Below are 72089 nucleotides of genomic sequence, written 5' to 3'. Positions count from 1 at the left end.
TAGGTAAAACAGCACTGATTCTCATTGATTGGAGGAAGGGCAGGAGAGAATAAGAGCAATCAAAGGTTTGGGCCGGGTGCCATCAAATGAGTTGGAGCCGGCTACAAAAAGGCAGCGTTGAGGGAAAATAATGTCCTCAGAACTAGATATGTTGCTTTTGAGGTGCCTTGGACATCCAAGAAATTACTGACAATCTGGAACCAGCAATCCTATATAATAAAAGGCTAATATGCAAATCGACCAAATGACAGACCGACCGGTCACTGTGATGTGCACTGACCACCAGAGGGCAAACGCTCAATGCAGGAGCTGCCCCCTGGTGGTCAGTGCACTTTCACAGGCGGGAACGCCACTCAGCCAGAAGCCAGGCTCACCGCTGGCAAGTACAGCGGCGGTGGCAAGAGCCTCTCCTGCCTCCGTAGCAGCACAAAGGATGTCCGACTGACAACTTAGGCCCGCTCCCCCATCCCCCGGGAGGAGCAGGCCTAAGCTGTCAGTTGGACATCCTCTGAAGGCTCCTGGACTGAGAGAGGGTGCAGGCTTGGCTGAGGGACCCCCCACCCCCGGGGGCACACATTTTGTGTACCAGGCCTCTAGTTCAGATATAAGACTTGATCCATAGTCACCAGCATGGTGTTGGGACTGAAATGTAGAAAGATAGAAGAGTATTTTAATTATCCCTGCTACCAACTCTGCATGAAAACTACATCAACAAAAACAGATCCAGAGACAGAGAAACATTGATCAGACCATCAAACATCAGAGGGAAGGTAGGGGAGGGTGGGGGTAAGGGGGAGAGATCAACCAAAGGACTTCTATGCTGAGATTTGAATCCCAGTTCTTTCATATCCCAGCTGGGTTATCTCCACTCAATTTCTAACCTCTGTGTGATTCCATTAAATTATCCCATCAGTAAAATAAAATGTCTTGAGTCAGGTTCCCAAGAAGCACAGCCTGAGATTGGACGGTTTGTGAAAGGAGAAAGGGAGTAGAGTGGAGAAAGCAGGATAGGGCAAGAGAAGGAACGAAGAAAGGCTATGGTTTAGATAAGTCAAGCTTCACTCAATACTGTGGGCAGTTCTGGTACTGGGATTATAGCACAGTTGGTCCCACCTTTAGGCAAGGGAACCAACAGCATCTCTTACATAGGGGTCAGAATAAATGCTATCCAAGTTCATTGTGGGATTTAGGGGAGTACAGTCACTACCATATACATAGCAGGCCTTCTGTGAAAATTTTTGGTCTTCCCTCGTTATAGCTTTATGTCAATTCTAAAGATTTACTGACAAGTGTATTCCTCTCTCACTTTCCTGTTTTTCTTTCTTTCTTTCTCTGTTTCTTTCTTTCTTTCTCTGTTTCTTTCTTTCTTTCTTTCTCTGTTTCTTTCTTTCTTTCTTTCTCTGTTTCTTTCTTTCTTTCTTTCTCTGTTTCTTTCTTTCTTTCTTTCTTTCTTTCTTTCTTTCTTTCTTTCTTTCTTTCTTCCTTCCTTCCTTCCTTCCTTCCTTCCTTCCTTCCTTCCTTCCTTCCTTCCTTCCTTCCTTTCTTTCTTTCTTTCTTTCTTTCTTTCTTTCTTTCTTTCTCTTCCTTCCTTCCTTCCTTCCTTCCTTCCCTCCTTCCTTCCTTTCTCTCTCTCTCTCTTCTCTCTCTCTCTCTCTCTCTCTCTCTCTCTCTCTCTCTCTCTCATTGTTTTTTAATCCTCACCCAAGGATATTTTTCCATTGATTTTTAGAGAGAGTGAAAGACAGCAAGAAATATTGATCGGTTGCCCACTGCACAAGCCCCAACCAGTGCCTGGCCTGGAAAGAGCCTGCAACCGAAGTACGTGCCCTTGATCAGAATCGAACCCAGGACCCTTCAGTCCACAAGCCGACGCTCTATCCACTGAACCAAACCAGCTAGTGTTTGCCTCACTTTTCAACAGATCTATTGCTGTTCCCTTCCATTAGAATTTTTTAATAAGTTAATTATTCACATTTTTAAAAACACAGCCATTCTCTTCAGTAATGTAGCTTTGGGCATGTTTCTCTTTCCCAGGCACTGCAAAAACAAAGGCTGGCAAAGTGCTCTCCCACCAACGCTGGGCAAAACACTTTAGTTCCAGAATCAAACATCTGCTGCATATCAAAAACATTTTGTTTTCTTAGAGAATTCTGACTCATGGCAAAGAAAAGAAAATGTAGGTAAGGAAATGGGGAGATGGATTCTAAAACAATTTTCTGTTTATTGCTATTCTAGAAACCTAGGAATTTAATCACTACATTAGAAAAGGACACAATGGAACATGTTGACAGCAAAATGCAGCAGCTTAACAAGTAGAATCAGCCCTGATTTATAAAATGTCATAAAGCTAGAGATCAGCTTTGTACTTTGCTTCTGTCCATTTTCCATGGCAACAGCAGAAGGTTTTGTGTTCTGGTTACCCGAGAGAAAGTGTTTACCAGAAAACTATCCCCCCCCCGCCAAATTTTACTGTCAAAAATCATTCTAAAATCACCCCAAACTGTGCACTTTCACACATCTGCAAATGGACAATTGGAACATTTATACTCTAAGCTATAAGGGGGCACTAGATGGGGTGTGAGCCAAGAAGAACAACAAGGTTCAGTCACCTCCAGCAGTGAGCAGCTTCATCCATTTATCCCCATGAGCCATAGAAATATTATTTTTCTTGTGAGCCAAGATGCACAAGATTGAGAATGCACCAGACAAGGACTGTAGCTGAAGGAAATGTAAGAGACTGGATGGAGTGCATCTTGACCTAGAGTCTTAAGTTGGTTTCTTAATTGTAAAATACTAGAAATATCTATCCAGGATATTGCTGTGAGAAATAAATCAGTCAAGCTTTGGCTGGGTGAGTTGCTTAGAGTGCAATCCAGATATGTGGGTTTGATCCCCAGTCAGGGCATATACAAGAATTAACCAAAGAATGTATACATAAGTGGAACAACAAATCACAAATTAGTGTTTTGCTCTCTCTCTCTCTCTCTCTCTCTCTCTCTCTCTCTCTCTCCTGCCTCTCTCTAAAATCAATAAGTAAAGGATTTTTTTAATCACTTAGTATGGTGGTATATGAGAATTCAGATTACTCGTACTGAATAAGATTCTTAACAAAGCACTTGGCACATTATAGGAGTTTTGTATGGTATCTGCTGTAAAGATGATTCAGGAACCCCAAAATCAGATATTTTATAAAAGAAGATCTTCACAGAAGAATAAGAGGAAGCTAAACTATACACTACTAGGAACTGTACAAGGTTCCTCATACTCATTATCACATTTAATATTTTAAACCACTCCAGGAAGTAGATATTGTGGTCTCCATTTTACTAATGTTTTATACTAATGTGAAAATTGAAGCTTAGGAGAGTCAAGTAACTTGCCCAAATTCATACATGCATAGGAAAGACCTTTGTATAGAAATGTGATCCACAGAATGTCAATTGAACATACTGTGTTTTCAGATTGTCCCCCCCATTCAGAATTTTTGGTGACTTACTGGCCACTCTGTTCAGTTCTACTTTGGCCACAAGTTAAGGTTCCCTGGCAGTAACTTGTTGGATCCCCATTAACCATGCAGATGAGGGAAGCCAAGAGAAAGAGCTGTAGGGCAGACCAAACCAAAGGTGTCCATGCCTAAGACAACATATACCAAATACTTTTATATGCTAAAGATAGTCAGTGATTATAAGATCCTTGCCTTCATTCAGTCACTCAACAAATTTTGAGAGTTGGGAGGATATAAGGTCTCCATGACAGACAGTTGTTTTACCTTAAGAAGAAAGATAGAGACTACTTACTGGGAGGCTGCAAAAGCGGAGGGGAGATTTAACAAACCAGGCTTCAAGAGGGCAAGGAACCTGAGCTTCAGTTGCATTCTCCCCTAAAGGTTGTGCCAGAACAAATTTCTTACAGAAAGATTCAGTATCCCAGGCTGTTTTATTCTAATCACTCAACTAGCTGTTTGGGCTAGGGCACCCAATTAAGAATTCCACTTGGATAGGGGTTGGGGAGCATGCCAAAGGATAAGCAAAGAGCTTTTATCAGTTACAAAGGGGGAGAGAGTCTGTAAACTAAAATCCAAAAGATATCCATTCTAAACAAGACCATTAATGCTGCAGTACAGAGGATACAATAATGCCTTATCTTCAAAATTTTAGACTGATAGAAAATATGCATTCAAATATGAAACTTCATTACATTGTTCAAGTGATCCGCAGCAGGTCACCAATGAGAGCTAGTAACCTTTTTCATGATTATCAATTATTAAAGCTCTAGTTCTAATAATATTGTGAAATAATGAACTATAGGATAAGAATTTTTTTTTCAAAGTACACGGAAATGAGAAGTAATTACTGCTATGAGTGTGAGGACAGAAAAAAAAAAGGTCTTTTTCTTTACTGTGGCTTTCCACAACTTTTCAGAAGCACCTGGTAATTAAACCCCAAGTTTGTTAGCTGCTCTGATCCAAACAGCTCCTCTGTTCAACCTGCAAGACAAGATAAGCTACTCTCAAGGCTAAGTTCTTTCATATCCCTCCTCTCTGCTGTTTTTACAACTCAGGGATAATTCACACCAAGGAGTCTCTAGTGGGTAGAAAGTTCCCCTCCCTCCTCCGCTTCTAACAAGCCTCTTTTGAACTCTTCATAACATTTGCTCTGAGCATGTTTTACAGATTGGGGGAAATGCTAATAGAGGTACCTGCTAGGACAGGGGTGGGCAACCCCTGGCACGCGTGCCAAACATGGCACACCAGTAACTTTTGCTGGCACGTGAAACCCTCTCTTATAATCTTCCATTTACAATTTTTTTCTTGATATCGACTTTTTTATTTTTCAGATAAATTCAGTGTAGGTGCATCTTAGATAAATAAATAATTTTACATATGAAGTTATCTTAAAGACCATAGACATGGATTGACGAGAGAGGGGAAGAGCAATTTCTATGCCTCTGCCTTCACTCTCCCTGCCTTCCTAGATCTGACCAGTGTTTTGGTTTCAGCCTCAGATGCAATGGGTTTTTGTTGACAAGACAACTACCTCACCTACTTATTCAAAATTTCACTCTATAAAAATGAAACCTTCTCTCTCGCTTTGCCCGCCAGTACTAACCAAAGGGGAATAAATTTCTATGTTTCTCTTGGCAGCAAAAGTCCCACTGATAATATCAAACGGAATCATAAAGTTTTCTGTCAGACTATCAGTGTACATGTATACATTAAGAAATAAATATATTTTTCATCATCATATACTGTGTTTTTGTCGCTCGAATGAATTTTATTATTTCTTCAAGGTTCTTCACATATGTACACCTTAAGAGATATCAAGTAAGGGTAACATGTCCTCAAAAAATTAGGGTTGGCATGCAGATGAATTTTGAGTCAGAGATTTTGCTGGTTTTGGCACGCACTCACAAAAAGGTTGCCCACCCCTGTGCTAGGACATCTGCAAGGTGATCTGCTGAAAAACAAGCAAACTCAACTTCAACCCCAAATCCTCCCCACTTCCTTGTCACTTAGCAACAGCCAGGGTTAAAAGGGAGCTGCCCTTTGTTTCTGGCTCTGTGTTAATTAGAATGCACTGGCCCTTTCCTCTCTTGAAACTTAAATAAACTTCCTCTGTGCATCTCTTCTTTTAGTTGTGAATTCTTTCACAGCCCTCAGTCACCTGCCAAACCCTAACAATAAGAAACAGGATAAAACCACTATCATCAAAAAATTAAATAAAGGCGGAATTTCTGAAATGCAATGACAATACAATAATAAACACAGGGAAGATAAAATTCTTTCTATTTTTCCCAGATGCAATCAATAATTAGAATTGCACACACACACACACACACACACACACACACACACACACACACCACTCTTCAAATTGTGTATCAAGAAGTTATATCAGCCCCGGCCAGCATGGTCCAGCGGTTAGAGTGTCGCACAGGAGGGTCCTGGGTTGGATTCCCCCTTCAAGGACATGTACCTGGGCTGCAGGTCCAATTCTGCACCCCTGTTGGGGTGCCTATGGGAGGCAACCAATTGATGTGTCTCTCTCACATCAAAGTTTCTCTCTCTCCTCCTCTCTTTCTCTCTCTCTACTCTTTCCTCCTCCTCCTCCATGTCCTCCTTCCTTCCCTTCTCTCTGAAAATCAATGGAAAAAATATCCCACTCCTCCTTGGGTGAAGATAAAAAAAAGAAGTTATTTAAACAGTGTTTAAAATCAATACATTCTTTTTTTATTGATTTTAGAGAGGAAGGGAGAGGAAGAAAGAGATATAAACATAAATGATGAGAGAGAATCATTGATTGGCTGCCTCCTGCACATCCCCTATTGGGGATGGAGCCTGCAACCCAGGCATATGCCCTTGACTGGAATCAAACCCAGGACCCTTCAATCAGCAGGCTGACACTCTATCCACTGAGCCAAATCAGCTAGGGCAATACATTCTTAGATTTAAAATAAACCAGAGGAATTATTCTCAAATTCAGATTCAACTGATGACAGTGTTAAATTTACAAAATGCAATTCTGATTGAGTCATCCCACTGATTTAAGATTTTCAGTGACTCCCAATTATTTATAGACTCAAAATTGAAGTCATAAGTCAGGATCCCTCAAAGCAGAGTCTGAGACTGGACTCTTGTGCCTGGGAGTCAGGGAGGTAGGATAGCACAGGTGCAAGGACCTAAGCAAGGATGTGGTCTCAGCTGGAGTCGAGGCTCAACCCAATCTCATGGGGCTCTGGAGCAAAAACAGCAACTTAGAGTTGCCTGAAAGCAAGGAGAAGGCTCTTATACCCCCAGGGCAGTCAGCTATTGGCTGCAAGGTTCCCCAGGAGGTGAGTTCTATCCCTCTCAGGCATTTCTGGGTGAGGTGGTTCCTTCTGACCCACGGAAATTATCTGGAGAAGGGGGAAGAGATTAGCCAACACTCACAGCAGCTGGAGGAAGAACGCACGGCACTGGCCAGGCAAAGGGGGTCTGAGTAGGTGCCCAACAGCATCCTCTATGCTTTTATAAACCAGCCTCAAACACCCTTGCTGTCCTTAACTCCCACTCCTCCCCTTTAGCACATCACAGAGCAGGCACTTTCACAGTGATGACTTTGCAAAGTCTTTTCCCTCAAGCTGGACTACCCGTTTCTTTTTCCTTTAAGAAAAGCTACACCTTATTCTGTATGACCAAGTGCAAATGTTACCCTCTCCATAAAGTGTTTTTTTTAATCCCTAGAATGAATTACTTACTCATTTTGTCTGTTCAAAGGCCTATGCATAATTCACTCATATGGGATAGCCCATCATTTTAGGTATTTGTTCAATGAGTTAACCCCCAGGCTAGATCACTAATTCCATAAAGACAAGGATTGGATGTTGCTTTTTCCTGTCCCTGCTATTTAAGTACAGGGCCTAGAATACAGTAGATGCTCTCTGATTGATGGATGAATTAATCAACAAAGTCATTCATTTAGATTCTGCTTTCTGTTTAAACTAGACAATCCCCGTGAGCCATGTCACTTGAAATATCCTGTATAACCAACATGTTTACTCATAACTTGGGAGGCTTTTAGCTAAAATGCTGCATTGTCCATTTCTGTGACAGCAAGCATACAAACAATTAAAGGAGGACAATAAAAGGACTTAGTTCAAAAACATGCTGATTCAATTACTGGGGTTCCCTGGCATCAGCCACTGGATTCAATGATCTCCAAAAGAAAAAATTGAAAATCAAGGGATTAAGAAAAGGTGCTAATATTGAAGGATAGAGATCAGACTCATCTTGCCTCTTAGATCTTTTTAGAGATAATGATCATACTGAACTAAATAATCTCAGATTTTTTTAAAAAAAATATTTTTTTATTTATTTCAGACACAGGAAGGTAGAGGGAGAGAGAGGAACAGCACTGATAAGAGATAATTATTGATCTGCTGCCTTTTGCACATGCTCCATTTGGGAATTGAGCCCGCAACCCAGGCATGTGCCCTGACCGGGAATCAAACCATGACTTCCTGGTTCATGAGTCAACCAACACTCAACCACTGAATCACACCAGTCCGGCTCTTCTCATAGATTTTTTTTACCAGTTCTCCCCACTTCCACCTGTTAGGCAGGAGACCTATGTTTTATTTGGAAATTTTTATAGAATTCTGTCATATGTACTGAAACGTGTACCAATAATAATTAGTTAATCTATAAGTAATTAATCATAAATTAAATCTTACAAAATGAGCGCATCTAGAAAACCAGCAACCATATCAAGAAGTAGAGCATCACCAGCAGCCCAGAAACTTTCTTGTGTTCCCATCCAGTCATTACTCTCCCACAGGCTACAAGAATTACCCGTGTCCTGGGTTCTAACACCATATATTAGTCCAGTCTGCTTGGGAGTAAAGAGAATCATACAGGGAACTCTTTTGTATATGGCTTCATTCACTGAACATTATATTTATGAGATTCATTCATGATGTTGTGTAAAATTGTAGATCTTTCATAGTCATCGCTGGGTCATATGCCATTGTATGAATATGCTACAACTGATTTTCCACTCCACTATTTATTGATGAGCAGTTGGTTTGTTTCCAGTTTGCGGCTATTAAAAGAAATGGTGCCATAAAAATTCTTATACACACTATCTAGTAAACATAATATGCAATTCTGTTGGATTCATTAATTTAATGCACGAAGATATATTTGTCTCATAGTCATCGATATTTGTCAAATTACTAGATTGTTAAGTAGAAAATAAAATCATCCACATTAAAATAGATACTATATTATATAAAAAAGAAAAGAAGCCCTGGCTGGGTGGTTCAGTTAGTTTGTCCCAAACACCAAAATGTTGCAGGTTCAATTCCCAGTCAAGGCACATACCTAGGTTGTGGGATCCCATCCCCCATTCAGGTACATGGGGGAGGTAACCCATAGATGTCTCTCTCTCACATTGATGTTTTTCTCTCTTCCTCTCTCCCCTCCCCTTCTCTCTGAAAATCAATAAAAATATATCCTTAGGTAAGGATTAGAAAGAAAAGAAAAGTTAGATACATGAATCAAAGGTAACAAAATTTTGGAAAAAAATTATTCAGATTAAAAAGCATATGGGATTCACTCTAATTTTCTGTATATCTGGTTTATATTTCAAATTACAGTTTAAACCATGTACTTCAATGTGATCATTACAAAACTTCAACAACTATTCCCAAATGGATATAAAATTCATGCACATTTTGGGATAGGGAAAGTAATTTAACTAGGACTAAAGGTGGGAATCTGAATGGATAAGAAAGAAAGATGTATACATTTCTGTTGAGCTCTTATCTAGGATCAAAATTACCAGATTTGAGGGTATGCGAATATTTAGCTTTCGTAGATACTGCCAAAGAGTTTTACCAACTAATAAGACCAATTTAAAACAGAATTCTTCCCAGTTTTGTTGAGAAATAATTGATATACATCACAGTATAAGTTTAAGATGTACAGAGTGATGATTTGATATATACATATTGTGAAATGATTACTACAATATATTTAGTTCATATGCATCACTGCATATAGACACAATAAAAAGAAAAAGAAAAATTCTCCTTTTGATCTCAGGATCTACTCTGTTAACAACTTTCCTATATATCAAACAACAGTGCTACCTATAGTTATCATGTTGTACATTACATCCCTACTACTTATTTATTTTGCTAGAGACCTGCATGGAGTCCCTTAGCCTGGCCTGTGAGCTATCTAACATCCCCTGAGGGGTCCCAGATTGCTAGAGGGCAGTTCTCAAGTGACACACCCCGGAATCAGAACCGGGCTCCCTCCTCTGGTTCCAGGTGCATCACTCAAGTACCACAGCTGCCAAGTCACGGCAGCTCGGCAGCTCCTGCATTGAGCGTCTGCCCCCTGGCAGTCATTGCGCATCATAGCTACCAGTCAGGTGGTCGAACGGTTGGACAGTTGCTTACACTTTTATATATATACAGATAACTGGAAGTTTGTGTCTTTGACCATCTTCCTTCACTCCTCTTCCCCCACCTCTGGTAACCAGAAATCTGATGTTTTCAAACCTGAAATTTTAAAATCCAGAATTTCACTGTGCAGATTGACCAGTGCATTCCTACTGAGAGATCCAGTCTGGATGACCAAGTGTGTAAGACACAGAATGTCTAGGCTCAGGATCTCGATCCCTAAAGGCAAGCTGATTGATATGAAGGCTGAGAAGACATTATTTGGCAGATTATTTACTAAATATATTTACCCTGGATTGACCAGGTGACACCAATTTCTATTCCCCTTCCATTTTTCTCCTTTGCTCAAAAATCTTCACTGCAGTTGTCAAATTACTTTTTGGCAATAGAGCACCACATACTAATACAAGTATGTGATCTTGGAGCTGTATTACATCAGCAGGAAATAGTTAGTGTCCTATAATTGAGAACCAAGATGAGGAAATTGATTGCTAAATTATCCTGGGAAGAAAGAAGAGTAAAAAAAAAAAAAATCTGTGGAAAGGGGCTTGTATCTTTAAATTTCTGTTTCCTCTATGATACCATGAAGTCCAGGAATTTGACTACCTGGTTCACTGCTGCTGCCCAGACATCAGAGAAAGTGCCGGACACAGAGTAGCTTTCAGTAAACATTGTGGACCTAATTGCTCATGATATTCATCAGAGTAAATAAATCCTGTGCATTTAGGGGATAGTTCTCATGGGTAGATGGGTGGATAAGTTGCTTAAAGAAGCAGTGTGTATGTATACCTGTCTAGTGCTGTTTTTCACATGACCTGATAAAAACCAGTTTGGATCTCCTCAGGGCATAAAAAAACAAACAAACAAACAAACAAACAGACCAATGTCACAACTCAATCCAGACAGAAACTGAGAAACTATAGCTTGATGACAAATTGGCCAATTCTATGTACAAAGTGAATAATTACAGATGAGTGTCCACTGTGTACTAGATATGGTATTTAGATTAGGGGCACTGTCTTTAACTCCTGCAACAGTGCCACAAACAGGCATCGTTTTTCTCATCATTCAATGGAACCTGAGAGGGGCAGAGTGGCTGACCAAGACCATCTGTTTAGTAAAATAGCAAAGCTGAATGCAAACATGGTTTGTGTGATTCCAAAACTCTTGCTACTGCTGTTATATTTCTATTCCACAGAATTATTTATTTAGTTTCAGGATAGGGGGCGTGGGGCGGGGAGCATTAACTAAATGTGGAGACTCCAATACTGAGTGGTAAGGAGGATGCAATGCAAGGTTTCTCCAGGGTGGACAAGCCTGCTAGCAACCATGTTGTGGTGCCATGGCAACATGTAGTATCGTTAGCAGAGCCACCTTAGATGATGGATGCCCATTTACTGATTTGTGGAGTTTGTCTTTTTCAAAAAAAAACACCAGATATTAAGAGAACAAAAATTTTTATTATCAGTATCTTTATTTGAAACTCATTCTGTACATAAACCTCCGGGGGAAATGGCTGCTCCATCTTTCAAAGGCAAATCTGCATATTTTAACATAGAAAAGGGTTCTTTCTGTGATTTGCTTTTCAATGGGAGCTCTCCAAAGCCCCTTCCTTATTTTAAATTGTAAAATGCTATGATTCTAAATCTCATCAAATATAATAGAAAAGTTCAAGTTTAATATATCTTATAAAAATTGCCTTCCTGTAGATTATGCCCTCCAGCTATCATTTTAAATTGTAATTTGCAGTTTTGAAACTATCTCTTAAAGAAGATGTTTTCTTTAGTCAAAATAGAAGTAACTTAATTTTTATTGTCTGGTTAAGTGGATCCACTTTTCTATTCTTGTTTTGTTTGAAGGAGCGATCATGAATTTATAGAGTTGCTCCATTTTGCAGGGAAATACATGTCTTCTTTGGGTCTCAGAATAAACGAAATGCGACTTTAAAATGTACTTAGGACAAAATAGCTATAATTCTGTTGTAGTTTTATTACCGAATCTAGTTTTTAAGGGACAAAATATTAATTAATTCAGGTAGTCTTCAATATAATTCAATATGTATTTATGGAGAATGGAATGAATATGAGGCTCTGGAGGGTTTCATATAAAGTTAAAGTGTTTCTTCCTAAAAGGGCTCACAGAGGAACAGGATATTTTTGAAAGCTAGTTAGAGCAGTGGTCCTCAACCTGTGGGTCGCGACCCCTTTGGAGGTCGAACCACCCTTTCACAGGGGTCGCCTAAGACCGTCGGAAAACACATATATAATTACATATTGTTTTTGTGATTAATCACTATGCTTTAATTATGTTCAATTTGTAACAATGAAATTGGGGGTCACCACAACATGAGGGACTGTATTAAAGGGTTGCGGCATTAGGAAGGTTGAGAACCATTGAGTTAGAGAAACTAAAGGGTCATGGAAGGGTTGGCTTAGGACTGATTAAATGAGTACTTTGGAAATTGTATAATTTGCCTACCTTGTTTCTGTTAGTTCAATATCAGTGCTAAGGGCTATGCTGAAAGAATGGATCGCCTTCGTAAAAAAAAAACAAAACCTGGAGACAACTTTATTACATACATGTCTTTAGTGAGCTCTAGAAAACCAAAAAACTATGTACTAGTATGGCTCATCTGCACTTTCTTCAGATCACCTCTTTTTTTTTTTTTGAAGATGCCAAGAATGTAAATTTTTATTTTTAAAAAAATTGTGTTGAAATACACATAACATAAAGTTTACCATATCCAAGAAATCATTGCCATATCCAATATTATGAACCTTTCCCCCTATGTTTATTCTGAGTTTTATAGTTTAGGTTTTTGGCCCATTTTGAGTTAGTTTTTGTATATGTTAGGGTCCTACTTTATTCTTTTGTTTGTAGATAACCTGTTGTCCCAGCACCTATTCCATTTTTTCATCTACCGTTTTGCTAGTGTTACATTGTTTTGATTACTAGAGCTTTGAAGTAAGTTTTGAAATTAGGAAATGCGAGACTGTCAACTTTGTTCTGCTTTTCCAAGACTGTTTTGGCTATTTGGGATTCCTTGACATACCCTATAAATTTTAGGATGGATTTTTCTATTTTTGCAAAGAGCATCATTGGGATTTGACATTGATTGCAATGAATCTGTAAGATATAGTAAATCTGATGTCAAGGCCCTTTTGAGTTAACGTTTATGCCAGTTCAAGATCGTATGCTAGTGACTTGAATAATTTATTCTCTAGAAGTTCCTTTTTGTGATCACCTCTTTTTTTGGCGATGAATGTCAAAAGCATTCTGGAATTAAAAGACCAAAGCTTTTCCTGTGATATCGCAAAGTCTTTGTAAAAAAATATGTTTAAGTGGCAACTCTAAAGGTATCAAACTTATTTACAGTTGAAAGAAAAGTAAGGCAGAGGGAAAATTCATGTAGATCAATGTAACTGATAGGCAATGAAATTAAATTGAGAGAAAGATACTTGTCAGACATAATTCACATCAATCATTTTAAAATTCACCCAAACAAAGTAACAATTGGGAATCTCTGCCATTGTTCACTTATATTTTGAACATGTTTCTACCAATTGAACGGAGAATGCTAAGTGATACTGACTTATGATAAAGTACCTGAACTACCACATTCAAACTTGAGAATTGTTGCGGTGTGGGTGTATTAATCTGCTCAGATCACCATAACAAAATACCACAGACTGGGTGGCTTAAACAGCAGACATTTATTTCCTCACAGTTGTGGAGGCAGGAAGTCCAAGAGGTGCCAGCAGGGTTGGTTTCCTGTGAAGCCTCTCTTCCTGCCTCACAGATGGCTGGCTACCTTCTCACTGTCACGACCTTGCCTTCCCTTTGTGCATATGCATTCCTGGGGTTTCTTCTTCTTCTTATAAAGTCCCCAGATTCATTGGATTAGGGCCCCACTCATGGCTTCATTTAAACATAATTACTTAGAGACCCTATTTCTAATACAGCCACATTGTGGGTGAAGGCTTCAAGGTAAGTATTTCGGGGGCACACAATTCAGCCCATAAAAGTGGGGTTCACCATCAGTCTCAGCACTGAAATCTCTAACATCTTAAAACATCAACTTCAAAAATTAGCCTAAGTACCTGGGCCTAGATCTTTGACAGAGAAAACTTTCAATAAAAATTGTTAATCCTTAAATTAGCCTCTTTCCTGCACCAGCATAATTTCATTAGAAAGGTGCCATCCTGCTGGCTAGTTCTATAAAATTGGTTTAATTTATATTTAGACATAATTGGGTTTCTTCTTCCTCATCAGCCAGTTGGTAAAACTCACCCAAATTGTTCCGATGTTGACTACCCTTTCACTAGAACAATTCCAGCGTCAGCAGATGCTTTTTTTTTTTTTTTTTCCTTTAAAGTGGTAGCTCACCAAGGCAATTATCAGAATATGGGCTTTGGAAGTAACTTTCTGTTCCCAACATAAGTAAATGAATAGGAAGCAATTGTTACTTCGGCTATTGTACACTAAATTGTCACTGTAATAGGCTCGTGAGTCAGGTCCCTTTTGCACTCTTTTGTGCTCTTTTCCTGCAGAGAAATTTCCATCGTCACAGTTCTCATTGTGATGTTGTAGGGCCTGACAACATGCTAACTAAATTTCCTTTTATAATTTTTCCTTTGATTATTGTTGATGATGTTTATGAGTCTTCTTCGCTCACTCTAAATTGGTATCCAGACATTTTGAAGGTGCAAGATAAGAAGTATGCTTTCTGTTTGTGGGAACACAGACTGATGTAGCCACTATGGAAAACAGAATGGAGGTTGCTCAAAAACTTAAAAATGGAACTAAATGCCTTATGACCCAGCGATTTCACTTCTGAGCATATATCCAAAGAAACCTGAAACACTAATTTGAAAGAATATATTCATCCCAAAGTTCATTTCAGCTTATTTAGAATGGCCAATATATGGAAGCATCCCAAATGCCCATCAATAGATGAGTGGATAAAAATGTGGAGGTACATACTAGTATGTACAATGGAATGTTACTTGGCCATTAAAAAAAATGAAATCTTACAATTTGCAACAGTATAGATGGACCTGGAAACTATTATGCTAAGTGAAATACCATATGATGTCACTTATACATGAACTCTTAATGTACAAAGTTGAAACAGGCTCACAGATACAGAAAGCAGATTGATGGCTGACAGAGTAGAGGAGGTTTGAGGGACTGGGTGAAAAAGGTATAGGAATTAAGAAGTACAATTTATCAGTTAATCCTAGGGATATAAAGTATTGTACAGAGAATATAATCTATAATACTATATAATAAAAGCCTAATATGCTAAGTGTCCAGTCATCTGGTCATCCATTCAACCAAATCAAAGCATAATATGCTAATGGTATGCTAAGGCTGCTCAACCACTCGCTATGACGTGCACTGAACACCAGGGGACAGACACTCTGACCGATAGGTTAGCTGGCTGCTAGGGTCTGGCCAATCTGGACTAAGCGAGATGGATCGGGCATGCCCTGGAGCCCTCCCATGGTCCCTCCTCACTGGCCAACTTCCCGTGTCCCTCCTGGGCCATGATCATGCACTGGTGGGGTCCCTCAGCCTAGCCTGTGCCCTCTTGCAATCCAAGACCCCTCGGGGGATGCTGGAGAGCTGATTTCAGCCCAATCCCACTGGCCAGGCCGAAGGACCCCACTGGTGCATGAATTCGTGCACTGGGCCTCTAGTATTGTAATAACTATGTATGGTGCCAGGTGGGTGCTGGCAATATTGGAACATTTTGCAAAGTGCATGATTGCCTAACCACTATGCTGTAGACCTGAAACTAATACAAACTAATATTGAATGTAAACTACAATTGAAAAATAAAGTTTAAATTAACCTTTTAAAAATAAACATATTCACTCCTTTTAAAAAACAAACAAAAGAAAAAAAGAAATGTGCTTCTACAGATGCATGAGAGATGGTGTACTGGAATGATAATAACATTTTGGGTGAAGAATCTGAGAACTGATTCTGGTCCTGTCAAACACTAGGTGGGACCTACTTACCTTTTAGTATCTTACTTTCCTCATCCACTAAAGGTAGAGAATAAAAGCAGCCTTGTAGAATTGCTCTAAACACCATAGGTTAAATAATATTTATTACATTGCTGCATATATAGGAAAGGCTCAGTAAATGGGGATTATCCCCATGCTTTCGATCCTCATCAGTGTCACAGCCATCATAATAATTCGGATTTCCCAGTGTGGAGCATGATGGCATATTGTAGGTCCTCAATTCCTCCCGTGAACCTCAAATAGTTAACTCCAGGATTCCCTACAGGTGGGTCTCACTTGAGTTCACACAGCACGCCTATTACTCTTCCCTGCTAACCCCCCTCCATCTGTCACAATTCTCTGCAGTACAGTGACAAGTGTGCCGACTGAGCGGCCTCCGTGAACTTCCAAAGCTTCAAAGCGAAGAGCCTCAGCATTTTCCAGGAGCCCCCACAACCTGCAGAGGGGAGGGAATGCTCCTATTCCAAACCCTGCCGCGTGGGTACACACGCAGGCCATCTGGGTCAAACGAATACCGAATACTGTGGCCTGTTCCATGTTCTCCAGGCATCCTTGTAAAAAAATCCACCCGTTTTTGCTTCTCTCCAAACAAAAATAAAAGCCATTACAACAATCAGTTCCTGGCAGGATAGCCCAGCTTTCTCAGATTTGTGTCTTCAATCACACAAATGTCTAATTCCCACTGTCAGCCAAGACTGGCACTTCCATTTCACTGATAAATATAGGGACCCAGCCCTGTCCTATTTAATCCTTAAGACTACTAGATCATCACCCAAAGATTTTATGTCAGTAGTACATCATAGATTATTAAGAGCTCTTGTTATTTTAGGTAACTTTCTATTCTTTTAAAAAATAAACATTATTTCTATGTCATCCTCAAAAAAAAAAAAAAAACCACATAAACACACCTCTTCTAGCCATATCTCCACAGGTGTTTCCTTTCACAGAGATCATGCTACACAGTTAGAATGTTTCTATCCTATCCAGAATGAGGGTGGTGGTGTTGTTTTCCATTTATAAGGTGTGGGTAAAATGACGTAATTCAGAAGGCTTCTAACTTCCTCCTATCTTTCTCTCTTCCAACCAAAACAAGCTCCCATTTAGCAACTTGAATATGGACAACCACAATCCCCAGAAATAGGATTTAGAAAGAAAAAGAAAAGTGGTATTCTTCCACTCAATTAGCTCTTTAAAAGTAAAATATGTTTGTTTTTATTTAAAAAGTTTAAGTTGAAGAATGAAGACACCCAGAGACCGATTAAGTACCTTTGCTATCCCACTAAATTTCTTTCCAGCGACTGCTTACTCTAACCCTGGTTCTACTCCCAGGCTTGAGTAGAAGCTGTCTGTGATGTGCTGCTTGAGACTTGAAACTCTCTGCACTGTTTATTAGTTATTGTGTTAAATCTTGGAAAACACATCTTAAATACTTTCCTCAGCTAACAATGGCTTCCTAGAGTTGTAGCATCAAGTAGTCTACTATGCATTATTCTCCAAACACTGAAGTATAATAAAAGCCATCTTGGGGAGGAGAGGAGAATAAAGATAGTAATAGCCAACACTCGTATACTTACATGCTCATAACACTTACAATGTATTCCTGAGACTCTTCTAAACACTTGATATTCATTATATCATTTATTGACTAAGCACAGACATTCACAGCACTCTTTCCTCGGAGACCCCTGAGTTTGATTAAGGCTGTCTGAAGCATGGGCCTCGGCGAACCTGCTCTCCCACAATGACGACACAGGAAAAACAAGCAGATTTCATCAGTTCAGAGCTCTTCAATTTAACCAAAGGCACAGAGCAAAATAAACAAACAAACAAATGAAACATCTAGTCAAGAAAATCTACAGAATCTCATTAAAAAACAGTGGCGTCTGCGTCATTTTCACTTGTGAATATTCCCGTCTTCCTCCCTCCCCGGCTCAGGACTGGGGTGGCCCCCGAAATGCCTCCAGCCTCTCCAGTGACCACTCAGGAGCTCCAGTTAAAGCTTTATCTCCAGCTGCAGTCGATCTGATAAACTGAGCAGCTCCCTGGAAAATCCTCCTGCTCAGGTGATTGTTTCTATTTGATTTGGCTTGAAGCTCAGATCAGGTGAAAAAAAGCCCTACCCCCCTGGGCTTTAGTGACAACAATAGCCATCCACTGGTAACTGCATCTTCAAAGCTGCCTAAGCCTGCAATTGCAGTTGAGGCAAACAAATGCCCAGATAAAAGTTTAAACGGAAGGTTAGGAGAGCTAGTTGACCACAGAAAACTTTGAAAAGCTCTGCCACTTTCCTAAGAATCCAGAAGACTGTGCATATGTGCAGGACTAGGGATGCCCCTGAGCACAGGAAAGACAGGAGGAAGGAGGAAGCCCCGTCATTCACCTCTGGCTGACTTTGAAGACCTAAGCAAGCAGGAAGTGCAAGCTCAGTCAGGCTGACTCCTATGCTCTCTGAGGTTTGAAGCCCTGTTTCAAAACAGAGCCCCTTGGCAAAAGGTGGAAGGAAGGCGTACTAGCTCAAGGCAGTTGAGGAAATCTGATTGGCAGTGATCCATCTGACCGCTAAAATATATTAACTCAGGCGTGACCTGTAGGTCTGAGTCTTAAACATAAAAACAAAAATATAGTTTTAAACCTACCAGTGAACTCAAAGAACACACTGTAGGTAATATAGAATCTACAGATTTGGTCTAGGAAAGTTACTGAATAAATAAGCAGCAATAAGAAAAGCAAAAACAAACAAAAAGACCAGCAACAACAGCAAGCTGGAGTGGAAAGGGAGAGAGGAGGAATGTGATACAGAGTTGTTACAATGTATTATCTACAGTGTCCAGATTTCAACAAGAAATTATGAGTCATGCAAACAAACAGAAGAGTACTGCCTATTCAAAAGAAAGCCAATAGAAAATGCCTCTGAAATGGCCCAAATGTTGGTTTAGCAGATAAGGACTTTGTCAACTATTATAAATATATTCAAAGAACTAAAGGAAATCATGTCTAAAGAATTAAAGAAAAGTGTGACAATGGTCTCTCCAAATAGCGTTATAAATAAAGAGACAGGGTTATAAAAAGAAACCAAATAGAAACTCTGGAGTTGAAAAATTAAGTAACTGAAATAACAAATACACAAGGAGGGTTTAATAGCAGAATTGAGCTCACTTGAGAGTATCCAGGCTGGAAAAACAATCTGGCAATTCCTTAAAAGTAAAACATAAAGTTACAATATGAATTCCACGCCTGGGTATATACCCAAGTGAAATGAGCACATATGTCCACATAAAAATATGTACATGGATGTTCATGGTAGTATTATTCATAATAGTCAAAGTAGAAACATCCCAAATGTCTATCAACTGATGAATGGATAGATAATATGTGGCAACCTATGCAATGAAATATTACTTAATCATAAGGATTAATGAAGTACTCACACATACCACAACATGGGTGGACTTTGAAAACAATGTGCTAAGAAGCCAGTGACAAAAGATCACACATTGTGTGATTCTACTTATATAAAATGAACAAAATAAGCAAATCCACAGAAAGTAGATTGCTTGTTGTGTAGGTGTTCTAAAGTTCAATTCTGGCTATACTTGTGGAGCTCTGTGAATAAATAATATTATGATATGTGAATTATCTTATCTAATAAAAGAGAAACATGCAAATTGACCATACCTCCACTACACTCACAAAACACGCCCACAAGCCACGCCCACAAAGCGAATCAGAGTGACTATATGCAAATTAACCCAATCAAGATGGCGGCCAGCAGCCATGGAGCTGGAGCAAGCAGGAGGCTTGGTTGCCCCGGCGATGGAGGAAGCCAAGCTTCCCGCCTGCCCTGGCCAGCTTTGGGCTCTGCTCAAGGCAACAAAGCTTCAATTATAGAAGATAAATAAATCCCAGATACCTGCTTCCAGCCAGGCTCCACTGGGAGCGTGGGTGGCTGGGGGCTGTGGCCAGCCTTCAAACAGCCATCAGCCCCTCACCCAGGATGGCCACACCATCATGGGATGAGGGTCCCCACTGGGGGGGTTTACCCAGCCTGCAAACAGCCATCAGCCCCTCACCCAGGCTGGCCAGGCATCCCAGTAAGGACCCAACACTGAAGGGGCTGTGGCCAACCTGCAAAAAGCCCTCAGCTCTTCACCCAGGCTGGCCAGGCACCCCAGCGGGACCCCCACCCTGATCCAGGACACCCTTCAGGGCAAACCAGCCGGCCTCCACCCATGCACCAGGCCTCTATCCTATATAATAAAAGGGTAATATGCAAATTGACCCTAACAGCAGAATGATTGGGAATGACTGGTCACTATGACACACACTGACCATCAGGGGGCAGACGCTCAATGCAGGAGCTGCCCCCTGGTGGTCAGTGCACTCTCACAGCGGGGAGATCTGCTCAGCCACAAGCCAGGCTGATGGCTGCCAACACAGCGGTGGTGGTGAGAGCCTCTCCCACCTCCTCAGCAGCGCTAAGGATGTCCGACTGCAGCTCAGGCCTGCTCCCCGCTGGCAAGTGGACATCCCCCAAGGGCTCCCAGGCTGCCAGAGGGATGTCTGACTGCCAGCTTAGGCCCAATCCCCCAGGGTGTTAAGCCAGCAGGTGGACATCCCCCGAGGGGTCCCAGACTGCGAGAGGGCACAGGCCGAGCTGAGAAAACCCCTTGAATGCACAAATTTTTGTGCACTGGGCCTCTAGTATCTCAATAAAGTTGAATAAAAAATTTACTTAACCTCTTGAACCTGGGATCCCACATATGTATAATAATAGTACACTGTGTAGTGAGGATTAAATGAGATTATGGATAAAATGCCTGAAACAGTCCAGGATGTAGAAAGTAATTTAGACCAGCAAGTTTCCTAGGAAATGCAAAAGGAAGAAACAATATAGTGTGTATGTTTTGCATTTTACAATTGGATCCAATTAAAGTCATAGTTCCCTCTTAAATGAGAAAAAATGTCCCTTCAGTATATATTAAAAACTAACATTTAGCCAAAATCATTCACAAGCTAAAATATAACTCTTCATGTATATTAATAAAAGCATATATGCTAATTAGATTGGACAGCCAAATGACCTTCCAGACATCCTTCCAGATAACCTTCAGGATAAAGCTGGGGCTGGGAGGGCCGAGCCCCTTGCACAAATTTTGTGCATCAGGCCTCTAGTTCATATATAAACAGCTTTCTTTATAACAAACAGGTTTCTTTAAGGAATGTCCACTGATGGTCATTGGTACCAATTCAACCCCAATAGGAATCCCCAGTTTGGAGTGCAGTAAAGAAGAAACCTTTATTCAGTGCAAACAGCTCAATTGTGATTGAGAGAACAACCTGTGACAGCTCAAGAGTGTTGAATTCAATTATGAAGTAACATGGCTGTGGGTCAGCACAGCTGTGAGGAGGACCTGGGGCCAGGTAGGTCCCTCTCCAGCTAGACAGTACTGTTCTGGTCTTCTCTGCCTGCTCTGCTTTGCTCTGCTCTGGTCCGGTGAGATGTCTTAGGTATCCCAGCTCAAGCTGGGGAAACACAGCCCTTAATCTTCAGTGGGAAGAAAAGATGTGCTTTCCAAGACAGAGGGGAACTGACTTGTACAAAGACAAGTTCCCACCCCTGGTCCTGTACTGGTCTGTTCTCATGCAAATGAGGACTCCAAATCCTCACAGTTCAATTGGCCCAAGAGGCACTGTCCTGATTGGTCAGAATGGGACCATGCTGATTGGTTGGTGAAGATGCTGATGAGGCTATAGCCTTGCCCAGAAAATGTCAGTCCTATTTGTTAAAATGCAATTCCAGGAACTCCTTGATAGAGGCTGGTTCAGCGTGCAAAAATACAGTGCAGGGAGGCAGTTAGTTCCATGCAGGCAGCTTAGGGCAGGCTTCTTTTCCCTGAACTGCAGTTAGCATGAGACACCGTTGTGTAGAAATGACTGCTAGGCTCTGTTTTTAAATTTGACCTCAGTTAGCCACCAGGAGTCCTTTTTGCAGGTATCTTCTTTCTAGGGCAGGGGTGGGCAAACTTTTTGACTCGAGGGCCACAATGGGTTCTTAAACTGGACGGGAGGGCTGGAACAAAAGCATGGATGGAGTGTTTGTGTGAACTAATATAAATTCAAAGTAAACATCATTACATAAAAGGGTACAGTCTTTTTTTTTTTTTTTTTTTTTTTTTAGTTTTATTCATTTCAAACGGGCTGAATTCGGCCCGCGGGCGGTAGTTTGCCCACCACTGTTCTAGGGGGTCAAAAGAATTAGCAGTTGTAAATTTTTAAACATACAAGGAATATTTAAAACAAAGAAATATCTTGCTTTAGATTTGCTATCTCTACACAATGCACAAACAATGTATCCACAGTGAGAGTTGGAGCCTGGTAAATGTTGTTATCAAGTAAATTTGGTCCAGACCTATAATGTAAAAATCAGAGTAGTGTGTATGAAGAATCTCCCAAAGTACGTCTAGTAGAATATGTTTCTCATGATTTTACCATGGGATCCTTTTCCTCTTGAAGATTATTTTAGGACCACTGTTCCACAAAACACATTTTGGGAAACTGGTGTGAACAATATCTATGAACTAACTCTTCTCCACAAGCATCTGCTAAAACAGTAGCTGTTATATCTTCCTGAGGCTGACCGAAGGTTTGTTCCTTCTCTCCAGAAGAAACACATAAGTTATACCTGCCATTTCAGGATATCTAGAGCCCCTTTCTATGAGACACTAGTTGCTTTCAAATATCCAAAAAAGCAAAGAATTTCCTTGAAACATGTGGGCTAACTTTTGCCATGCAAATTAACAATCTTCATGGTTCCTTCCAATTTTCTGTATTCCAGACAACAAGGATGAAAGTTTTTACACATGATGTTGCTGTCTGAGTGAAAGCAGTCTTTGTCTCCACTTTTGAAAACAGAAAATGAAATTCTTACACATCTAAAGAATATAAAACACTGAAAATTACTTAATGATAAAAAATAACACCCTCAGTAACAATGAAGTGTCTGAGTTCAGAAAACACTGCCAAGTAATTACATTTTGAATCGGTAGCACCTTTCATCCAAGGTGCTCACACACTCCTTGAAGATAAGCAAAGCCTTACATTTTCTGTGACCGTCTTTATTTCAAATATTCTGACCCTCAAGTGCAATGGTATTTGTCCAAATATATGAAACTTTGGTTTGTAAAATGATGTTCCTGTGCTCACATTCATTTTAAGACTATGGATTAATCTACACACATCTTCCTTGGTTTTACAAAAATTAGAAATAAACTAGCAAGAGGAGAATGTGTCAGAGGAAATGTGGGGGTATCCTCATGTTTCTAGGGGGCTAGAGTATAAGCTTAAAAAAGAGAAATAGAGTACCATGCCAACAACCTTTTCTAATTTGCAAATGAGTCTAATATATGTTTGATGGTTTTGATGTCCCATATCTGCCCTGTGCTAGATACTCAGGATAAACAGGTGTTTCTTACTTTTAAATATGGTGGGTTTTTTTTTTATTATTGATTTTCTACAGAGAGGAAGGGAGAGGGATAGAGAGTTAGAAACATCAATGAGAGAGAAACATCGATCAGCCGCCTCCTGCACACCCCCCAACTGGGGATGTGCCCCCAACCAAGGTACATGTCCTTGACCGGAATCAAACCTGGGACCCTTGAGTCCACAGGCCGACTATCCACTGAGCCAAACTGGTTCTGGCAAGTGTTTCTTACTTTTGAGATGGTCCATATCAGTGCTGTCCAATAGAAATACAGGGTGACCACATATGTAACTTTAAATATTTTCAGTTCATTTTTTAATTTACATGAAGTAAAGTTCACTTCTTTCGATAGACAATTCTGTTCTGGCAAATGAATGCTATATTGATTTTTTATTGTTGTCATAATACACAAATTTGATGGTTGAAATACGAATTTTACAGTTTTACAAATTTTATAAACCTTACAGTTCTGTAGTTCAGAAGTCTGACAATTCACACTGGGCTAGAATCCAGGCTGCATTCCTTTCTGGAGGTTCTCGGGGCTGAGGGTGGGGGCTGGGGGATCCCTCTCCTTACACTTTCCAGCTTCTAGAGCTTCCCACATTCCTCAGCATTGACCCCCTTGCTCCATCTACAAAGCTGGAAAGGGAAGCTGAATCCTCAAATCATGTCACTGTTACCTCCTTTCCCACCTCCCTCATCCACTCTTAAGGACACTTGTGAGTATACTTAGCCCTCCTGGATAATCCAGGATAATCTCCCTATTTTAAGGTCAACTAATTAGAGTCTTTAATTATATGCACAATTATATCTCCTTGGCCATGTAACCTAACGTATGTATTGGTTCTGGGGATCCCAAGGTGAATGTCTTTGAGAGCTATTGTTCGATTATAAATGTACTAGAGGCCTGGTGTGCAAAATGCATGCACAGGTAGTGACCCTAGGCCTAGCTGGAGATCTTCCTTCCAGCTGCCAGCCAGGGCCTCCCTTCCCTGGCTGCTGGCCAGGGCCTTCCTTTGTTCCGCTCCCCCCCCTGGTTGTTATTACACATCATAGCAAGCAATAGGACTCCTGGTCTCCGGGTCAAACTCCTTCAGGGACACTTTGCTTATTAGCCTTTTATATATATAGATAGAGTCATGTAACTGCTACCACTGTCAAGACACTAAACAATTCCACCCCCCAAAATCTCTTCTTTCTCCTCCTTTGTACTCATAGAGCTGTACCTCAACTCTAACCTCTGTGTAATGATAATGTGTGAAATCCATCCTTTTTGTTTGTCTTTTCCAGATGTCATGTACATGGAATCATATAGTAGTAGCCCTTTGAGTCTGGCTACTTAAAATTAGCATAATGAAGTATCCATCTGTGGCAAGTAGCAATAGTCTGTTCCCTTTTTATTGCTGTGTCATCTTTCTTTTAGAGGTGTGTCATTTATCCTTTTACCACTTGAAGGATATTTGGTTGCGTCCAATTATGGAAATTATGAATAAATTTTTCTATAAAGATTGGTATACAGATTTATGTGTGAACATAAATTTTCATTTTTCTTCAGTAAACACCAGTTATAAGATGGGGTAGGGGTGTCATAGAATAAATGTATGGTTAGCTTTGTAAGAAACTTCCAGACTGTTTTTCAAAATGGTTGTGCCATTTTACATTTCCACAAGCAATGTATCTTCTCCAGTGGGAAGCATTTTCATCATCACTTAGCATTGTTTTTTTATTTATTGTAGCCATTCTAGGGTATGTAGTAACACCTATTGTGTTTTTAATTTGCATTTCCCTAATGGTTAATGATGTACATATTTTCATGTGCTTATGTGCCATTCAAATATATTCTTTAGTCAAGAGTCTTTTCAAAAATTTTGCAAGTTTCATTTGGTTGCTTGTTTTCTTATTAATTTTAAGTGCTCTCTAGATATTGAGGATATATGTACATTGTGAGATACTCAATTTGCAAATAAATGCTCATTCTCTAACAATGCCTTCCAAAGAGCGAAAATTTTAATTTGGAAAAAGTACCATTTTTTTTCTTATGGATTATGCTTTTTGTTGATGTATTTGAGAATTCTTTGCTCAATCAAAAGTCACAAAGATTTGTGTGTGAGTGTGTGTGTTAATATAGTGAATTAAATTGACTGTCTTTTGAATGTCAAATCACTCTTGTTTCCTGAAATATACTCCACATGGTCATGAAATAGTATCTTTTGCTGTAATATTTACTTTTGAAAATAGATAATAGTTTCAAGTGTACAAACATAATGATTTGGTATTTGTACATATTATAAAGTGATCACCACAGAAGTTTAGTTAACACCAATAACCATACCTAGCTACAGATTATTTTATTGTGATGAAAACTTTTCAGATCTACTCTCCTAGCTACTTATAAATATAAAATACAGTAGGATTAACTATAGTCACCATGTTGTGTATTACATCACCATGTCTTATTTATTCTATAACTGGGAGTTTACTGTTTAACCTCCTTTACTCATTTTATTCACCTTCTACCCCTATTCCTACAGCCCCACCACTGGCAACCACCAATCTGTTCTCTATCTGCATGAGCTCAGTTTTTTTCTGTTTGTTTTGTTTGATTTGGAGGTTAGGGTTTTGGGGGTTTTTTTGTTTTTTAAATTCCACATGTAAGTGAAATCATATGGTATTTGTGTGTCTCTGTCTGACTTATTTCACTTAGCATAATGCCCTCATTTTTTGTCATAGATGGCAAGATTTTCTTCTTTATTATGCCAAATAATATTTATATATATATATATTCTAACATATAAATATAACCACAAAAGATACTATTTCATGACCATGTGGAGTAGATTTCATGACCATGTGGAGTAGATTTCTAATATATATATATTCTAACATATAAATATAACCACAAAAGATACTATTTCATGACCATGTGGAATATATATATATATATATATATATATATATATATATATATATATATATATATATATATATATATATAAACTTCTTTATCCATTCATCCATTGATTAACACATAAGTTACTTTTATATCTTGTAAACAATGCTGCAATGAATATGGGGAATGTGTATATCTTTTTGAGTTAGTGTTTTCAATTTCTCTAGATAAATATACAGAAGTGGATTTGCTGGGTCATATGGTAGTTCTATTTTTAATTTTGTGAGAAACTTCCATACTGTTTTTCATAATGGCTGCACCAATTTAAATTACCCCAACAGTGCATGAGGGTTCCCTTTTCTCTGTACCTTCACCAACACTTGTTATTCCTTGTCCTTTTGATAATAGCCATTCAAACAGGTGTGAGGTGATTATTATTTCCCCCATGATTAGTAATGTTGAGGACATTTTCATGTATCTGTTGGCAATCTGAATGTCTTCTTCATAAGAATATCTGTTCAGATTTTAATCAGACTTCTTTTTCAATTGAGTTGTGTAAGTTCTTTTACATATAGGATATTAAGCCTTCATCACATATATGATTTGTAAATATTTTCTCCCTTTTGGCTGGTAACCTTTTCATTTTCTTGGTTGTTTCCTTTGCTGTGCAGAAGCTTTTTAGGTTGATATAGTACACTTATTTATTTTTGCTTTTATTACCTTTGCTTTTTGTGTCAAATAAAAAAAACTCATTGCCAAGACCAATGTCAAAAAACTTACCAGTATGTGTTTCTTTTCTCTAGGTGCTATCAAGTTTTTTCTTACTTTGGTTTTCAATACTTTAATTATTATGCATTTGAGAACTGCTTTTTTTAGTTTGCCTGTTGTTTTTATTCACCAAGCTTTTAAATTTATACATTTCTGACTTTTGACAAATTTGGGAAGTTTTCATTCATTATTTCTCCAGAGATTTTTTGTGTGTGTGCATCAAACTCTTTCTGTCACTTCTGGGACTCTAATGACATGAATGCTAGACATAATGACATTGTCTCATAAGACTCGGAGGCTCTGTTCATTTTTTAAAATCTCTGTGAGTGTGTGTGTATGTGTGTGTGTGTGTGTGTGTGTGTGTGTGTGTGTGTTCTTCAGATTGTTTAATTTCTACTGGACTCTTTCTCTTTGCTTTCTCTCTTCCATTCTATTATTGAACCTGTCCAGTGTATTTTTCTATTTCAGATATTGTATTTTTCAGTTTCCAAACTTCCATTTGAAACTTTTTTATTATTTCTATTTCTCTCCTGTGAACTTTCATCTTAAAGAATGTTAACTTTATCTCATGAGGATGGCTACTTTTAAATCTTTGACCATCAATTCTGAGACTTAGGTCATCTTGTGTTTGGCATCTATTTTTGAACTTTTCCTTTGAGTATTTGTCAGATTTTTGTGATTTTTTAGTCTGTCACAGAATTTTGGATTGTATCCAGGACATTTTTTTTTTTTTAATCTTGCAAGTTTCTAGGTCCTCTTAAAATCCTCTGGAGAATGTTGATTTTTTTTTTAATCAACATGATTATGATTAGCTTCACAATACCAACACGTTTCACCTTCAGTGGTGATGATCCCAATGTCAAATCTTTTTTCAAATTCTCTGCTGTGTTATTTGCATCTGCCCGGCACATGCTCTGCTCAGAGAATAGAGTGAGATTTGGATTATGGTTTATATTATAGTTCAGTCCTAAAAAGTCTTTGCTGTGCTTTGGTGAAGATATTCCACATACAATCAGCTCAGGATCGATTCCAAGACTTGTATCATTACATACTCAGTATTTGGAGACCCATTTCTGTAGCCCTGTCCTCCTGGGACTTCTCCTATACTCTCAAATTCCCAGAGGCTCCTCTTGACAGCACACTAGCGAGGAAGGTAGAGCCTTTTCAGATATTTAGCTCCCCACCTCATAATGTTTAGTAGTTCTGTGTAGGTGGGGCTAATGTAAGGTTAAGTTATAAAAGAAATGTGAAAAATAACATGTATTGTGAATACTCTTTGGACAACAGGGATATCCTTTTCTGGTTCTTCTGGCTAGAGAGACAATGTGACCCTCAAAGTTTTAGGTCCCTCCATCACCACCACATATTTACAGCTGAGTCACCAGGCTCTGGGTAGAAGTGGGAGAGGAGAGAAAAAGGAAGATAGGGTTCCCTGGCATGAAGAGGTCCCTATTTCTAGTCCTTTAGTCAAAAAAGGGGAAATTACTTCTGAAGTTTTCTTTCAGTATTTGCCATGCAATTGTGAGATTTGGCCCTCCTTCAGGTCCAGTAGAACAAAGCAAACATGAAACTCAAGTCCCACATCCCATCCCTAAGTACAACCCCCATATTACTCATTTTTTTACTTCAACCACCAATCTATCTGTTATTCTACTTTTCTTCTTTCAAAATTCTTTTTTCTTTATTCTTGAAGGTATAGGTGTCCCTTTGTTTGTTTATTTCCCATTGACCCCCTCCACCCTGCACCCACCCTTCCCAGGCCTTCACCAGTCTATTGTCTGTGCCCATATATGCATGTAAGTTCCCCAGTTAATCACTCCCCACCCACCCACTATTGTTACTTTTCTGAGATCTCAAGTAGTTGTTTCTCATATTCTGCTCAGAGTTTTTAGTTGTAGTTAGTAGGAGAGACAGGTTCTACTGTAATCTTATTCTTGGCCACCCAAGTTCTGTAATTTACAACTTTTCTAGTAACCACACTAAAAAAGCAACAATGAACAGGTAAAATTATGTGTACAAAATATATTGCAATTGACCCAATATATTCAGAATACTATCATTTTAATATGTAATCAATGTAAACATTATTCAGATATTTTACTTGTACTAAGTCTTTGAAATTCAGTGTGTATTTTCACTTAGAGCTTATTTTTATTTAGACTAGACACATTTCCCAGTGCTGATAGCCACAGGTGACTACTGGTTACTGTGTTGGACAGCACATGTCTAGACTCCAGGGCAATGCTTCTCCAACTTCAGGTACCTAGGGTATCTTGTTAAAATTCAGATTAAGATTCAGTAGATCTGGGGAGAGAGCCAGGTGATTCTAATACAGTTGATTGTACACTTTGAGCCACAAGGCTCAAGAGCCAAATCTGTTACTTCTCAAACTAATATTGTATTCCAGATACCTATAGATATATATAGGATATATCCTATAATAGGGTTCTGTTTCTATGTTATTTCTTCCTTAATAATATCACACTTCTACCCACGATAAGGCCTTAACTATCAAAGGGAACATGCTACTCTGGTACTGGCCACAAGTATTTATACTTTTTTATCCCATATAAACCATTCCTGGTGGACAAATTAGAGAAATAGTTTCTGTGGATGCCTATCTTTAATCCTTGACAATTTCATCTCCATGGCCCTGGTGGCCACTGACAACTTGGTAGAAGGAAGAAACAGCCTGAATTTGTGTTTTGTAGAACCTATAAGTCATACTTCTACTGTTGAAGCATTTCTATAAAGAGTAGATTATGTTACTTTTTCTTCTATGTGATAGCTAATAATCAAGAATTATTTTGAGATGTTTCTTGGGCAAACATGTTCAGGACAGTGGATATAAAAGAACTAAAAGTGAGCTGCATTTGGATAAAAACTTAGCCTCTCTATTAATCTGAGCTTTCATCCTGTAAGCTTCTCTTACTTGAGTATGAAATCACTTCTGCAAATTTTATAATACAAGGAAACTTCGAGCCGAAGGAAACAAACCCTTCTCCAGGATGCAGTAATTATCCTAAATCTTGAGCTTTGTTGGGGTCCCATCATGCATGGGGGGCCAGTTGTATAGTAGGATCTCAATAATTATGTCTGTGAAGGAAAAAAAAACCATTATGCTATTACTGTTCATAGATCATCTGGTTTAAGAATTATTCATTTATTCTCTTAACCAGAGTATGTGTGCCAATACCTTGAATATTTTTGATCACAGATAGCTTAGCTTACTGAATTTCTGGAATATGTGATACCTCCACCTCTAAGATTTAGAAAACAATATGGAGACTCCTTCCTTAAATTACCAAGGTATAACTTTAAATAATAATGCCTTCTTTTGAGTAAGCACTGCTGAAAGATTGTTAACTATACAAAGTAATGTATCAAGCCATTTTGCCCATAGGAAATTCATACACGATGGTCTTAGGCAACATCCTGAACCCTGGCACTGATTTCCCTTTCCCCTGTGCTGTTTTTTTTAAAAAATATATTTTTATTGATTTCAGAGAGGAAAGACAAGGGAGAGAGAGACAGTTACATCAATGATGGGAGAGAATCACTGACTGTCTGCCTCTTACATGCCCTACACTAGGGATGGAGCCCACACAAAGGCATGTGCCCTGACCAGGAATTGAACTGTGATCTCCTGGTTCATAGGTCAATGCTCAACCACTGGACCATGCTGGCTGGGTTGTCCTGTGCTATTTAAGAGAAAAGAAGAACCTAACCTTCAACCAAACCAGTTGCTGTTGTTCTACCTAAAACCCTAAAGTGTTGGGAGACTATATATATTAGGAGCTGGGAAAGAAATTTCGTGCAGGACCTTAACTTGAATGCTTTATGACTTTGTCTATTTAACCTCTGGACTGTGAAGCAAGTGGTTTAGTTAATCTTATAGAAGGGAAAGCTTAGAAGACCATATGGGATTAGAGGATAGAACAATGCTTGAATAACCAATCTGATCTGGGTGTGTGTGTTTTTTTAAGCAATATTAGAATGCTTCCAGAAAAAATCTAGACTGGCTGTGAATATTGCTTTGACTAGCGACAACAAGTTCAATTATAAAATCCATAGAGGTCCTTTATATCTAAAACACCAAGATCTTCATAGTAACACTAGTATGTGAGCACCAATAGTTTACTTGCATGCGGGGTACAAGGGGAGAGTCCAGGAAAAATCACTAAGAGAGTGGATAGGGAGACAAAGCAAGGACAGAAGCCAACACTGGGTGCATTATAGACATCAATACTTGGTGCATCATTGTGAACAACTGGAGCTCAATCCCACTGAGGACATCAGGGGAAGCGTGCAGGACATACCTTCCTGAGCGTTGTCTCATCTGAAGCAGTGGTTCTCAACCTTCCTAACGCCGCGACCCTTTAATACAGTTCCTCATGTTGTGGTGACCCCCAACCATAAAATTATTTTCGTTGCTACTTCATAACTGCAATTTTGCTACTGTTATGGATCATAATGTAAATATCTGATATGCAGGATGTATTTTCATTGTTGGCGACCCGCAGGTTGAGAACCGCTGAAGGGAGAAGATTGAGGACTACACCCACAGGCAGTGACTTCCCAGTACCCTCCCCTGCTTTTGATGGGCTGAGCCTGGTTTCCATTGCCAGAAAAGGCACTCAGGAAGAATGTCAGGGGTACCTACAGTCAGAAGCAGTCAGCATGCAGAGGATGATGAGGGCCAGGGGAAAAGGGCAGGCAGGCCCCAGGAGCTTTGCTACTGTCTTTTTGGCCTTTCAGTATGCATGACAATTACAGGAAGCTGGCCTGGCCCTCCACACTGTCCTAGAAGGAAAGGGGAGGAAAGACAACCATTTAAATGACTTCACTCTGTAACCTGGTTAAGTATGAAATCAAATCTGAAGATTGCTTGTCTTTTTGGTTTTAACAAATGCATTGACAATAATTAACACAGTTAACTAAAGGTCCTTTTTCTTTCTCTTTCCTTTGTCAGTGGATGTTTTTACTGTGGTGCAGTTGTTTAAGAGTATCATTTACAGCGTTTCTATTCGACCTCAAGCTAGAAAAAGAGCAGTTTGCTCAATCTTTTACCTCCATTATATTGGTTCAAAAGATCATTTTTCTCTACACCCTACAGTTTCCCTTAGTTCTACATTTATTGGAAGCAAGCAACCCCAGAGGTGGCCTATTTAACACCAGTACAAAACCTAAAGGTTTAATTGAAAGCCCTGGCATTCAATCTGTGCTTAGTAGCTTCCAGGAAACACACACATGCACACACACACACACACACACAAAATACAGTGTAAATTTAAGACCGGTATTGAGTGAAACCCCATGGGTCTCAGGTCACAGAGCCCAGGGAGGGAGATTTGAAAGAGTTGAGAGAGGATGCTCGGTCATCAATAACTATAATTGGTGACTTAAGTTAATAATGTAGAGTAAAGAAATTGTTAACAATTTAGGTAAGGGACTGTCACATCCAATTAAAACAGCCTTTCTTCCAATGAATAATAGAAAGAGATTATAGTGTCGACCTGTTCCTTTTTTTAATAACTGGTAATTATTCAAAGAAACAATGAAGATCAGCAAGGTGATTTTTCTGTCACTGCACTGCTTGCCAACACCTCTCAATTATTACTCATTGTTTAGAATTAATGTCATTTTTGTCCCCATAATACACAGAGTTAGAAGGGTTTTATTGCTATAATTTCTAACACTGAAACTGAAACAAAGCCAGTGCATTTTATATGATTATACTATTAATGCTTAGAATGTCCATTTCTGAGTTGCCAAAGAGATATGCATTAAAAAAAATCTGCATGCACCGAGATCCTCATGCGATGGAGAGAAAGAGGTATCACTGTGTCTGTCTTAAGTAAACTAGGAGACTGTTTCTGTGTTGACATTCCACTTTGTTTTGGAGGCACCTCATATATACATACATACATACATACATATCAAAATGTTAACCCTTCTCCCTCAAAATCATTCTTCAGAGGAATTACAATTTACTTCTAACTGATCATTTCACTGACCTCAACTGTCAACATATGGAGCTGCTAAAAGTCCTCAATCAGTAATAAACCTGCAAAAATAACAAGAGCCACAGATGCTTCACAGAGACCCAGTTCACTAACTGGATGGTCATTGATGGATACGAAATAACCAGTGAAAAATAATGCAGAGCGATGCTCTCTATATTTATACATTTAGATATTATGTCGAAAAACATTTACTGATCCCCAACTTTGTGTATACAACTACTTTTGGGGACTACAAAGAAATATCCTACTTTCCTTTTTTATTTTCCCCATTGCTTTATATATGATATAGGATCACTTTATATACCCTCTATTGTATTTATTTTCTTTACTATTAGTTTTTACCCCACTAGAGTACAGGCTCTTAATGAAAGATTATATCACGTGCTGCCAGCATTCTGTCCTTGGGTTGAATTGTGTTATGGGTTCAATTGTGTCTGTCCTCCTCCCCCGCCAAACCACCCTCTTTCCCCCTCTCCCCTCCTTCCTTCCCCCTCCAAAGAAAAATCCTAATCCCTAGTACTTCAGAAAGTATCTTTCTTTATCAAGATGATCAAGTTAAAAAAAAATGAGCCCTAACTGGTTTGGCTCAGTGGATAGAGCATCAGCCTGCGGACAGAAAGGTCCCAGGTTCGATTCCGGTCAAGGGCATGCACCTTGGTTTCGGGCACATCCCCAGTAGGAGGTGTGCAGGAGGCAGCTGATCGATGTTTCTCTCTCATCGATGTTTCTAACTCTCTATCCCTCTCCCTTCCTCTCTGTAAAAATCAATAAAATATATTTTTTAAAAAATGAGGTCATTGGGGTGGGCCTTAATCCAATTGACTAGAGTTCTTCTAAAAATGGAAAATTTAGACATGGAGATAGACATGCACAAAGGAAAGATGAAGTGAGGATATGCGGACAAAGCCATACATTGCCAGAGGATTGGAGTGAGGTATCTACAAGCCAAGGAATGCCAATGATTGCCAGCAAACCACCAGAAGCCAGAGTGAGGCAAAGGAAGATTCCCCCTACAGGTTTCAAACAGAGCATGAATTTACCGATACCTTGATTTCAGACTTCAACCTTTCAGAACTTTGAGACAAAAACATTTCTGTTGTTCTAAGCCATCCACTTTGTGGTACTTTATTACAGTAACCCCAGGAAAATAATATGCCCCTTAACTCATCATTTCCATCCACTCTGGCCCACCTTTTACCACACACGATAATTTTCCTGAGAGCTTTCTCCAGCAGCTGGATCCCACTTTTGCGAGTAGCCCTGATGGGAGTTGATGACAGTATAAACACCCAAGCTCCTTCACCCCTTGAGTGGGATAGCTCTGCAGTGTTTTCTGCACTGCTTCCCAGGTCCCCCTGCAGGATCAAGCTCCAACTGTCCACAGCATTTAACTTGCTAGAAATCGCAGCCCTTATTGACTCCACACTTTGTTTTCCTACTTCCTCACCCCCCTACTCTCATTACTGATACCACCTCCCTAAGATATACTTGCATAAGAGTCCATGTCTCCAAGTTTGCTTCCGGGACAGCCCAAGCTAAGACAGGACATTTGTGCGGCTCACTGTGACTTTTCAGGGCTGAGAATAGTGCCTGGCCAGGGGTGGTGTTAAATATATACATATTTGTAGGTGAAAGAATGAGTGAAATAGAACACATATCACTTGCCTTCAAAAATTCTATAAACTTTCAATGAAATGCAGAGCTTGAGAGTAAGAGCAGGAGAACAGTTTAAGACAACAGTGCAAGAGAGGCCGCAGGAGAGTTTGGGGTCCTGTGCAAAAAGAGGAGCACACACAGAAAGCACTATGGGGATGATGAATGGAAGGAGAAAGTACAGGCGCCAGCAAAGGGCTTTCAGGCTTTGCTAAAGACAGAGGTCTCCCTTTAGAGGACATCTCTCTCTCTCTCTCTCTCTCTCTCTCTCTCTCTCTCTCTCTCTCTCTCTCTCACACACACACACACACACACACACACACCCCTAGTGAAACAGACTTTAACTGACAATCCCAACCAATAGGCCTTCTGCAGTGGCAGAGGCCAACCTTAAAGCAACATCATAGTTGTGCAAAACACACAAACCTGCCAGTGTCTAGTTCCACAATGATTCACTGATTGAACCAAGAACAGAACTGAGGTATTATTTTTAGAGAGAAGTTTATTTAATTCTGTTTAATTCGAGCCAATGAACATTTATCAGATATGTATGAGTTTCTAAGCACTAATGTTTATGAACTTGGCTGGTATAAAACTAAAAGAAGCCTACTGACTATAGAATTTAGAGGAGTAGCAGGGAGAATATCTATGATTCAAAATAGATATTTTTAAAGTATTTCACAGATAATACCACTATTAATTTCTATCTCCATGACTACCCTCCCTTTCAAACTCAGCAGCCATATGGCAGGTATTCTGCACAGGATTTACATGAGCTATCTCATTTAATCACCACAACTACCCTGAGATAGGGATTCATGCAATTTTACAGATGACACCTGAGTGGGAAATGACAGAGCTGAGATTCAGACTCAGTTCTGTCAGATTCCAATGCAATTCCTACGTGCAAAAATGTTGGGTATGGTATGTATGTGGGTGTTTTCTTAATCTTTTTTTTCTTATTTCTACTTGTCTGTTCAAGGCCTTGAGCAGTGCGATTCAGGCCTTGAACACTGTGAGTTGTTTTACCTATTAGACAGTGAGAGAGAATTCACAGGTTTGCAGTTCAGCACATATTAGAGAAAGCAAAATAAATAAGGTGATATTTGTTAAAGATGGCCAAACCAACGTATATCATATCCCACATGCTCTTCCTACAATGAGACATTGGCACACCTCCACTGAGAGTTGAGATCTGTCTCCTCCCCTTGAACCTGGGTGAACATATGTAACTGTCTCAATCTATAAACTTTGTCAGACTTTCTCTGTGATTTCTGAGGCCAGGTAATGGTAATAAAAGATAATATGGCTTTGCCTGACACAATCCTTTGGGGTATGCACTTTGAGAATCCTGAGCCAATAAGTAAGAAGTTCAGCTACACTGAAGCTGCAGTGCAGGGGAGACCACATAGAGACTTCCCAAAGAGATAGACAGCAATGCCCAGGGCCCTTGCCTTGCCAGCCCCAGCTATCTGCACCTTCCCAGCATCAACGACTACATGTGTGAGGAAATAGACCTTTAGATGACTCCAGCATCCAGCCCACTTTCCAGCAAAAACCAAGCAAAGCAGAACTAGCCATTCTCCCATGAACTCTGTCCAATTTGGTGATTTGTGAGCAAAATAAATTCTTCCACTGTTTTAAGCCACTAGCTTTTAAGAGTAATTTGTTCTGCAGACATGATAACAGGAACACAAAGCAAAGATACATAACTAAGAGAAAGCTAGTCTAATGCAAACTACTGATCCCTTCTTAAATATTTATTCCTGAAAATGACTATAAGAAAGATGCCAAGACAAGTGTTCTATATTTATTGTTATTTATTCTGTTTATGGCATAATATTTTTCCAGCTTTATTGAGATATAAATGACATATAACACAGTGCAAGTTTAAGGTGTACAATGTGATGATTTGATGCATGTATGTAACCCTACCACAATAAGGTTGGTTAACTACACATAATTCCCTTTACTACACATAATTCCCATGTTGTTGTTATGGTGAGAACATTAAAGCTCAACTCCCATAGCAACTTTTAAGCACACAATACAATATTGTTAATGAGAATTACCATGCTGTCCTCAGAACCTACTCGTGTTATAACTGAAAGTTTATATCCTTTGATTAACATCTCCCCATTTTCCCCACCCTCCTTTTCCCTGCTCTGGCAACCATCATTCTACTCTGTTTCTATGAATTCAATGTTTTTAGATTCCACACATAGTGATATTGTATACTATCTGTCTTTCCCTACCTGGTTGATTTTACTTAACATAATGCCCACAAGGGTCCATCCATATCATTGTTGCAAATGGCAGGCTTTTTAAAAATCATTTAATCATATTCCATTGTGTGTAGCTGGATAAATAAATATACACATAGACATAGACATAGACATAGAGATGTCACATCTTTATCCATTTACTTCTGACAGACACTTAGGTTGTTTCTATATCTTGACTATTGTGCAAAAATATTAGAGTGTATCTATCTCTTCAAACTCCTATTTTCATTTCCTTTGGATATATACCTAGAAGTAGAATTTCTGATCATATATTAGTTCTACTTTTAATTTTATGAGGACCTTCCATACTGTTTTCCATAGGTGTACCGATTTGTAGTGTCACCAATAGTACATAAGGGTTCCCTTTTCTCCACATCAACAGTATGTATCTCTTGTCTTTTTTATGACAGCCATTCTAACAGGTATGAGGTGCTATCTCATTGTGTTTTGATTTTCATTTCCCAGAGGATTACTGATGTTAAGCACATTTTCACATTCCTGGTGTAACTCACATCCTGAAAGTCTTCCTTCAATCAGAAGTGGAGGTGATTTGGAGAACCCTCTACTTGGTCTGCAGGGGACATTCTTCTCAAAGTCACAAAGTCTTCCAGACATTGATCCATTCCAAAATAAATGTCCATGCCTCATGTCAATAATGAAATCTATTTCTTTAATTTTTCAGAAAAGGCCATGGTCTCTGGTCACAGATACATCTGGTTGAAGTTAATGCTCTTATCTCCTGGTTTCGGAAGGGTTTATATCAAGATTTGGGTTGTTTCATCTTTGAGATTAGTTACACGAGAATGCAGCAAAAGCAAGGCTAATCAAAACTCAGTGGCTAGTACATCCCAGTTTGAAAATAGCTAGTACCTCTGCCTGATTCACAGACTGTCATTTTGACCCCTCCACAATACCCAACCCAACAATATGTGTTTAATGAATACATATATAACCCGAAACCTTGTTCACATATCCAATTTCCTATTTAACAAGAAGGTCTTAAGGGTGCTAAGTAGTTTTGCTATGTGTGTTAATAATAATAAAATACAGGGAGGAATGTGTGTGTTAATAATATATTTAAGATCTATTAGACATCCATGACATTAATGAGAAATATTACATTTCCAAAGCCAGTGGGCTATACATTTCTTCAGCCATCTATTCTCATCTTCACCCTCATTCCCTATTCAAAGAAGGGGAAAGCTGGCACTTTGCTACATGAACTCATCTCCAACTCCAGTCATTTTCACCCTTGCTAACTTTACATCAGCCCTGCTGATATATCACTACTTTTTAAATACACCAAGAACATGTTGTCTTCATGGCCTTTGCACTTGCTGTCCTCTCAGCAAAATATCCTCTTCATAGTTTCCTGTTTGCAAAGTTTTCAGTTTAGTAGGAATGACCACATGTGCATGGTAGAAGGTAATACTTGTTGCCTATTTTGGGATTCTCCCAAAGCAGAATCTGAGCTAGTTATCTGAGTTTATTCAGGAGGGGACCTCAGGAATATCAGTCAGAAAGTGGGAAAGTAAGACAGGGAAAGCAGCCAATAAAAGATGTGTTATCAAGCCAGTTAGCGCTGTGGGCTTAATCCCACTTTGGAATTCTGGGCAATCAACAATCTCAAGGGGAGAAGGAGGCTGGGGTATTCATTAACCGCTGATTGACAGCTATTCCCAGCACTTCTGCCCAGACGGAGCAGCCCCTGGAATCCAGGAAGCCTGGGACAGGGAGGAGTGGCTGTTGGCAAAGGAGTCGGTGTGTAAGGAAATGCCAAGTGCCATATGGACAGGGCACTGACAGCATCTGCCAGAGTGCCACTGGGAACTGCTTTTGAAAGTATTGTGTCAGTTTAAAGGACTAGTAATTATGTCTATTTGGTAGGAAAAGTCAAGGCTTCCTGGAAGAGCTGTCTTTTGATCTGAGTTCATTAGGACTTAGAAGTCCCATCAGTGACCAGGGTAGGCAATGGGTCTAGAAAGTGGCTTCCCAGCAGAATGAAGAGGATGACAATGGAGAGCAGGGGAAGAACCAGAGGCACTCCGCAAACAAGTGAGAAGAATCACTCAGCAGCCGCAGAAATCACCACCTGCACATACTGAGATCGGGGGAAATATTTTAGTTATTTCAAAAAGAAGCTAAAAATATTGAGGGAATTAATTAAGCAGAATCTCAAAATAAAGGAAACACGATGAAAATACGAAAAGACATTTCATTGAAGAGGATATAGAAATGGCAAGCAAGCACATGAAAGGTATTCAACATGATTAGCCATTAGGGAAATTAAAATTAAGACCACAATGAGATATCACTACACACCTAGCAGAAGAGTTAAAATTTAAAAATAATGGTAATATAAATGCTGGCAAGGAATCCGATAAACTGTATCTCTCATACAATGCTATTGGGAATATAAATGCTACTGCCACTCTGGAAAATTGGCAATTTCTTTTTTTTAAAATGAAAACTATATTTACCATATAATCCAGCAATTGCAATGCTGGGCACTTCTCCCAGAGAAATGAAGACTTATGTCTGCACAAAAACCTACACATGATTGAGCATAGAAGCTTTATTTTAATATTCCCAAACCAGAAACAACCAAAATCTCCCTCAAAAAGTAAATGGTTAAACAAGCTGAGGTACATCATACTGTTGAATACTTCACAGCAACAAAAAGGAATGAACAATTGATACACGCAACAACTTTAATGGATCTCTCAGGGGCATTATGCTAAGTTTAAAAAGCCAATCTGAAAAGGTCACATACTGTATGATTACCTTTACAACTTTCTCAGAAAGACAAGTTTATAGAAATGGAGAGTAGATTAGTGGCTTCTAAGGGTTAGGAATGGTGAGGAGGAAGGGGTTCAATTTGACTGGGTAGCAGGAGAGAGCTTTGTCACAGTAAAATAGTTTTGTGTGTGTGTGTGTAATGGTGGTTACAAACATCTACACATGAGATTAAATGACATGCAGCTATACACACACATTGCACCCATGTGTGTCTCCTAGTTGTGATACTGTAACACAATTATATAAAGTGTAACCACCCAGGGAAACTGGATGTTTCTCTTGCATGGATGTTTCGCTCTATCCTTCTCCCTTTCTCTCTCTCTAAAATCAATAAAAACATATTTAAAAAATAAAAGTGAGCAGCATTGTTCTAACATGCCTGTAAATTTTCTACTCTCATTACTGAATACAAAGAAAGATTCTAAATGTGCACCTGAGAAGTGTTGGGCTTTCTGAATCTTCGCAAAGCACACTCCTATAAGCAGCACCCAGATCAAAAACAGAACATTATCTCTTCCCTTCCTGTCACTATCCCCCATTCCCACAAGGCATACCACTGTCCTTACTTCTAATAGCAGGGATAAGCTTTGACTATTTTTTAAGTCTTGTATAATGAACAAATTTATTTTTAATGAGGATTCCAATTTTTACCTATCATATCCTATATAATAAAGAACTCATATGCTAATTAGATGGGAAAGCGGACTGACCTTCCAGAAAGACCTTCCAGAACAACCTTCTGGAAGGACCAGTGGGTGGGGGGTGGGGCCTTGGGGCCACGAGGCAGCTGGGGCCAGGAGGCAGCCGGGGCTGTGAGGGCTGAGCCTCTTGCATGAATTTCGTGCAAAGGGCCTCTAGTTTTGCATAACACTGTTAATATTCCACCCATCCTACGCCCATATCTTAAAAAGAGAAAAGATGCCTATGCTAGGATTCAATATTAAATGATTTGATTACACTTAAAGATGTAAAATTTACTTGTACTCACAAATGCATTATGTGTACTCCCTATCGTGGTAGTGTGGGGGAAGGTGGATGTGGGATCAAAGCATTGTGGGTGGAGGAACGGGGAATTCCATGAAGCTGGGTTCTGGAAATGACTTTCAAGTCAGCGAAATGCTGTTTTTCTAAATAATTATGTGTGAAATGCGGTTCTTCGTGCCTTCACTTTTTTCAGTCCAGTGACAGAAAGTCAATTTCCAAAGCTGTTTTGATTGCTGAAACAAGATCCAATTTCAAGCTCATCTTGGTAATGTGTATGGTTTAGATGCAGACATAATTCCTTTCTGAGGAGTGACTACTAATGGAAGTTCTCCAACTTGACAGGAGGGAATGTTCAGTGTATGTGTCAGTGGTGGGGGTCCCTGTCTGACCCAGCAACTCCACCGGTAAACAACCTTGGTTAGATGTCTCCTGTCAGCCTTCACTGGGTCCAGGTGTAACTCATTTTGAGATGAAAGAGCCTCCAAGGATCCGGAAGGCTTCTTGCTGCCATTCAGCAGAAAAGATCCTCTCCCATGGAGCTAATATTAAATAAGGTGGGACTTTATGACCATAAAACATTTCGGAGCACATTAAAGGATTGTACAAAGAATAATGTGTTTCATTGATGTATGCAAACAGATACTACTGAAACACAATGGAGGTTTTGATGGCTTTTTCTGTGATAGCCTGTAATAAGAGCACATTTTATACTCACCATAACTCTCTTCCACATTTGAGGGGCATTTTTTTACAGGAATAAAGAATAACAGGAAACTGTAACCAGAGGTGTGCATCCAAATGGTATAGTACGTGCATCAGGGAGATAAGCTTCCACATGAAGCTTAGTCATGAAATCAAAACATCTTTGATGGTTCACTTCCTCTCCCTGCCCCCACAGCGCTCACATTATAAATAGACATATTTGTATATAACAGTGTTGAGGAGTACTCCAGTACCAAATAAAATCTCGATTTTAATTTTAGGTTATCACTTTGGTGTGATATACTCATGAGAAATAATTAGTACTTCCCCTTTGTAACTTACAGTCTCTTTTAAATTCTTTAACAGCATATTATATTTCATTAATTGTTCTCAGTGTAATTTTGCGCACCCTCTCCTGCCACCATGTGAAAAGTCGCTGTGGTTCATCTGTCTTTGAGTGACATATTCTATGCAGTTGACAAGCTTAGATTGCTGTCTTTGCTTTTTTCTGATTTTTCCTCCTTGACATTTTGAAATAAATTGAATGGAAACAAGCAAAAAGAAACACCATAGCAATGGATTAATTGGCAGAAAACTTTTCTCATTATCAAGTTTAACCAAGAGTACATTAGGAGCAGCCTTACATAGCACAAAGAAAAATGGTCCTGTAGAATACATTTTTTTCATGGCTTAGCAAAATCTATTTTCAAAAAAAGAGAAAGAGAAATCAATGTCAGTTCTGCTTTCTATTGCCGCACTTTAATTGGAACAGTGGCAAAGACAAGTTGTCCTCTGAGGGCCACTGACTTCATTTGGATCTATGATTGTGCACAATATTAGCCATCTCCAAAACTCCAAAGAAATGATGGTGAATGGGATGGATATTTGTGACTCAAAAGATTTCCCAATTGAGAAAACATAGTAATAATGTAGAAAACAGTAATAGTTATTATGACTACTGTTATTTATGACTATTATATGTTTACTCATTACTTTGTGACAAAAAAATCCCACACCTTCTACACGTTCCTCGTAGGGGCTTCCCTCTAATGAGCTATAAGGAAGATTGAGGCGCCCCATAAGGAGTAGCACCCTGACCCACACGACACAGAAAATCCAAGACACCTTCAGGATACGTTTTCAATTAAGTGCAAGAAGAGGAATTCCATATGAATTATGGCTTTGAATCAAAGAAGCTGTTGTAGTTCAGTTTTGTTTCTGTTCGATAGATTTGGAGAGTATATACTTGGTTCCAATATTTTCAGTCCAGTTAAATATATTTGGCTTCAATTCAGATTTAATTAGTGTGTTTTACAACATGTTTGGCTGAAGTTTCTTTTTCATTAAGTGTCTGTTTAAAATATAGGGTCAACCCAGACAGTATGGCACAGTGATTGAGCATTGATCTATGAACTATGAGGTCATGGTTTGATTCCTGGTCAGGTCACATGCTTGGGTTTAGAGCTCCAACCCCAGTAGGGGGCATGCAGGAGGCCACCTATCAATGATTCTCATCATTTATCTTCTCCCTCTCCCTCTCCCTTTCTCTCTCTGAAGTCAATTAACAAAACAAACAAACAAACAAAAAGGTTCAAATGACCTTTCCAAAGGTTTGCATTTTTGTAAGGACCTGAAGGAGACATTTTATGTTAACCTAGTCATCACTGAAGTGTGTGTGTGTCTATGTGTGTGTGTGTGTGTGTATGGAAGAGAGAGAGAGAGAGAGAGAGAGAGAGAGAGAGAGAGAGAGAGAGAGAGAGAGAGAATGAACGTGTATAAAAATTTTTATCAGAGAAAACCAGTATATTTTTAGATAACATCATATTTTGGATTCAAGGTTTCATCTCAGAGTACCATGGTTACAAAAGCTTTAGATCTTATAGCTTATTTACAATTCTTAAAACAATTTCTCTTCCTAATGCAGAGCTGTGAGAACAAACCCACAATAAAAAATAGCTAGATCCAATGGTGGTTCTTCCTGCAGAGAAATAAGAGCGCCTTGAAAGTCCTGAAAGTCTATTGGGCTGTATACAAACGACCGCATTTTGAGTTTTCTTGGATGCATTATTGTTTTGGTAACTTTTCAACTTTCCTTTCCTCTTTTCCTGCATTTCACTCTTCATTATTGGATTGTTCCATTTAGTGACATGAAAGGAAATCGAAATATTGAGCTTTGTGAAACACAGCTTAGCTTAAAGTAGCTCTTCTACTTTTATTATTTTTGTTTTTTACTTAAATGATTTTTTTTTAATTTTTAAGACATTTGCAACTTCACACAACTGGTATGCAGGCAGCTCAGAGCACCAGATTCTTGGGGCTCCTGCTGCCACCTTCACTGCTCATCACAATGCTCAGTGGGCTGCCTGCTCCTGTGACCCAGGTCTGCAGTCCCTGGCAGAGCCCTCAGGGAAAGCCTGGTCCTGCAGAAAATTCAGCACCTGCTTCTCTCCCAAATCCGTCAAGAGGCAGCCGAGTGGTCTGACCCTTCTGATGGGGCCTCACATACCTGAGTCAAATTAAAGGAAATTTGGCTAAATTAAAGGAAAAGGTCAGGTTCTGCATTCAGGGGGGGCCCGCCCTATGGACATTTCACCTCTGAAGGACAGCATTCACAGCCATCCAGTCTTTAGTATCTCCTGCTCTGAGCTTGAAGAGTTGAGACTACTCAGATGTTGGGGAGCACAAAAGACTTGGTTGGAAAGTTGTAAGGAGGATATTCCGAGAAAAGGGAAGTGTGTGGAAGGCCACCTGAGTCTGTCCATCAGAATTCCGATTTCGGGGAGACTTAGGGGAGTGTCAAAGGCGGTGCCCCTAATTATTCCTTGACCTTTCCAAACAGTCTGTGTATGTGCAGACCCCCGGGTATTTACTGGAATCCTTATGCTTAATCCCTGGGTGCTCTTGCCTAGAGGACAATGGAAACACATGTATCCTCCCAAGATTACTCACCTACTGATTGTATCTAAAGATAAAATTCCAATAAAAGCCTAAGAAGGGAGGCAATCGAGGCTGCCTGGATCCTTCAGCAGGGCCATCCCTTAGCCCTCTCCCCCACAGTGAAACTGTGTCAGAGTAATCTGGTCATCCATTGTTCAGGGGCTGCTAATCAGCCCTGCACTCAGGAGGTGTCTCCCTCTGTGGGGAGGAGGAGGGAGTGGCCCACAATGTGGGGACTGTAGAGCAAGAGCATTGACAAGAATTCAGGCCTAGCAGCCCTTGGGGTGTCTCACCGTGTCCCTGAGCAAGTGTGGTTTGAAGGAAAAGGGCTTTGTGAGGAAGCCCATATCATGACACATGTCCCAAGGGCCAGCAGACCCTTTCCCTAAGATTCTTTCAGGAACTGGTCTGATTCAAGTCCCTAAACAATGACTCTGGGAATGACTCCAAGAAATCAGAGACCCCAAATTTTCGTTCAGATGCTTCCGCCAGCCACTTCTTCCTCTAAGATACTAGTGGAGGGAATGAGCAGCCTGACATGTTAAGTGGGGGAATTTGGACATATGTCATAAACATCAGGAGCTATATAAATGTAGAAGGACATGTGCTTGACCCTCGCACAGCCAACTCCCAATCCCTCCTCTTCCAGAAGACAAAGGAGGAAACAGTAGGTGAGTCCCTTGGAAGTAAAGTATTGAGAACCACACTGTCAACTTCAGCAGTTCATCTTAGTCCCACCTGCAGGGAGCCACATGCTGCAGGGACCTGCTGATACTTGCTCTCATTGCCCTTGTGAGGAAAGCAGGTGAGGACAGCTTTTACAGGAAGGAAGTCTGAGAGGGGGAAGAGGCAAGCTCGAGATCAGGCAGCAAAAGCAGAATGGGGAACAGAGCCAACTTGTGCAGGTCTCAGCCTGGTGCCAGACTCAGCAATCAATCCAAGCAGCTTCTTAATGTCTCTTCACTTGAATCTTTGTCTTTAAGCATTTTCCATTCTCTATGTAATTATGTAATTTTTTAAAGTTCAGGAGGAAAGGTTAGTATTATTCTAAGTCATGTGAATGTAAAATATCACCACCACCTTATCATCATCATTACCGTCATTGTCATCGTCATTGTCATCATCATCATCACCATCAGATCCTTGAGATACTAAAGGATGAAAAGTTAAGAGCATCCACCAAAGCCTTTTAGAAATAACATATGAGGATATCTGGGACATCTACTCAGCCCCAGCAGTGGCCTGGATGCCCGAGGGGGTAAACAAAGGATAATCCTGTTTAGCACCAGTGGAAGGAGCCGACAGATCCAAGGAGAAGGGGCAGAGAGCAGCATCTGTTTCCTATCACCATCTCCCATGTAGTGAGCACCTGCCAAGAGCAAGGGAAGTCTCTGAGGAAAGAGAAGAAAAGGAAAAAGGGAGGTCACTCCTATGGTCCCTCTCCCCACCAAGACTGAAGAGGACTCACTAGGTTGGCTGGAACTGCTGACAGGATTCACATTTTATCCCTCCTACTGAGGAGTGGGGGAATGGGACAAAAAAAATCTCTTACATATTGGCTTTTCTGGACAAAGAGACGTAGAGAGATGAGATGCGATAACAAACCCTGGGCTACAAAACCAATACTGCCTCTCCACCCCAGACAAGGTGGGGCCCTTGAACCAAAGTGCCAGTTGGTTCATAAAACAGGAATAGTTTGAAAACCAAGGTCACTCCTTTTGCTATCCCCAAGGCTGAACACCTATCACAGTTGCAGAGAGAGAGAGCAGTGACCATACTTTCTACTTAGATCTGCTTTAGGCAGCAAGAGCAAGGAACCTGCAGAGTGGCCTCCACCTTTCAGAGGAACATTCCATGATAAAAGATGTGGAGCAACATTTAGAGCCTTAAAGGGAGAGGAGCAGGGCCTAAGGATTTTACTCCCAACCAAGTTGTTATTCCCACACAAAGACAACAGCTCACACTGACACAGGGGGCCTCAGAGTAAGTGGAATAGTGAAGATGCACATGATTAAGCTCCAGAAGAAGTTCAAGATTCAAGTTAAGGAAACAAATGCCAGAAAAGTCAGGGTTGGCTACTGTTGTCCTTCCTACCAAGCTCATGGTCCAGCAGCCAGCATTAGGGACTATCTGTGCACAGAAACAAGAGGCCCTGGTCAGTCTCCAGCGGTTGGGACTTGAAGGTTACTGTACATTGGTGGCTCACTAAGCACCTTATACACATCATCGCCTCACTATATCCATTTATGTAAGTACTACTGATGGCTCTGTTTTACTCCAAGGGTATTACAGAATTACAGGATGGCCTGCCTGAAAAGGAACACCCACTCCCTAACTCCCCACCCTGATCCCATTGCTCTTCTGGTATAATGCAGAGATATCTGCCAACCAAATACAAAACCCAAAGTCCACTAGTTCCAGGGACTGGAGGAAAGATCCAGGGAAGGGAATGACACATAAAAATCAGACAACAAAAGGAGCAAACAGGGGAACTTTGTCTCTGGCGTCCCAAAAACCTTAATCATGGAATGAGCACATGTTTATATTACAACCTGGTGTGACCATTTTGGGACCCCTGGTAGGAGGTGAGTATCCTCAACAGATGCTGGTTTCTTCCCTTCTTTGAATTTTTCCAAAGGGAACAAGGATAGATAGACTCTGTAACCCTCCTTACTGCAACTGGGCTGCATTTTTCCTAACTCCCTCACCTCCCTCCAGTTCTCACTGAGGCAGCTCCCCCTACCACTGGTAGGTTCAAATAAATTAATAGAAGTGCAGATATGGAGTGCTAGGTCTATCAACTCCCACGCCCCACACTAGGGCACAGGGATTTTGCTTCTGAGAACGGGAGAAGCATCCCTGGGTGGGCATGAACTGCCAGTCTTCCGGTTAACCGCTGAACACTAACTGATGGCACTACAAAGACCGCAGGCCTTTTACTTTTAAGCTGTATATACACATTTATCTTCTTTTTCTTTTCCTTTTATACAAGATTTTGTAAACATTCTTGCTCCTATTTGACTGTGTGACATTGTATTTGAGGTATTTTTCTGGAGTTTATGCTACAACAGTAAAGATATGTGAAAATGAACTGAAGTCAAGATTTCGTGCCTCAGCATTTTATTATACTATACCAGTTTTCTTAATATTTAAAGGTATTTCATAATCTAAACTTATTTTTCAAGCATGCATTTTTCTTTTTTTTTCTTTTCTTTTATTTTTTTATTGCTTAAAGTATTACAAAGGGTATTACATATGTGTCCATTTTTTCCCCCCGCCCTAGACAGTCCCCTAGCCTCCCCTATCCCCCGGTGTCTTATGTCCATTGGTTATGCTTATATGCAAAGCATGCATTTTTCTTTACTAAGTGTATCACCAAACTACATGTCAAAAATCATTTTTATTATATTTTTCTATAGGACAAAAATGTTCAACCTCGAGGTATATGCTGCTTTTAGATGAAGCAGTTGGGAAATGGAATATTGAATGTGACTCATTTAATAGAGATAGTTCATTAACTCCTTAATAATGCCAATAATTATTTGAGCATAAGGATCTCCTTTTGAAGAAAAATTTATTGAGTGTTTTGTACATTATAGTCTTATACTTTAACGTTTATTGATTTGTAAAATTGAGAATGAAAAAAGATATTCAACTCATTCAACAAGATAATGTGTATTTATTGATCATAAAAGCATAATTTTGCAACTCGTCAAGCCAGTAGTATATTCACTCATTTCACATGTAATGTTTGGTAAGTACTCAACTTCTTCAAACATGCTCAAAATTTCCTTTCCCCATTCTGAAGAGAATCCATCCCAGTGTATGACTCAGATCTATTACTATAGCCATAGACACAATAAAAATGTGGTGAGCTACTAAGTTAAAAAGAAGCAACTAAAATTGGGACTACCATATAATCAAGCAATCCCACTGTTGGGTATATATTTGAAGGGATTTAAATCAGTATCTTGAAGACATACCTGCACTCCCGTGTTCATTGCAGTGTTATTCATAGTAGCCAAGTTATAGAAGCAACCAAAATGTCTTTCGATAGGTGAATGGATAATGAAAATGTGGTATATGAATAGATACAAAATGGAATGTTGTTTAGTCTTAAAAAAGAAGAAAATCCTGCCATTTGTGACAAGACAGATAAACCTGGAGGACAATATGTTAAGTGAAATAAGCCAGACAGAGAAAGACAAATACTATATAGTGTCACTTACATGTGAAATCTTTTTTTATTTTTAAAGCTAATTTCACAGAAACATAGAATAGTGGTTGCCAGGGACAGGGGCAGAGACAAAATGAGGTTACATAGGTCAAATGGTACAAACTTTCAGTTATAAGAAGACAAGTTCTCAGGATCTAATGCAGCGGTTCTCAGCCTGTGGGTCGAAACCCCTTTGGGGGTCAAACGACCCTTTCACAGGGGTCACCTAAGACCATCGGAAAACACATGTATAATTACATATTGTTTTTGTTATTAATCACTATACTTTAATTATGTTCAATTTGTAACAATGAAATTGGAGGTCACCACAACACGAGGAACTGTATTAAAGGGTCGCGGCATTAGGAAGGTTGAGAACCACTGATCTAATGTGTAATATAACATGGTGACTATAGTTGATATTACAGTGTTGTATGTTTGAAAGTTGGTGACAGTAGATCTTAAGCATTCTCACCACACACACACACACACTACACACACTCATAGCAGAGTTAACTGTATGAAGTAATGGATGAGTTAAATATCTCAATCTTGGCAATCATTCCACAATATATATGTATATCACATCATCAAGTTGTATATTTTACATACATACATAATCTTTGTCAGTTCTTCCTCAATACCTTTTTTTAAAAGGGGGGGAAAACAAATGACCTTGACACCACTCTTAATTCAGAAGTCAGAAAGAAAACAGATTGGAGCCACAAGAGTCAGGTAGATGGAGAAAGAGTAGGGACCCTTTATATCTTTGTTTATAACCCAAACAAGTTACACAATTCTCCTAATAGCCTCATAGCACAAATATTTCCAATTTCTAGGACCAGGGGTAAAACTAATTACTTAGTCAAAAGAAATGCAAGTCCTTAATTTCTGACTCATTCTTTGGATTCTTAAATGTCAAGTTGCAGGTGAGTTTCAACTCCAGACAACCTGTATCTACTTGGATAGATGTCAACAGTTCAGCAGCTAGATCTAGACCTTTCCTGGCTGAGCAAAGGATTTTTGTTTGTTTGTTTGTTTTTTGTTTTTTATCTCTCCTAAGTCAGAGATATCAAGAGCTTTGGGAAACAGTCTCTAAAACAGCCTTTCAAACACATAAGAAGGCCAGAGTCACTTTTATATCTCTTTAACAGTAAAGACGAAGGGACAGATTTTTCTAGAAAGCTGAAAAAAGAGTAATTTCCTTTGTGAGAATGAAGAAATACAAAAACTGAACATAATGTGTGAATCAGGATTGAATCCTGGAATAGGCTAAATAATAGTATACGGACATTATTGATGTGATGTGATTATAAATTTTGATAAACCCTGCTGATTGGATAGCTATTAGTATTCTATCAACATTAAGTTCCCTGAATTTGATAATGTACTATTGATATTGAAGTGAATGACCTTGTTCTTAGGAAATAGACACTGAAGATTTAGAGGCAAATGGGTGTAGCTCTAGGAACTTGTTTTCAGTAGTGCAGGAAAAAAGCATGTGTGTGCATGTGTGCACATGTGAGGGAGTCAGGGAGGGAGGGCGAAAAGGAGAGAGGGAAAGAGGGAGAATGGTAAAGCAAATGTGGTAAAATATTGATTAGTAAATCTGGACAAAAGGTATGTGTACTATTCTTTCTGTAAGTTTGTAATTATATAAAAATTACAAAGTAAAAATATGAACACCTCTATAAAAGTATAACTCAAATGCATCCAGCATTATACACTCATCTACTACTTATTTGTTCCAGTTGTCAGAGCGGCAATTATTATCTCCAAAGTTCAAAATATATATATTTATAGTAATTACCTTCTCCCAGCTGAGCTGCCAGCCTTCCTCACATTCTTACAATAGCAGGTAAGACTGGCTATCCACCAAAGTAAAGAGAGGTGCATGACCTGAACAACTCTTATGTTCATTCATTGTTCATAATAAATGTCCTTAAAAAATTTAGTGTTTTAAAATAACAACCATTAATGTATTACCCCTCATGCTTTCTGTAGGTAGGAATTCATGAAGGGCTTACCTGGGTATTTCTGGAGTAGGGTCCCTGGAACAGCAATAGCCTGGAGTAGCAGGGGGCTAGATGGAGCTCTCTCTCACAAAGTAGTTTCAGGACTTTCCATGTGATCTCTCCACCTGGGCTAGATTGGGCTTCTACACAACATGTGGCCTCATAGTAGTTGGACTGCTTATATGGTGGCTTGGGATTCTAAGAAACTGTTCTGAGAGAACCAAGTGGAAGCTACATCACCTTTCTAAAAACCTCAGAAATCCATAGCATTCATTCCTTCTGACAGAGTCACAAGATTAAAGGAAGGACACATAGACCCCACTTTTTTTAAAATATATTTTATTGATTTTTTTTTACAGACAGGAAGGGAGAGGGATAGAGAGTTAGAAACTTTAATGAGAGAGAAACATCAACCAGCTGCATCCTGCACACCCCCTACTGGGGATGTGCCCACAACCAAGGTACATGCCCTTGACCGGAATCGAACCTGGGACCTTTCAGTCTGCAGGCTGACGCTCTATCCACTAAGCCAAACAGGTTAGGGATAGACCCCACTTTTTGATGACAGGAGTGTCAAACTCACATTGCAAGAAAAGCATGTGGGATGAGAGATCTTAGGGCCATCTTGAAAACTGCTATCTGTCACATCTTTCTAATATACATTTGTAAAAGCAGATAAGTACAGTTGAGCTCATAAGGCTGTGTCTCATAGAAGCTGCCCAAGAAATCTAAGACCTATTCCTAGGTCACTGAAGTCCTAAGGTTTACAGAAAAGCAAACTTATTGGTCTCAATGACATAGAACACCTAAACCACTGCTTTTTCATCCGTTTTGTTTCTACATTTCTAAATTTCTAGACTAAATATAAGAATCATTCTATTTTAAAAAGTACATGAGCATGATCCAAATTGCTACAGATACCCTTGAAACATATAAACTTTTCTAGCATAGTCGTGCAAGAACACATGGATGGTCAGTGACTTCGCTGGAGCCTGGGACAGGGGAGAGGGTATAGGTACTTTATTGGGAGGTTCTCTCAGAGATCACAAGTGAGAGGAACCGAGACTATAACAGGGATAGAGGGGTATTCAATCCAACTGTCCACTATGGAATTGCTACAGCTGTGGTAAACTGAGGCGTATTGTCAATGAGGACTAACTGAGAGAAGTAATGCTCCATCACATTCTCTCCCCATGGTTAAGGGTTTATTCCCACCCCAAACGTCTACAGTAGCCCAAAAATTTCTGAGCATAAATCAAGACAAAATTAGTATCATGATCTTGAAGACAGCAGCTGCATCACAAGTGTGTCAGAAAGGGTGTGAGGTAGGGCTCAGAGGCATCCAAAACACTTAAAAATGCTAAACAACCCATTCCATACCCTAAGCAATAAAAGGCTGTGTTCCTCTGTGTCAGGAAATAGTTATAAAACATTAACAGTTGTAGTCCAAATATTAACAACTGTGTTGTGCTGAGAGCCTATTGCTAAACGTTCAAGAATTTTGTGAGCTGGGTAAACAAAACCATTAGTAAAAATTAAATGACGTAAATTTACAATTACGTAAATTACATTTACAAACAAAGTTAATAAGCTCTCATAATTCATGACTCTCTTAGTAGTTTGCTACATTCACTCTTACATATGCTCTTCAGATTATTTATGTCATTTATATCTATTTGGCAAAAATACTATGTAGTGGTGCCTATCTCCTCCCAACTCTCAGTTTAGTGATCACATTGGAAACTTGAAGTCAGCCATGACAGGAGTACTTACACCATTTCATTCCTGCCACTTCCTGTTAACTTCTATCTCTTTCCCCACCCTCATTCCAGCAGCAGCATGTTTATGTTCATTGCCTTGAGGAATGCAAGATATGATAAAAGGAGAGAAATAACAACTGTTTCCAGGCTTTTGCATTTTAAAAGTTGGGCCCTCTGGAGGAAAAACCAAGAGTTCATGTTCACAGAAACTTTGGGAGAAGGTAAGATGTGCAAAAGCAAAGTTTACCAGCTTACTTGCCTCTCCAAGAAAATAAGGGATTTGATCTGAAAAAGGAGCATGAGTGTGGCCATGTAAAGAGAGGGAAACCATGAGATTCTAGGCTTAACTCGTTGGGGCAAGATTGATTAAAAGGATAGGTTTGGAGGAGTGAAGTAAGGGAGAGATTAGACCTCATTTGATGAAATCCCAGGTGATCAGCAAGACCCCAGGATGGAAATGGAAGCCAATTGTGTCTATGTGTCCAGCATGTCAGAGGTGGGAGACAGAGAGCCCCATCCTGGACCTTGCAGACAGAACCTAGGACTAGGCAACTTCCTGAAGAACCGAAGACTGAGAACTTTGACATATCCCTGATCTCACAACACTAAAGCCACGACACAATGAAACCCCCAGAGCTGGCATCCCTGGCAAAAGATGTGGAAACCCGAATTAACGAAAATCAAATGTATGCTTTATTGTTGCATAGGATCTCATTATAGAAACAATTAGAATCCCAGAAAATAAAAACAGCTGAATTTCTTGCACACTTGAATTTATGAACCTGGATTGGTACCCACTACACCTTGACTGGTGGGAAACAAAGTTTTAAAAATGTAACCATTTTTAGGCATTTGTTGTACTATTTGCCGCATCTACCACATCGGACTGCTACTTCCAAAGATCAGATTTATAATAGGCAGTATTGATCGAATTATAGATTATTACAGCAAGGGTTCCGAAGTGCTCCAGGGACTTTTGGGGGACAACCCTTTGAAACATAAATGGGTATTATTTACCTAATCACGTCTTATCTAACATCCAGGAAATAGCCCCACGCCAGGACAATGTCTATCCCAGAAACTAACACACTTGAAGAAACCTGTATTTCCCCCTCTTTTTAACTATTTGCAGACTATTGTTTTCATAAATATTCATTACCCTTCTGTGATAGAGGGCTTTATTTCCCTACTCCTATTGTCTTGGCCATATTATTTGCACTGATGTGTGTCACGTAGAAGAGAATATTTCCTGTGTTCACTTTTCCTTTTTTCACCAGCAATATTCTTGATTTTAGGAAACCGATTGCAAAAATGACTTTAAATGTTCACCCTTCCCTTCATAATATGATTCTGTAACAACTCGCATCAAAGGTGGTGTTCCTCATCCCTAGAACTTGGGGGTGGCCTGTGATATAATTTGACCAGTACAATGTAGCAGCAATGATGTGCTATTTCAAAATCTAATTTGTAGCTATGGCTGGTGTGCTCAGTGGTTAGAGGCATTGGCCCAGGCACTAAAAAGTTTCCAGTGCAATTCCCTATCAAGGGCACATTCCTGGGTTGTAGGTTTGATCCCCCACACCTGTCTGGATGTGTGCAGGAGACAACCAATCCATGTGTCTCTCTCACATTGATGTTTCTCTCTCTCTCCCTCTTCCTCCCTCCCTCCCTTTCTCCTTCCTTCCCTTCAACTCTCTCTCTCTGAAAATCAATGGGAAAAAATATCCTCAGATGAGGATTAACAACAACAAAAATCTAATTTGTAGAAGAGCTTCCATTCCTCAACTCACTATTTGGAAACCCTGATACTGTCATGTGAACAAGCTTGGGTTAGCCTGTTGAAGAATGAGGACGAAGAATGAATGGACCATGAATGAGTTCTCCCAACTGAAATCATTCTAGACTAGCCTACTGCAAGTCAACTACAAAATATATCAGTGAGTCAAGCTTAGATCAACTGATTCTAACCCAGATCAGCAGAACTGTCTGGTGGGTATGTAGACTCCGGAGAAAAAGTAAATGTTTATTCCTGAATGCTGCTGAAGTTTTGAAGTGATTTGAAATTGCAGATAGCCAGTGCCCAGATTGAAGCTTCTCAGTCATTTCAGGATGCAGAAGATGTGGAACAGAGCTCCAACCAGCATACAAAGGATGTGTAGTACCCACAAGAAAGAAATCTAGGTTCTCCAAATTAAGAACTTTAATGATGTCAGGCAATAATTTTTCTTGAGCATGTACAAGATGCCCGGCGCTGTTCTACATGCTTACATACCTCCTACATCACGGTTCGCCATTGATCAGACCAGGAAACAGAGACACTGAGGTTCGGGGAATGTCCCAAGGTTGTCCAACTTGCAGATGAGGAGGCAGCCTGGCTCCAGCTCCTGAAGTCTAATCACCACAATACGCCAGCATCATTTAATCTAGTGCTTCTCAAACACCTGCATGGGAGTCACATGGAAGGCCCGTTAAGCAGATTAGAGCAGCTGTTCTCAACCTGTGGGTCGAGACCCCTTTGGGGGTCGAACGACCCTTTCACAGGGGTCGCCTAAGACCATCGGAAAATACATATATAATTATATATTGCTTTTGTGATTAATTACTATGTTTTAATTATGTTCAATTTGTAACAATGAAAATATATACTGCATATCAGATATTTACATTACAATTCATAACAGTAGCAAAATTACAGTTAAGAAGTAGCCACGAAAATAATTTTATGGTTGGGAGTCACTACAACATGAGGAACTATATTAAAGGGTGGCAGCATTAGGAAGGTTGAGAACCACTGGATTAGAGCATCGCATCCCTAGAACTTTGGGATGTGTGGATGGAATCAGGAATATGCATTTCTAGCATGCATCTAGGGTTTGCAGATATTGCTAGTCCAAGTGCCACACTCTAGGAGCAGTCATTTTATCCTCAAAGCATCCCCCTGCGGAAGATGCTATCAACCTCCCTATTTTCAATGGAGGCCAAGAGGTTACATTATCTGGTAGGTGTTAATCCATGGATTTCAAGAAAAACCATGAAATGACTTGCTCAAGATCACATTAGTTAATGGCACTGCAAGGATTTACATTTACACTGTCTTGTTTTAGAGACAAGGCTTGTAAGGACTTACAGTTTGCTTTTTAAGAATATACCTCTCGGCCTACAAGCAGCTTCGAAAAGGAGCCAATGAGGCCACCAAAACCCTTAACAGAGGCATCTCTGAGTTCATCGTGATGGCTGCAGACGCAGAGCCCCTGGAGATCATCCTGAACCTCCCGCTGCTGTGTGAAGGCAAGAATGTGCCCTACGTGTTTGTGCGCTCCAAGCAGGCGCTGGGGCGGGCCTGCGGGTCTCCAGGCCTGTCATCGACTGTTCTGTCACCATCAAAGAAGGCTCCCAGCTGAAGCAGCAGATCCAGTCCATTCAGCAGTCCATTGAAAGGCTCTTAGTCTAAACCGGTGGCCTCTGCCACGCTCTCTCTTGCCTCCTCCCCCTCGGTTGTGTATCATATTGTCTGTGTTACCATGTAGGATTTCCAGCTACCTTCTATTGTTATAAAATATTGTAGTAGTAAATCTTTTTATATTTTTGAATTATTGTTTTGTCTTATAGATTATCATCCCCACACCCACCCCACTCCACCCCGAAACCTCCTCTTCCACTTTTTCTCCCTTTTGAAAGATGAACTAAGCCCAGAACAGGTAGAAGCAGAGTAGTGACACCATTCAAAAGCAGGAAAGAGCCAGGGTAGAGAGATCCAATTCCAGCTTTGAGGCATTAACTGCCTTTTGTGTACAGGGTATGGTGAAATAGATACCACCCACTTGATCTCCCTTGTGCCTGGCATACAGAATCATTCCATACATGATCCAGGGCTCTCTAGGGTATTATGCATCATTTGAGGAAGAAGTATATATCCTGTGAGGTTGTTAGTTGTATGCCCAAGTGTCATTTATTAATGTACCCCTACCGTTTGGTTTTGGTAATATATGTCCTTCCCAGCCCCGCCCCCCCCAAAACAAAATAAAACAAAAACTCCCAATTGTGCCCCTGAGGGTGGAGGACAGCAGCATACGAAAGAGATGTGCGCTGCAGTATTCCAAAAGTGGCCTGGGCTAGTGAGACATGGAGCAGTTGACCTAGGTCTTAAAGGAGTCTGGAGTGGCAAGAGAAAGTAGAGTCAACTGGTGCTGGACTGAAGGATTCTGGGCAAGTCTTGGAGACGTGGAAGCTACAACAGAGATGATGGAGTCCAAGGAAACATCCTTTCTGGTGAATAGATTTCTTCAGTGGACACTTGGTATCAGCTCTGAGAGCTTTTACCCATTTCCTGTCCTGCCACGATGTGGGTCAGATGTATGTGTTCTTGGTCATGTCAGAAGGACAGTGCTAATGTGTCATTGTTGTGAGAGTCCTAGTAAATGAATATATTCATTCTACAAAAAAAAAAAAAAAAAAAAGAATATACCTCTCATATACTAGACCAGCAGGCCAACCAGGGAGCCAAAGCTCATGCATTCTCCAGGTCCCACACGCTCCTGCATATAAAGAACACCTAAGAATCGCCCTGACTGGTTTGGCTCAGTGGATGGAGCATCGGCCTGTGGACTGAAGAGTCCCAGGTTCAATTCCGGTCAAGGGCATGTACCTTGATTGCGGGCGCATCCCCAGTAGGGGGTGTGCAGGAGGCAGTTGATCAATGTTTCTCTCTCATCGATGTTTCTAATTCTCTATCCCTTTCCCTTCCTCGCTGTAAAAAAAAAATCATATATATATGTGTGTATATATGGAACACCTAGGAATCATTTGCTACATTGAACTGAAGTTAGAACACAGTGCCCTCCCTCACCACTTTCCCTGGAGTTACGACTCAAGTAATTATGTTAGATTAGGAAATACGTGTTTGTTTTCTTCAAGTTCCTGGTCCTTTCTCTCATCTATCACAATTTAGTTTGTTTGCTATAGTTTGCTCTTGTGTATATTTTAACTGACAGCGGTTATTGTTCTCATTTAGGCTAACCCTGGAGGCCAGAAAAAATGTATAGTGGTCTCTTGTTCATTCCTGTTTAACTTGAACAATATACTAATGTGATCAATATCTAGTTCAATTTCCATTGTTAGTAGCAATAAAACATTGCTGTCCAATTATATGTTTCCTCAGAGTAAGTGAAAGCGTTTAATAATGCTTTGTTTCGATCACCTTCATGAGTGAAACTGAGGTAGACATTTGGGGAAAATAAAAATCAATGAATTGAGGTAGTAAAATAGAGCTCCACCATTTCAGTTGCTTTTACTTCACACAAAGTTAGGGCTTTTGCATCACTTGGAAACTGTTCTAAATAATGAGTTTTTGGAAAATATATCTGAGTACCTTCTATATCCAAAACTGATGCCAACATCTTCCCTGATTTTCATCAACTGGCCTAACTTCCCTTCTGGATATCCCTATTTCTATTCATGGTAGCATCATTCTCCTGAGGAAAAGGGCTCAGCAATTGGTGCCACCCTCACTTCACTTCCATCTCCTTCACCTTCACATCCCATCAACTTCCCTGTGGGTAGGTTGTACCATCTCCATATTGACACTGCTGCTGAGCTCCCAGATCTGCTGTGTCCCTCTTACCAGTTCCCCAAGTCCATCTCCCAGCTAGTGCCCACTTGGTTTCCAATGGTTTGCACCTGAGGCCTCTTCAGAGAGCTGCCCTGACACTATTGGAACTCTTACCTCCAATGCCTAGGAGTTTTTAGCATCCTGGAGTGGCCTAAACCAAATGAGTGATTGTGTAGAAGAATGAAAGCCCAGTTCCCTGGCCTTCAAACAAAACAAACTCCGAGATGATGTTTATGATTCAGCTCTTTGTGGGATCAGGCTGAGGCTGGGACTGGCCCTGAAAGTTCACTCTTGCTTTGTATCTTCTCCTTCCCTGTCCTGCTTCCTCCTACACCCTTACTGGTTTTTCCTAGGAGCAATGCCTCTGTAAATTATTTGCCTGTGGACCCTCGCCTCAGGCTGTTTCTGGAGAACCCAATCTAAGACAGTCTCACTTGAGCATCCACCTTTCTATTCACAAAGCTACCACCTTAGTTCACTACCTATTGTGCAAGCACTTCCTCTTGCCATCTGGGCTTGGATTCTTCCCATTTAGCTCCCTGATCACATCATTTGTCTGATCAAAATCTAGCCCGTGTTCCTCATTTGCTTTGGACTTAAGCACAAACTCTTGGCCTGAAATTTAAGGCCTTTCACACCATGACTCCAATCTACCAATCATTAAACCTTGCAAATAAATTCCTAATGTTGTACAGAACTTGACTCCGACAATCCCCTTCCCTACATTCCCAGCTCCCTCCTTGACACAAAGCTGTTCCTTCATCTGAAATGTCCTCCCATTTTATCCAAGAATAAAATTCTGCCTCTCAATCAAGTGCATCTCAAATGCCTATTCTATTACGAAGATTTTATTGATTCTTCTTTGTAGTAGTTTCCTACTGTTGCTACAATAAATTACCACAAACTTAATGGCTTAAAACACCACATATTTATTACCTCACAGTTCTGTAGGTTAGAAATCCAGGCAGGCCACCTCTAGTGCCAAAGCCAGTCCTTCTGGACCAGGGGTGGGGAACCTTTTTTCTATCAAAGGCCATTGGAATGTTTATAACATCATTCAAAGGCCATACAAAATTATCAACTTAAAACTTACCCTGTGGCCCTAACCGGTTTGGCTCAGTGGTTAGAGCGTCAGCCTGCGGACTCAAGGGTCCCAGGTTCGATTCCGGTCAAGGGCATGTACCTTGGTTGTGGGCACATCCCCAGTGGGGAGTGTGCAGGAGGCAGCTGATCGATGTTTCTCTCTCATCGATGTTTCTAGCTCTCTATCCCTCTCCCTTCCTCTCTGTAAAAAATCAATAAAATATATTTAAAAAAAAACTTACCCTGTTACATTTGGTCAAATATTTAATTAACTCACCCCTAATGCCTTGGCAGGGCCAGACGTTCCCCACCCCTGGTCTAGAGCTTTGATTCTCTCTGACTTCCCTTTCTGTGGCATCTCCTCTGCCTCCAGCTTCGAAAGTTCTCCATTCTTAAGGGATCATGTAATTAGGCTGAGCCCACCTAGATAATCCAGGATATTCTCCCCATCTCAAAGTCCATAATCTTAACCACATCTACGAAATCCTTTTGCCATGTAACATAACATAGTCATAGGTTTCATGGTTTAGAACGTGGAACTCTTTGGGGGCAATTCTGTCTACCCGACCTCCCCAAATAAAAATGGTCTCTTCCTACTCTGAAATCTGATAGCTCTTCATATCTCCATTATAGTTTTCCTCATATACAAATTAGTAAGAGTTAACTTACTTTAATATGTTCCAGGCACTGTTCTAAGCATTTTCATATATTGACTCAATCTTCATTACAACCCTCTGAGGTCAGTACTATTACTATTTCCATTTTACAGACAAGGATAGTGTGACATAAGAAAGATTTATAATGTTTAAGCTAATAAATGGGAGAGCCAGGTATGGCAAAAATGATGCTGTGTTTGCTAAACTGTTTAATTTTTCCTCCACTGCCACAGGAAGAATTCACTTCCAACTGCCCCAAGGTAGGACCACGTGACTGATTCTGGATAACAGAGGGTGGGCAAAAGTGATGACGGTTATTTTTCTCAACCTGGTAGCTCCAATACGCAGCATGGTTTTCTCTCTCTCTCTCTCTCTCTCTCTCTCTCTCTCTCTCAGTGGGAGCAAATGACCTCAAATGAAAGAGCCACACCATGAAAGAGCCCAGATCTCTGAATCACCTTCTGCAAGAAAGTGAGCCTGGAGGTTCTCCCAACTCCTACTGGGCAGTGGCATGTGGCTTATGTCACAGTGTCTTAAGTCGCTGGGATTTGAAGGATCTGTGACAGTAGCTCCTATCACTTACTTTGATGAATACACCAAATGCCAAGCCTAGGAAATTGGGCTCTACATTCTGTGTCCTTAACTGCAATGTTATTCCTTTCCCCTTCCCTTTCTGACAATGCTACTTCTAGAGTTAATATCTCCAACATTCATGGAGGTGTTATAAGTGTGATATAATGTGTTCATGGCATATTTTATATTGTGGTGACTCAGACACTTCCAATTATAGCAGGCTGGGGTCTGGTGCCACTGCCCTCTACCCCCTGCTGGATTCACTCACTGTTTAACATACAGGCAGTAAACACTTAATTAATTCAATGTAGAAAGTGGGATTTTTTAAAAACAAATTAGTTATATAAAATATACCACAAAGAAAATATTCAGTGTACTTAAAAAATTAATCGCTGTCGAACATTAAGAAAGCATCCTATTGACACGGAATGTGCACAAGCTAAAAGGCCCTTCCATGTTTTTTAACACTGGCTGTGGTACCTCCTCATGACAAGTTTATCAGGAAGAAACATAGGTTAATTGTAAATATCAAAATACAGTAAAAACATAAGTAACAATAGATGTGGTTATTTTACAAATTCAGTGTCCTTTCTGGGTAATGAAATGAGGAAGGTCTTCCTTTCTAACAATCAAGGTCATTACATAGAGTGAACCCTTTTTTCTCGACCAGGAGAGCATTCAAATAGAACATTTGCACATATTTCACTGTGGGCTTTTCAACAATTTGCATGTAATATGCTGAGATTTATTTTCCAGGACAACCAGCGGAGAAGAGTGGGATAACTGAACTAATCCTATTCTAATTTCCCTGACATAATCCTACAGATTCTCAGAAGGACCAAAACATAGACATAAAACCAAAGGAACAGAATACAAACTGTTTGCTTATAGTAGTTCCTTCTAAGCAGAGGGAACAGCCAGTACTAAACTCAGAAGGGGATGTTCCTCGATGAGTTCTGGGAACAGGACAACCAGTGTGGGTGGCAAACAGTGACTAAGGGAGGGAGAGTTTAGGATAACAGCAGAGAGGGAGGGGAGTCAGATCACCGAGAGCCTCAATTCAATCTTGATGACCAAGGGGACCTATTGGAGAGTTTGAAGCAGGGAGAAATCTAGTCTGTATTATATTTTTTCAAGAATGACTCTGGCTGTTCTCTGGATAATGCAACCATAAATATATATTCTATTTCTCTTGGTTTGCCTTCTCTGGGAAATAAGAATGGGAGAAAGTTGGAGGTTATTATCATCATCATTGTAAGGAATGGTATGGAGTTAGACTAGAATACCTGCAGCAGATGTGGGGAACCATTGCCAGATCTGGAATATTCTGCCTGGAGAACTGAGAGTACTTGTGAATGCAATTGCTATGTGTGGTGATATTGGAAGTGGGGTGGGGGGATGGAGTGACTCTGTGTTTGGGCTCCCAGTTCATTGTTTCAGTTAAGTTTCTCGATAACTCTAGCCTGGGCAAAACTGCAGCAATGTCCTCATCTCCACTTTTTTTGGTCTCCCATTCTCCCCATTACAATCATCTTCAAAATTATCCTCTATGTGATCCCATAAATCTCAGAATAATTTCCTTTAAAACTGGATTAGTCAACATCTGGTTAGGAAAAAAGAACCCACATTAAATGTTGTCAGAGAGGACTTTGTAGTCAGGGCATAAAGGGGACATGGAGGTAAAACCAGATATTAGCAATTTCAAAGACATTGCCACTTCTAGACTAGATCACTGAGACCTGAAAGATGCAGTTACTACCCCAAAGGCTGGGATAAATAGAGAAGAGTGAGGATCCCAGACAGAATCCAAAGCTCCTATATTCCAGCCGCATTATCCCCTGAACCCATCAGGTTTTTAAGAAACCTTTGCACATGTCATTTACTCCAACTGGAATGACATTCTAGCTGCATAGGAAACAGATCTAGAAAGCCACCTCAGTTTCCCCAAGCAGAGTAAATCACACCCTCTTCTTTGACAGCCCTGTGCTTCCGTAGCTCTATCTCAACAATGAATCATATTGCAATGTCATGTATCTGTTTACAGGGTGGTCTCACTCCCAGGACTGTGAATTCCTTGCAGATAAGATTATGTCTTGAAGACTTCTCATCATTCTTCCGAAGATGTTTATTGAATTGATAGTAGCCACAGATAAGCTAGAGGATCCATGCTGACATTGGACAACTTTTTGAAGTTCAAATTGGAGTGAAAGATTAAATACTGCTCACCTCATAGTCCATAAAATAAAGCAGAATAGATGGTGGTCATTTTGCACCTATGACATATATATCAGTTCATGTCTGTGCCATAATAAAACCACTACTGACCTTCATGGGGAGCTCAGATTCTTGGGTCCCGCCTGTCAGAGATTTTGAAGTAACAGATCTGGGTGAGGCCCGAGAAGCTGCCTTATAGCAAGAACCCAAGTGATGCCGATGATGCAGTTTAAGGACCATACTTTAGTACCACTCCAACTACCTGAGGTAACTTAATTGTATTGGATCCTTATTTTTAAAACAGCAAGGTGTTAATAAATTAAAAACCCATGCAAACTAAAGCCACTTTGTGAAAGAGTTCAAAGTTGTGCCTTAGGAATTGACCAATTAACAACTGCAAGCAATTTTAGGTTCTACAAAGTTCCTTATAGATAATTCATGTTTATATACAGGAGGGAAAAGTTAATCCAGGCCAAAGACAGTAACCAACCGCCAGCCAAAGTCTAAAATCAAGACATAAAAACAAAATAAAAAAAATATACATTAGGCCTTATTAGCCTGTATCCAAAATAAGAAAAAAATCCATCTCTAGCTTTCTTAAATTAAAAGGTTTTGCTCCTCCTAACTGTGCCATTTTTCCAATTCTCTCTAAAATATCTAATAATGGTACACTCAGTGACAGCCACATACTCCATGGCTCAAAGTAATTAATATTTTCCCACTAATAACAGATTGCAGATGCTCTCCTGCCAGTCCTCAAGATTTCAGACTGATCACTAGTGAAGCAGCTTACTACTTAGCATGTACCCGGTCAGATCTGTTGTGATCCAATGAATGATATTTGAAAATCATCCTATAATGAGCCCTTATAAATTACTATAATTAAGCTGATTATTAGCCTGCCCTTCCTTGATCCTAATTTAATTTCCTTCCATGATTTCTTTCTTCCACCCATCTTTCTACTTCATTGCTTAAAATAAAAAGAGCAAAGCACTTCCTTTTAAAAGTGCATAATGTACCTCCATTTTATCTCGATCATTTAGATCATACTCCTGTTATTAGCAGAAAGCTGATCTGAATAATATATTGAGTCTACTTTAAATGTGGAATAAGCCTCAAAGAGCAGGAGACTCTTAAGTGACTGTGAGAGAGTGTACATTCACCTCAGTGTCCAGTCCAAAGGCATGAGGTTAAAAGTAAATGCTAGCTTCTGTCATGTGGGACCATAGAGGAGAGGCCTGGAACAAAATCCCACACACTCCATGTGTGGATTCAAAGATTTATGAGCTCTTACAACTAAACACAAAACACACCCACAAGCTCTAACGGAATTGTCCTTACATCTCATAGAGTGTTCCTAAAATAAGTCTTCTCTGCAAACTGGGGTATCCTATATAATAAAAGGGTAATATGCAAATTGACCCTAACAGTGGAATGACCAGAATGACCGCTTGACCAGTCACTATGAGGTGCACTGATCACCTCTTGGTCCCTCTACCTGGCTGGCAGGCTCAGATTGCCAGATGGCAAACAGGGAACCAGGGGTGGGTGGTGGTGGGAGGCAGGGCCATCTGTGGGGGGCAGGGCCACTGCAGGCAGCTGGGGAAGATGGCCCTGATCGCAGGCCAAGCCTAGGGACTATACCCACACATAATTTTCATGTGCCAGGCCTCTAGTTAGAATAATGAAGTGCTTTGGATGTACAAAAATCTGGTTTACATCCTGATTCTGCCTCATTCTTTCTTTCTTCCTTCCCTCTCTTCCTTTCTCCTTCTGTCCTTTCCTTCTTTCTTTTATTTGTCTTTGGTGCAATTCCATGAGTAGCTTTCCCAATTTATTAGAGTCATAGCTCTTTCTTTTCTTTCTTTCTTTTTTAAAATCCTCACCTGAGGATATTTTTTCATTGATTTTTTTTTTATTTTTTATTTTAGAGAATGTGAAGGAACGGGGGAGAAGGAGGGAGAAAGAGAGAGAGAGAGAGAGAACATTGAAGTGAGACAGACACATGGATTGGTTGCCTCCAGCATGTGCCTTCACTGGGGCTGGATTGAGCCTGCAAATGACTTACATGCCCTTGACCTGGAATTGAACCTGTGACCTTAGGGCCCTTGGGCCAATGCTCTAACCAATGAGCCAAACCAGTCAGGGCAGTTCTTTCAATTTTAAAACAGAGATTGAAAATTCCTACCAGACAGCCCTAGCTGGTTTGGCTCAGTGGATAGAGTGTTGGCCTGTGGACCAAAGGGTCCCAGGTTCAATTCCAATCAAGGGCACGTATCTTGGTTGCAGGCTCCTCCCCGGCCTTGGCCCTGGTCAGGGCTCATGCAGGAGGCAACCAATTGATGTGTTTCTCTCACATTGATGTTTCTCTCTGTCTTTCTCTCTTCTAATTTCTCTAAAAATCAATGGAAAAATATCCTTGGGTGAGGATTAACAAAAAAAAAAAAAAAAAAAGACAGTTCCTACCAGAAAAATTTTGAAAGTTTCATTGGGACCACAGTTTGACCTAAACAATTTTTTTCTACTTTTCTACATTTTTCAAATTTTCTACAATGGACATGCATTTCTAGAATAAACTTGAGAAGCAATATCTAGTATAGCATTTAGGAGTATGGTCTGCTTCAGAGCACCTGAGATCAGTTTTGCTCCACTGCTTACTAGTTGTGCCACACTAGGTAGCTATGTAATCTATCCAGGCCTTGATTTGTCACTCTGTAAAGTAGGAATAAAAGAAGTATTAAAAGGATTAAATTAAATGAAAACTCACGGAAAATGCTTGAACAGTATTAATTATCATCATCACCATTTTTGTTACTTTGCTGATTACAAATCAGGATGCTATACATTTAATCCTCTTTGTCCTTGGCATATATCTTATTATAATGTAGAACCCAAATCTTATTTACTACGTTGTCTGCCTCCTGGACATTCACATTAATATTCTTTTCACAGTACAGCATTTGGTTTGATGAATGACCCAGCTTTCTGGAATCACCTCCTAAATAAATACATACCTTTGAATCCTTGTCTCAGGGTCTGCTTCTGGGAGATCGCGGATTGAGTCATATATTTAAACCTGAGAATGCTAAATTGAAGGAAACACAGAAAAACCTAAAATTCATAGTTGAGAAAATAGAAGAGAGTTCACTGGAATGAAACAGATCTTACTTAATTTGAAAAACAGAACTTGAAGGCAAGAATGGGCCTGTTCAGTAAGTTCCTGTGTGCAGGGAAGGGTGGGGGTGGTGTCAATTTTGATCTTACAAGTAGTTCAGAGATGTAAACTATCCACCAGAGATCAGAGTGAGTGGAAATATCATCAGGATTTTTCTCAGAGTACACTTGGTACTGTTGTCCAGTTACAAAAAAAAAAAAGACCAGGGAATGTGAATAGGAAATAGGAAATTCATAAAAGCAGAATGAGATAAGTTTGTCTATTGAAGTCATGAGATAATATACATTTATCATAAATTTAAATGCCTTTTAAAAACAAATGCCTAATTCTTTTTCTGGCAGTATTGAAATTTATAAAACCAGACTGACCTTAACAAAAAACAATTTAAAATGCTAGCTAAAATATAAATAACGTATTTGTATGTGTAAGAATGAGTGGGTGAGAAAGCGGCATTCTCAGAGGCTAAACACTAATTGAGAGCAGGAATCTAGACAAGCTCAGGTTAAGCGTGTTTGCAAGTCCACGGGAACTTGAGAGTTGGGGGTGACTTTCACCGCTCACTTTAGGGATAGGGTTACCTGGCATTAGGAGACAATGCCAGAGCTCACCCATATAAAGGAGAGTCTGCAAAGGACCACATTCAAGGTAAAGATACATTTTTAAAAAGTCCTTACTGTCTAACATTTCTAAACCCTCCCATGCTTCACATGACATGAATCAGCAAGGAAAGTGATCATCTCAGACCTTGGTATTGGGTGAAAAAGAAAAAAAAAATCCCCTGAGAGGCGATAGTCACAAGATGTTCCTGTCACAGTTTTACAATCCAATTAATATTGAATAGCCTCAAGCTAAGAATTTAGCTTAAAGTTGTATTTTTAGGGTAAGATTAGCTGCTTTAATAAATAAACCTTGAAATATCGGTGGCTTAACACAACCACATTTATTTCTTGCTTACACTTCATCCACTTGCCAGAGGGCAGAACCTGGAGGTAAGGAGCTCTCTACACGGCTCAGAAGGCCTCCTGGAGCATCTGAATCTACCTATCAGTGGAATAGAAAGAGGATTCTGTGTGAGTACATTCAGAGCTGATGTGGTAGAATATTAAAAATGGCCCCCAATGAATTATGTCTCTCTGTGCTCATGCCCCTTTGCACTGTGACTTGGAAGTTCCTTCTATGAAAAGGTGGAATCTACTTCCAGACTCCTTGTGTAACCAAATCAAGGTTTGACTGCCTGCCATAAAGAAAGCCAAACTCGTGAGACAGGTGCCAGTAAAAAAGGAAAGAGATTTGTTCAAGTGCCAGTCACCTGGAAAGATGGGGGACTCTTGTCCTCCCATCATTTTTTCATCTCAGTGCAGGCAGAGATTTTTATAAGAAGGGAGATGGAAGTCAGAACAAATAAATCAAGGGGAGAGGGTTGAAAAGCTCTCTACGTGCAGGCCAGTGCAAGCCATTCTGATAAAAATCTTAAAACTGGTCAAGTAATGGTATGGTGTGAGTCATCCTGGTTCTATGGTTGAAGGTCAGCATTGTGGCCACATTGGGGAGAATAATGGCATTCCATCTCACAGTGAGTAACAAGGCCCCTGATACGTGAGAGAGACCATCTTGGGCTCTCCAGTTTACAAGCTAAATGCAGTCAGGCACGTAACTGAGCACAGGCAAGACTGGCAAAATACTGCCCAGTCAACTGACAGTTTCATGAAGAACTGGTTAATGTTTTAAGGCTCTACATATCAGTGGTTGTTTATAACACAGCAATTGAGTGTTCATTCAGTGGCAAGGTTTTTATGGGCCAGGGTACCTGATTCTACTCATATTCCATGGGCAAGAACTGAGGCTCAAGGCCACACACAACTCTAAGGACAGCTGGGCAATAGAATCTACCTAAGTACCCAGGATGACAAATAATATGCTTTGGTGAACAATTAGCCAGTTCCTACCACAAAACTGGTCCTTATTTCATAGTTTCCAAGCACTTAGAATAGGCAGAAAGAGATAGTGTCTGAAGAAATTTACCTTTACTCCAGGCTTCAAATAACTAGGGGGAAAAAAGTTTTAAATAAGCCTAAAGAAAGAGAATAACTCTAGCTATTACAGTTATTTAAAAAGAATGTAAGAGGATTTTTCTGCAAAACAAGGGAAAATAAACCAATAAATTCCTCAAAATATGACGCATCAACACTGACCCTGCAATCATAAAGATAAGGAATCTGCACTTAAAAGCTTCTCCAAAAAAGAAAATTCCAGATCCTGACAGGTATGTGGGCAAGTTCTAACAAACATTTGAAAAAATGATAATTTAAACATTGCTCATACTCTTCTAAAAAAAAAACAGCAAAAGAAAGAATATTTTTAACAGTTTATGAGGTGAGCATAAATCACGTCACAAAATCAAACAAGATGCTCAGGGAATGAAAATTGATAGGATATTCTCACTCGTGAACATATGTATAAAAATCTGAAAGAAAACTTTAGCAAACTGAATTGAGCAGAGTGTAGAAAAGATAACACATCATGACCAAGTTGGATTCTTCTAGGAATGTGAGGTTAGTATATACATATATATATAATTTTATATATATTATATAATTTAACTACATTGAATTATATTCATACTATTCATTATATTGACAGATTAAAAGAATCTGGTTTCTGGTCTAGCATGTAAGGAGCTTGAAAACATTACTCTGTTCTACCAATAAGTAAAAATTGAATAAACTAAAAATCAATAATTGTTTATCATTCATCAGAGAATTGAGGTCATAGGACAAACTGCTGCCCTAACTATTGGAGAGACGGGTAGGTAGAGAGAGTCACAACTTACAGGAGCAGAAACTTTCACGGGAACCAGTTCAATGGTAGGAAAACTCAACTGAAATTGATGAATTGTAGGAGGCTAAGTGTAGAGAAAACTAAGAATTAAAACCTCCAGAGACACGCAGTCTTGGCGGGGGTGAGGGTGAGAGGGACGCCACACTTCTGTGAGTTTCACCTCCTGGAACTCTACTCATTCTTACAGTGAAGATGGGAGAAAAAATTTCCTTTTACTTGCAGCAGAGGGAGAGAAGAAGTAGCCAGTTTGAAATACACCAGAGCAGTCTGTGCTTAATAAGCCTACCCTAAGGAGAAGTTATCTAACCCATTAGGGTTTCGTCTGCACCTAACTGAACTGGAGGAAAGAAATACCCATCTCCCGGCCCCTCTAGTCATCCTGTCCCATCTACATGAGGGAACAAGTAAGAAGCACTTGGGAAGATCACAGTCCAGGGGCACAGACTCACTGAAAGACTGAGACCTATCATAGGTCCACAGGACATTTTCCCTCCTCATCGCCACATTACAAAGGTCTATTTCCTGCTGTTCCTTTTACCCAGTGCATTATGTCCAGCTTTGAACAAAAATGACAAGGCATTGTAAAGGACAAAAAAACAACAATACAAAAATCCCCCTCAAGTTTGAAGAGACAGAACAAGCATCAGAACCAGAGTCAGATATGCCAGGAGTATTGGAATTACCAGAATAGCAATTTAAAATAACTCTGATTAATATGCTAAGGCCTCTCATGGAAAAAAAGTGGACAGTATGCGAAGAAAGATGGTTAATACTGTAGAGAAATGAAAATTATAAGAAAGAATAAGAAAGCAATGGTATAAATCAAAATACTCTAACAGAAATGAAGAATGAATGCCTTTGATGTGCTCATGACTGAACATGGCTGAGGAAAGACTCTCTGATCAAAACCATTGCTCGAAATACATTTGAGGAGCAAATGTGTGAAGATATACAGTAGTCTCCCTTTATCCCCGTCTTCCAAGTTTCTTTTACCAGCAGTCAACCACAGTCTGAAAATATTACATAGGAAATCCCAGAAATAAACAATTCATAAGTTTTGAATTGTCTCCCATTCTGAGTTCTGTGATGAAATCTCATGCCTTCTCACTTTAAAATTGTGCATGAGCCCTAACTGGTTTGGCTCAGTGGATAGAGGGTCAGCCTGTGGACTCAAGGGTCCCAGGTTTGATTCCGGTCAGGGGCATGTACTTTGGTTGCAGGCACATCCCCAGGAGGGAGTGTGCAGGAGGCAGCTGATCGATGTCTCTCTCTCTCATCGATGTTTCTAACTCTCTATCCCTCTCCCTTCCTCTCTGAAAAAAATCAATAAAATATATTTTGAAAATAAAATTGTGCATAACATGCCCCTTAGTTACTCAGCAGTCAACTCATTTATCAGGTGGACTTTTTCAGTATTGCAATTCTTGTGTTCAAGTGACCTTATTTTACTTAAAAATACCTTTTATTACATTATATTATTACAATTCTTCCATTTTATTATTAGTTGTTGTTAATCTCTTACTGTACCTAATTTATAAATTAAACTTCATCATAGGTATATATGTACAGGAAAAAAAAACCCAGTATATGTAGGCTCAGTACTACCTGTTTAAGGCACCCACTGTGGGTCTTAGAACATATGCCCTGCAGATAAGGGGTGCTACTATACACTTCTACACCCATCTGCACTCATTCTCTATCCCTCTCTTCCAATTCATTGCCAGCAGTGTCCCTTTTCCCAACCAAGACCAAGCTTTCAACCAATGATTGAATTCCTATCCCCAGCCAGTTTTTCATTTACCTTTTTTTTTACATTACTCATTTACTCTTTTTCTCTTTCTTATTCATACTACAAACCATATTCTCCCAAATAGCTTTGAATAGTTCTCATCTCTCCCATTCAAAACATAACTCTCCTTAAACCGACATTTCCTCTCCAGCTTCCATCTTTCTCCCTCTTGTCTGCTTCAAAAAATTCTTACAGAATTGCTTACATTGGCCTCCAGATGCTCAGGAGAATCTCCATCAACCCAAGTGGTACTAGCTAGCATCTCATTTTGAAGATCACAGCTGTCACCCACTGCAGTTTGGCTTTCTTCACCATGACTTTGCTCATATTGTTCTTGTGTCAGGAATGGCCTACCTGTCCTAGCTGGTTTGGCTCAGTGGATAGAGCATCAGCCTACAGACTGAAGGGTCCCAGGTTCAAGTCCAGTCAAGGGCACATGCTTGGGTTGAGGGCTCGATCCCCAGTAGGGGGTGTGCAGAAGGCAGCTGATCAATGATTCTCTCTCATTATTGATGTTTCTATCTCTCCCTCTCCCTCCTGCTCTGAAACCAATAAAAAAATATTGCTTAAAAAAAGGAATGGCTTACTTGAGCTCAAATCCAATAACTTTTTTTAACACCTCATCAAACATAACCCTCAACTTATTCCACAATCTCCTGACTATTTCCTCCTTCTTAAAATACTATCCTCCCTGCACTTTTCTGGGTTTCCACTTACCACTTCAGATTCTCCTTTTTTGACTTCATTACGGGTTCATTCCTTTCTCCTCAGTCAGTGCTTGTTACTAGTGATCACAATGCTTTAGCCAGTCCACTGTAGTCTTACTCAAGCCTTACAGTCACAGTTTCAATAACTACCTATAAGTAAGTGACTCACAGAGAGTTTTAGTATCAGCTCAGGTCATCTCTCTGACTCCCAGACCTGAATATGCCAGTAACTTCCTCCTTCCTTGCCCACCTGGATATCTCCAAATCTCCTCATACTCTAAAACCTTTGAGAATTTTGTCTTAGCCACGTCAGTTGTAAATGAGATAATATATAGTAAAAGTGGAATAGCCTAACCCTTCTCAGAGTATATTGAAATTTGCCTGCAAAATATTGCATACTGCATATTGCAGATTATAGACCAGCAATTAGGGAAAATTGAACTGATTAAGTAGGACTGATAAACTAGTGTTAACAGACTTCTTGGTAACAAAGAAGATACCACTGACATCAAGTTTGGGAGCATGTAAAGGTGAGTAAAAACCTCACTCCCCATGTTTCATCTGTCACCAACTTCTATAGCTTGTTCTATTTTCATCATCTCCTCAAATCTACAGTCCATAATTCAATTCTTTCAGTGACAAAATCAAAGCACCCTGAACCACTCTTCAAGTTCCCACCATTATCAACAAATCTAGAAGCAAAGGGGTCCATGTATCCTGCTTTCGTTTCTGTTAATTATAGATGACAATTCTCTTACTTTTATTTATGGTAGACCTTCTGCTTGTTCACTGGGTGCCCATAATTTTCACTCTCTCTCACCTGTGTCCTGTCTTTTTCCTCCTCTTTATTGAATCACTCTCTTCAGCATTCAAACATGCAATTTTTTTAAAATATATGTTATTGATTTTTTACAGAGCAGAAGGGAGAGAGATAGAGAGTTAGAAACA

At 39.8% G+C, this 72089-nt stretch overlaps 1 pseudogene; it reads left to right on the top strand.

Annotated features, from left to right (window-relative positions):
• Positions 1 to 53119: 53119 nt before the first annotated feature.
• On the top strand, positions 53120 to 56088 carry LOC132240157 (NHP2-like protein 1; annotated as a pseudogene).
• The last annotated feature ends 16001 nt before the right edge of the window (positions 56089 to 72089 follow it).

The sequence above is a fragment of the Myotis daubentonii genome, chromosome 8 (assembly GCF_963259705.1).
Source record: "Myotis daubentonii chromosome 8, mMyoDau2.1, whole genome shotgun sequence".
In the NCBI taxonomy this organism is placed as follows: Eukaryota; Metazoa; Chordata; class Mammalia; order Chiroptera; family Vespertilionidae; genus Myotis; species Myotis daubentonii.
The sequence above is the reverse complement of the archived record's forward strand: the minus strand, read 5'-3'. Positions and strand labels throughout refer to the sequence as shown.